The sequence below is a fragment of the Diabrotica virgifera genome, chromosome 6 (genome assembly GCF_917563875.1).
Source record: "Diabrotica virgifera virgifera chromosome 6, PGI_DIABVI_V3a".
NCBI classification, from domain to species: Eukaryota; Metazoa; Arthropoda; class Insecta; order Coleoptera; family Chrysomelidae; genus Diabrotica; species Diabrotica virgifera.
In genome coordinates, this window is record NC_065448.1 from 185,750,276 (window position 1) to 185,822,364 (window position 72,089).

Genomic DNA, 72,089 nt, shown 5'->3' on the forward strand with positions numbered 1-72,089 from the left:
TTAAGGTTTGCAGAAACTGATATCTTTCATTTCTAATTACGTGTCCCAGGTATGCCGTTTTTCTCTGTTTAATTGTGCACATCAGTTGTCGTTCTGTACCAATTCTTCTCAGGATTTCTTCATTTGTTATTCTTGCGGTCCAGGGAACTTTAAGGATTCGTCGATAGATCCACATCTCAAACGCCTCTAGCTTATTCATTGTGTTTTTTTTAAAGTCCATCCTTCCATGCCATATAGGAGCACCGACCATATATAGCATTTTGTGAATCTTAATCTTAGGTTTAGGTCAAAGTCAGAGTTCGTAAAGACGTGTCTGAATTTCGTGAATGCACTTTTGGCTCTTTCTATCCGACATTTAATTTCCATATCCGACATCTAGTCTTCACATAGCCAGGTTCCCAGGTACTTAAACTTTCTTACGCGCTCTACATCTTGGTTGTTATGCTAGTCTTGCATTTTGATGTTGACATAATTGACGGCTGATTATAAGGAACTTCGTCTTTTTTATGTTGATGCTAAGTCCCATGTTCTCGCTATGCTCTCCAATTTTATTAAAAAGGTTTTGGAGGTCTTCTATATTGTCTGCTATTAAGACCGAATCATCCGCATATCGTATATTATTGACCCAGGTACCATTCACTTTGATGCCGCTTTCGAATTCCTCAAGAGTTTCCTGGAAGATACTTTCTGAATATAGATTGAACAGTAGTGGGGAGAGAATGCATCCCTGTCTTACACCTCTGAGAATTTTTTGAGCTTGCGTTGTTTCATTATCCACCTTGACGACAGCTGTTTGATTCCAGTAAAGAGCCTCTATGCAACGAATGTCTTTTTGATCTATGTCGAGTTGCTTTAGTATATGTACGAGTTTATGATGTTGTACTCGATCGAAGGCTTTTTCATAATCTATAAAGCACATCATTACATCTTTCCTTTGATCGTAGCAGTTCTGAGCTAGCACTTGGGTTGCAACTAGTGCTTCCCTGGTACCCAGGCCTTTTCGAAATCCAAATTGTGAGCAACCAATAACCTTGTCGCATTTTGTGGAGATTCTGTAGTGAAGGACTTGGAGGAATATTTTTAAAGAATGGCTCATCAGACTTATCAGTCGGTGCTCTTGACACTTTGTTGCGTTGTTCTTTTTTGGCAAAGGGATAAAGGTAGATACAAGCCATTGGACAGGGAATTTTCCTTTTTTATAGATTTGGTTGAAAAATCTTTGGAGTATCGTAATTCCCTCTTTATCTAACAATCTGAGTAACTCAACAGGAATTTTATCAGGTCCAACTGCTTTCCCGTCTTTCGAGGTATTTATTGCTCTAGTAATTTCTTCAATTGTGATCTCGGGACCAGATAGGTTGTTAATATCTATCACTTGTTCCTGAACGACTTCTATCTCAGGCCTCTCGCCTGCAAAGAGATTTTTGATGTATTTCTCCCATATGAGTTTCCTCTCTCTATCATCTTGTGCCATTTTTCCTTGTTTATTTTCTAAGTTAGAAAATTTCTCTTTTCTGTATATTCCAGCTACCTCCTTTAGTTTCTTATGTAGGTTGTGGTCATCATGTTGTTTTTGTAACTGTTCCATTTCCTCTTTAGCCACTTATTTTTTGCCGTTCTTATCTCTCTTCTTATGCGTTGTTGTTGTTCTCGATATTTGTCTCGGTTCCCTTGGTTTTTATGTTTTCTTCTTTCTTCGAACATTGCCAGGATTTCGTCAGTCATCCAACTTTTCTTTTGTATTTTTTGTTTATAACCTAATTCTTTTTTAAATGTATCCGTCATTGTTTCCTCTATGGCTCTCCATGTGTTATCCAAATTAACTTCTCTTTCTGGTTCTACTTTTGTATTCTTTGTTAGTTCATTGTTTAATTTCATACTTAATTCTCTTCTGGTATTCTCATCTTTAAGTTTAGCATAGTCTATTGTTGGTTCTGGTTTAGGTCTCCTCATATTAGTGATTTTTATTTTTATTTCTGCTAAGAGAAGGACATGGTCTGATGGAACATCTTTTGTTAACCATTATGTAATCGATCTGGTTTCGAACTATACTCTCGGGGCGGTCCGCTGGGGCTTTCCATGTATATAAGCGTCTAGGTGGTAGCTTGAACCAGGTATTAGATATTTTCATATCTTCCTCTTGGCATTCCTCCCTATCTTGGCATTAAAGTCGCCCATTATGAGGTTTACTTCATGTCTCTTCACGTTACTAAGCAGTTGTTTAAGTTCTGCGTAGAACATTTCTATATCTTCTTCTGTTGAGTCCGATGTTGGGGCATAAACCTGAATTATGTTGATATTGACTGGACTGGCTTTCAGTTTGAGTAAGGCCATACGGTCTGAGAGTGGGAAGAACTGTATTACCGATGCAGATAATTTGCTCGTGATTATTATACCTACTCCCTTTTTGTGGTTATTATCCTGGTTTCCAGAATAGTACATAACTGCCCCTTCGACAGCACACCTTCCTACATCTGGCCACCATGTTTCTGCTATCCCCAAGACATCTATCTTCAATCTCTTTACTTCTTGGATTACGTTAGTCAGCTTCCCAGCTTCATACAAACTTTGCACGTTCCATGTTCCGATCTTCAGTTTACTTCGTAAGTTCAATTGGGTTAGGCTTTTATCATTTAACTGCGTTCCCCCCAGAGATCCGATTGGGGAACTGTTTATAACTCCGGAAATTCCGGAAAATCAACTAACTCCATCTTTTTTTAAGTTTTCATAAATAAAATAATGTTTTTTCAAATATTTTTATGTACATGTAATATGCACACCACTTTTTAGTATTGTATATAGCCGTATAGAGGGCGCCACCAATAAAACCTTCCAACACAAATGTAACCTCAATATTTGTTTGACATACTTGCACCATTTCATTGCGATACAACTAGTCGTGTGGATACAGTAAATTTTTGAAATTAGCAAGTCGGTCGACAAATGGATCTTAGCCAAGAAAATTTTCGAGCAATTTTTTTTTAATTTTTGGGGAGAATTATCTGAACAAAAATATCTCGCTGAAATAGTTTATGTGTTTGCGAATGAATCATTACACCAGTCAACTATTTCCCACTAGTATTGCGAATGTCAACGTGGTCGCTCTAGTCTCATTTGCACAGCAAAACATTGATATTTTTTCTTCCTTAAGTGCCATCTCCGCGGTGAAGGTCGGTAATCATCATAGCTATTCGTATTTTAGAGACGGCTGCTCTGAAAAGTTCATTTGATGTACATCCGTACCACTCTCTCAGGTTGCGCATCCACGATATTCTGCGTCTCACTATGCTTCTCTTTCCTTGAATCTTTCCCTGCACAATCAATTGGAGCAAACTGTATCTCTCTCCACGTGTAATATGTCCGAGATATTCCAATTTTCTTGTTTTGATGGTATTTAGGATTTCCATTTCTTTATTCATCTTTCTCAGAACCTCTTTGTTTGTGACATGTTCTGTCCACGATGTTTTCAGAATTCTTCTGTACACCCACAGCTCGAATGATTCTAGTTTTTTCATTGATGCAGCATTCAAGGTCCAAGCTTCCATTCCATTAAACAAAGTCGAGAAAACGTAGCATCTAGCCAACCTAACTCTTAGCTCCAACTTGAAATCTCTTGTGCAGAGCACTTTTCTAATTTTGTGAAAATTTGTTCTAACCTTTTCTATTCTGATTTTGATTTCCTGTAAGTAATCTCCTATGGAGTTGATCATTGTTCCAAGGTATGCATATTGGTCGACTCGTTCGATATTGGATCCGTTTATGCAGATAGTTTCGTTATTTCTTTGAGTTTTCGATATTCTCATAAACTTTGTCTTCTTGACATTCATTGTTAGCCCGTATTCTTGTACAAACTCTGCTATTCTGGTCATCAGCCTCTGAAGATCCCAATATTTTCAGCTAGGATGACAGTGTGATCCGAATATCTAATGTTGTTAATGGGAACTTTATTTACCTTTATTCCAGCGGTTTCACCTTCAAGAGCTTTTTTCAAGATCTCTTCCGAGTAGGCATTAAAAAGAATTGGCGACAACACGCATCCCTGTCTTACTCCACGTATGATTTCAATTTCCTCTGGCAGCTGGTCGTTAACAGGTACTTTTGCTCGTTGCTTATAGTATAAATTCGATATAATACTGAGGTCATTGTAGTCCAGCTTCTTTGATTCCAGGACATGCATTAATTGTTCATGTAGTACTTTGTCGAATGCTTTATTATAGTCAATAAAATACGCATATATATCTTAATTGACGTCCAGGCACCTTTGTGTAAGTATGTTAAGTGAAAGAAAGGGCGTCACGAGTTCCCAGGCCTTTGCGAAACCCAAATTGCGTATCGTTAATGTCTATGTCCAGTTTATAATATATTCGGTTATGGATGACTTTCAGTAGCAACTTTAGCACATGGGACATTAAACTAATGCAAACTAACATGGGGGCAAATAAAGATCGACGTCAACCATTCTTTGGGCGATGTGCCTGAGCTATATGTAAATGTTGTTGAAGAGTACCACTAAAACATCAATACGCTGCTCCTCTATAATTTTTAAAAGGTAGATAGGAAACATGTCAGGTCCTGGGCTTTTCCTGCTTTTCATTTTTTTTAACGCATGTATTATTTCTTCCTTTGAATCATCTGGACCTATTTCTCCTGAAGTAAGTTCTGATGTGTTCCAGGTACCCTCTTTCATCACCGAACAGTTCATCGATGTATTCTGCCCAACGTTGTACTTTCTCATCGGTCTCTGTTATAGCAACCCCGTGGCTATCCAGAAGTGCACCAGTGAGATTTTGTTTTCTTAGTCCAGCCATTTTGTTTTGTTAATCCAAAACATTGATGCAGTTCGTCAAATAATTAAGGATAAGAGATAGAGGCATCTTTAAGCATTTCAAAGACCTCGATACAAAAGGTCCTAGATGAAGAATTGGGTGTTACGAAGTAGGTTTTCTGTTGGATACCTCATTTGTTCACAAAAGAGCAAAAAGCGGTTCGCGTCAATTGGTGTCGAAAACCGTTGGAACGGTTCAACAAAGAAAGCTACAAAATAGTTTCTACTATTGTTAGTGGCGATGAATCTTGAATTTACTCCTACGAACCGGAAAATAAACGCCCATTCACTGTGTGGGTGTTCTACGACGAGGAAAACCCAACAAAAGTTATCTGTTCTAGAAGTGTGTCAAAGAAAATGGTCTCAACATTTGTGTCAAAATCTGGTCATGTGGCAACAATTGCTTTAGAAGATCGAAGAACGGTTATTTCTAATTGGTATATAACCATTTGTTTACGAGAAGGTATTGCGAAACAACAAACAACAAAGCAACACACAACCGCGAATCATCCTAGGTCAGGACAATGCAAGTGCTCATACTGCCCATAGGGCACAGGTAATAGAGTTTTTGGAGATTCAAAACATCGAATTGTTAAAATAACCACCGTATAGCCCCGACCTAAGTCCCAATGACTTCTTCATGTTTCAAAGATGAAGAAAAGATGTCTGTAAAATAGCGATTTTGCAGGTGTCAACTGAAGACTGGAATAACTGTTTTACCAATTGATTTGAACGTATGTAAAAGTGTATGGATATTGGTAGGACATATTTTGAAAAGCAATAAAATACTTTCAAGTTTATAAATTTTTTTTCTTTATCGCTACATGCAAGACTAAAAAGACAACCTCGTGTAGGTTGTTGACTAACTAATAATTGTTCCGATGTTATTTTATTTTTGCTTTTAAACCATGTATTATTATGGCCCTTGTATAGGAAAAGCAGTCGGACCAGATGACATTCCTGGGGAAGTATGGAGAGCATTGGGAGAGATAGGAATCAGTTGGCTAGCAGGCCTATTTAATAGAATTATGGAAGTTGGACAAATGCCAGACGAATAAAGAAGCAGTATATTAGTACCTGTCTACTAAAACAAGAGAGACATATAACAATGTACAAACTACAGGGCTATAAAACTACTTAGCCACACCATGAAATTATTTGAGAGAGAGAGTAATTGATAGACGGATACGTGAAGAGACCGAAATATCCGATAATCAATTTGGCTTTATGCAGGTCAGATCAACAACAGATGCAATTTTCATTGTAAGGCAACTGATGTAAAAATACAGGAATAAAGAGACCAACGCTCATATGGTATTCATTGATCTTGAAAAAGCATATGATAGAGTTCCTCGAGAGATTCTGTGGTGGGCACTCAATAAGAAAGGAGTCCCTGGCGAATATGTAAAGATTGTCAGAGATATGTATGAGGGAGTAACGACTAGCGCTAGGACTGGTATGTGAGAGACTGATAAATTTCAGGTGAAAGTAGGATTTCACCAAGGCTCGGTGCTTAGTCCTTATTTATTCTCATTAGTTTTGGACCAGATAACAGCAAAACTACAGGGTAGCATTCCATGGTGCCTAATGTATGCTAATGATGTAGTGTTAATAGGAAATCGTGAAAGAGACTTAGAACAAAAACTTGAACAGTGGAGACAAGCTCTGGGGGAAAAAGGTTTAAAACTTAGTAGGACAAAAACAGAGTATTTGGAATGTTCATTTAAAGACGGAGTTACTACAAATGAAATGATGTCTTTGAATGGTGAAATGATTGTGAGAAGCAATAGTTTTAAGTACCTAGGATCGGTATTACAGAGTAATGGAGAAATAGATGGAGATACATGCAGTAGAATTAGGGCTGGATGGATGAAGTGGAAAGAAGTGAGAGGTGTGTTGTGTAACAGAAAAAATCCAATGAAGCTGGAGGGAAAATTCTATAAAACCGCCATAAGGCCGGCTATGATGTACGGAACTGAATGTTGGGCAGTGAAAAAGAAAGAGGAACAACGAATGCATGTGGCGTAGATGAGAATGCTTAGATGGATGAGTGGAGTGACAAAGAAGGATAAAATTAGAAATGAGTATACTAAGGGAAGTCTATACGTGGCACCAATTAATGCCAAAATGAGAGAGCATAGGTTAAGATGGTTTGGTCATGTTCAACATTGAGACGTTAATCACCCAATACGAAGAATAGCTGAAGTTCAGATTCCTGGAAGGAGTAGGAGAGGAAGACCAAAGAAGACCTGGGGGGAGACGATAAGGCAGGATGTTGGCAGAGGGGATTAACATTGATATGACCCAAGATAGAATTGTGTGGAGAAATGCAATTAGGGAAGCCGATTCCGCATAGGGATAAGGCAAAGAGAATGATGGTGATGATATTATGGCCCTTGTATCAGATGCCAAGTCAATAATATATCACGAACAAATCTATAATAGGTGAATAACTGATTTCTGATATCCATGCATTAATTTTATTTTAATTCTGAGTAAGCTTGTTTCTGTACAAACTTAGTAGTTTTACATTATGTCAAGAAGTCCTGCGGCATAAAGTAACTTTCCTTCCAATAATTCTAGTATTTTTATTTTTGTAGTACATATTCTATACACCTACCTGATAGTGTTATGGTTATCTATGAATTTGATCCATAGTAGATTTTTATAAATATAAATTGATATGATTAAATTAGATCTTTAGTTTGCAAGATCTAAGACAAATCTAAGACAAGTTTTAGCAAAAACTTCTACTACAACTTGGAAATTGAACGAGGTAAAAAAATCGGTTGTTTTCCTGGTCTGAGTCTACTTTTAGTAGCATAGAAATATATCTGAATCAGGTTTTATTTAGAACCAGGTGATACCCAAATTTTGATTTTTTTTAAATTTAATTGACCACTTTATTTAATGTAGTTGGGTATACCAGTAAGAAACGAGCACCTATGTAACCTAAGTTTTGCTGAAGACAAATAGTAATCGCACAGTATGAAGATGACCTCATCTTTATGTAGAAAACTGGAACAGAATACGTAACAACGGAGAATACATAAATAAAACAGCCGAAAATAGACGAAGGCAAACAAATCAAAGGAACAGATAAATACACGTATTAAGGTTTCATAACATCAAACAAAGAAACAACTGAAGAAGATATAAAAAATAGACTAGGACAGATAAGAGACTGCATACGAACATTGAACTCGGTACTGTGGGGAAGGAACATCAGTATAAAAACAAAAAGAAGAATACACACACCCAAACTTACACGGAATCACCTGATATTTCTTATTATTTCGTGCGAATTTAAAAAAACGAACACACGAAGTCAAACAATATTTATTTTAAAGCAATTTAATAACAAATACATAACAATTAAATAAAGCAATACAGTATTTAACAAACAAATTGAAATTAGTTGTTTTAAGGTCAATAGCATAAAGATTTCAATACAAAACGAATAATGTTTAAATTGTTTTTATTTATTTTTTTGTTTTTTTTTTGGTAGTCAGTGTTATCACCTCTAATCCTTATGCAAGCTTTAGTTTGCGTGGGCACGCTTCTAATCCAATTATCAACATTTTGTTGTGGTAGGTTACTCCATCCTTCAAGAGCAGCTTGTACTAGCAGTGGGTTGTTTTGTGGATTATCCTGGCGAGCTCTAATTTTTATTTTATGCATAAATTTTTATTCATATGATAAATTCTGATAAATTCTGATAAATTATGATAATTTTTATTTTATGCATATGATAAATTCTCTATAGGGCTAAGCTCAGGTGAGTAAGCAGTCCACTCCAAACAAGGGATACTTTCTGCTTCAATGATGTCTCGTCACTTTAATTGTATGTGGAGGTCCATTATCATGGAAGAAAATTAAATTTTCTCCTGTCGCACCTCTCCAGAGCTTAACTATAGGTTATCAACATACTTGTGAGCAGTTAAAGTTGATTGGATGAAAATTAAAGGAGTTTTTTTACAGCTCACAATTCCTCTCCAGAACATTTCACTTCCTCTTGTATATTTGTGAACAGATCTGACATTTTTCGTTCTTGCTTGTCTTCCTCGACCTCTAAGTACACGATTTCGTGGGTCATCTTATTTTACACAAATCCTGACTTTTTCTGATAATAGCACATTTTGTAAATTCCCAATGTTCCAGTTTTGGCGGTGAAGACACCAATTTAGGCGATCGATCTTGTGCTGTCTGGATAACTCGGGAACCCATAACTATCTCCTGCTGTATACTTCTTGACACGAACTCTTCTTCTTATCGTTTCAACTGAAAGAGTTACACCTGTAGCTTCCAAAAGCTGCCTTTGGAGCTGCAGGTGAGAAATGGTTGGGTGTCTTCCAGCTGCATGGACAATTAAAGGATCGTGGCTAGCCTTTATTACTTTTTGGCGACTTTCCCTTGCTTTATTTTTGAGCTTCCCTAGTCCTGTTACCTAGCATAAGTTTTGGACAGAACGCCCTGTGTTACGTCTATCTCTCAGATATGTCCCTCTGAGAACATTACTTGCTCCACAAGACCAATAATCTTTCCCCGTTGTAAGTTATATAACCCCATATGACGCATATTTTCGTTTTTGGACGCAAAAGTTAATTTATTTATTTTCGTTCAATTTGCAACCCAAGCAAATAACCTTTATCGTAACAAGCTGTACTATCTGATTGTCTTATAGATTTGTTTATTTTCAATAAAAACCTTTATTCTTCGCAACAATAATAAGTTTTTTCAAAAGAAATAAATATTACTTTGAAATACATGGTGATTCCATATAAGTTTGGGTGTGTGTATATGTATGTATAACACCATGACAAGAAATATCCTGACTAATGGGTGTGAAAATTGGACAATAAATAAGAAATCCAAAAACAAAATAAGAGCAACAGAGATGGAATTCCTAAGAAGAAGTTGCAGAGTAGCAGGAAGATATAGAATAAATAACATACAGATTAGGAAAAAAAAATGGGAATGAACTCAGATATAATAGACTACTTAGAATAGAAGAGATTAACCTAGTACGAACGGACATGTCGAAAAAGCAGACAAAAAACGTTGGATAAACAGAAAAACAGAGTAGAGCCCGATAGGAAGAAGGAAGTGAGGCATACCCCGATGAGATACCCCGCTTTTAGAGATGAAGTGGGCGAAGCAATGAAAAAAATAAAACTACATGAAGCGGACTGGCAAAACAGAAAAAATAGAGAGATCGATTGAGTGAATGAATACAGTGAAAACTGTGGAAATTCTTAGTATGGTATATAGTATTTAACGTGGTTAATCTAATTTCATCTTTTTTATAAGCGAAGTCAAGTGTTTTCTCATCTTTAAAGTGATATCTAATTTGGCAATCCTTAACACCTAAACACACTTGATCCGGCAATAAAATTATATTTTCTTGACCAAAATCGGTATCATTTTAATATACTGTCGTCTAAATAAAATGAGGGTGACACCATTTTTAAAAATATAATCGCATTTTTCTTCCATATACAACAGAATACGCGTTTTCACTTTTCTTTTCTCTGTATTACTTTTGGTACTTCCTCTATCGTCACTACTGCTCATATAAATAATAATGTATAGTTTAAAAGGAACCATTTTGCTAATTGTCGTGGCGATAGCAATTAGTTAATATGAATCCAGTTATAATAACTTTATTATTTGTATTTGCTGCTACAGTCGCAAATCCTGTTATTTCTGTAGACAATAAAGAGGTAAGCTTTTATCGTTTTATCTAATAAGCGAGCTTTTAGTTTGTTATGTTTATTTAGAAGAAAGTTAAATTGCAACAAACTTGCAGTAAATATAAATATGAATTAAGTTAATGAGAGAAATAGTTAACGAAATTTAAATGTATATATTTTCCTTGCCGATAACGCGCTGGCGCGTCGCTACATGACTTTTAGCAACTACGCTCTCGCGCGTTCATAATATAGGTATACATGGCCTTTTTTATTACAAAAACAGTAAACAGCACTTGGTGAAAACCTACCCAGAATAGATCGGCAGTTAACAGGCTAAAATTTCCCTGTTCCTTTTTTTTCGAACTAAGGTTCTTCTCCTTAACTTAGGCTTCAAGTTAGGTATTAAACTTCAAGTCGGATCCATCCTCAGCCTTTTTATGTTGTCTTTTTATATGTTTTATTACGTGTACTTTATATTTTACAACCTGTCTTACCAATCTATCTCTTCTTTAAATATGTTCTCTCCATTTTAACGTGTGGGGTTGTATTCTATTATCTACAGAAAATATATTGAATTAGGAATGAATTTCATTTGTTATAAGTGTGTACAAAACATAGCAGGCTTTTGCAGTTATTTAGTTAGGCCCCTATATCTTTATTTCTGATTTGTCCTTTTCATACGCATTCTTTTGATTTCATTAAAAATATCTCATCTGACTCTTAAGCTTTCTTTTTTCGGAACGTGAAGTTTCATTACTATTGGTTAAAACCGTTGCCTGCCATTTGCTTTTAAAATATTTTTTTGTGTGTTTCCTCTATTTTGAAGTGTTTGAATTGTGCCAGCTTTATTCACAATTTTAATCATATATCCTAAAAAGTGTAATACTTATTTACAGACTTCTCATTTAGTGTTATTATATATTATATTATATATTATATTATATTTTGGTTTGTAGAGTATACTTTCCTTTAAAAGCTATAATATTTTCTAATGCACATTGTTTGAAAAGTTATGCATCACCTAAGATTATGTTCCGCTATTTTTTTTTACTATTTTAAATTTTTATTTGGTATTTACACAGTTTGTAAAAGGTTTACTCAAACTTTATTTTGAACTTACACCGGACGTTTTTCTTATGTTAAGTTTCAGACACCCTGTAGGGAGGACAAAGTACACGTGTGGGCACGGGCGCCCATATAAAAATTTTTAGGGGGGCAGACGTGAATATGTTGCACATTACATTTTGTATACTTTGGATAACCATATATAGTTTAAAGCACCCGAAAAGCTAGGGTGGTCACGCCCCCCTGCCCATGGTTATGGGCGCCCATGCGTGAGGGTATACACGGAAATCGTAACTTAAAAACAGAAAGGCACAACGTAAAGACTTCTGATCGACACCTATAAGAGTTATTTGTCGACCAGGTGAGCGGTATGCACAGCGCAACCTAAGAGAGACGAGATTGTTTAATGGAGGCTCTGTGATGTTTGGGGTGGAATTTCCTTGAGAGTAAGCACGGATTTGGTGTCTACGTAGAGGCTCTTTATATGAATAGCGAGAGGAACACATATATTTATTTGAACACATTGTTCATTTCGCACTATACAGGGTGTTTGGTAAAGAATGGGCCATAGCTTAACCTTAGATTCCTGAGGTTAAAATAGGTCGACTTAAACTAACTTACCTTAGTACAAAAGTTGATAATAACCGAAATACAGGGTGTCAAAGTTAAATTTTAATTTTATTTATTATTGAATATTTCCTGACAGGCATGGGACAACAACACGAAATTTGGTAAGTGTTGCTGGTATTGTACAGTTTACTAAATTATGTTAAACAAACGTTTCTGGCTACTACCAGAGGCTTACGACGGAGGAACGTGAATGGTTGACCCTTCCCAAATTCTACGCCACTGACGGAATTGCTATTTTAGTGCAATTTTTTGATTCTCCAATACTTTCTATGTAAAAATATACTCTTCATTTGTAACGATAAAGCCATTCGTTTTCGAGATATTTGAAGCTAAAAACGAAGGAGCATAACACATTAATCGAAATAAGTGTGCCTTTTCATTGTTAACTTCAAATATCTCGAAAACTAATGACTTTATCGTTACGAATGAAGAGTATATTATTTGCAAAGAAAGATTTGGAGAATCTAAAAATTATACTAAAATAACAGTTTCATCAGTGGCGTAGAATTTGGAAAGGATCAACCATGCACTTTCCTCTGTCGTACGCCTCTGGTATTAACCACAAACGATTATTTAACAAAATTTAGTAGGGTGTACAATACCTACACTTTCTGCTAAGTACCATAAGGATATGTGAAATAGTTTTATAGTACAGGGCGCACATAGTTCTTAAACTTTTAAATAAATAATAAATTATTAAAAAAAAAAGAATACTTAAGATTATTTGACATATCCGTGTGATACTTGGCAGAAATCGTAGGCACTGTACACCTTATACTAAATTATGTTAAATAATCGTTTCTGGCTAGTACCAGAGGTGTACGACAGAGGAAAGAGAATGGTTGATCCTTTCCAAATTCTACGCCACTGATGAAACTGTTATTTTAGCATAATTTTTAGATTCTCCAATACTTTCTATGAAAATAATCTACTCTTCATTCGTAACGATAAAGTCATTAGTTTTCGAGATATTTGAAGTTAAAAATGAAAAGGCACACTTATTTTGATTAATGTATTATGCTCCTTCGTTTTTAGCTTCAAATATCTCAAAAACTAATGGCTTTATCGTTACCAATGAAGAGAATGTTTTTTACATAGAAAGTATTGGAAAATCAAAAAATTGTACTAAAATAGCTATTTCGCCAGTGGCGTAGAATTTGGGAAGGGTCAACCATTCACGTTCCCCCGTCGTACGCCTCTGGTAGTAGCTAGAAACATTTGTTTAACATAATTTAGTAGACTGTACAATACCATCACCACTTACCAAATTTCGTGTTATTGTTCCATGACTGTCAGGAAATATTCAAAAATAAATAAAATAAAAGTTTAACTTTGACACCCTGTATTTCGGTTATTATCAACTTTTGTACTAAGGTAAGTTAGCTTAAATCGACCTATTTTAAGCTCAGGAAGGTAATGTTAAGCTATGGCCGATTCTTTACCAAACACCCTGTATATAAGAAATAATTTCGTCTTAGTGTGTGATAAGACATGCATGCCGTCAGTTAAAACACATATTAAAAAGTAAAACCGTCTTTTTTCTTTGTTGTTAAAAATATCAGAAAAATTCAAAAAATAAAATGTTTACAAAATATGACACTACAAGATAATTTGGATGGGTATCCAGGTTTGTACCTTTTTCTTCTTACAGGGTGTCTTAAACCTTTGTTTCAGTTAAAACACGTGTTAAACAATAAAATCATTTATTTTCTTTGTTCCTAAAGATATCATGGACAGTGAAAAATCAAAATATTCACAAAACGTAAGACTATAATACGATTTCAATGTATACTCACTCTTGTAAGTTGTACTTTCTACAGGGCGTCTCAAACTTAACAAAAGAAAAACATTTCTTGTCTTAAACTCGGTATAAATACAAAAAAGAAATTTGAGTAAACCTTTGTCCAACTTTGTGAATACCAAAGAAAAACCTAAAATAATAAAAAAATAGCGGAATCCACTAATCTGTTCGCGAACAAGTCAGCTGTAAAAATGAGCATAATTTTAGGTGATGCATAACTTTTGAATTTTGAAGTTATGTTTAACTAAGTTATTATTATAAGTTAATTTCTCTCCTTCATTGTCTTACAAAATAATCAAAACATGTGCTATTGATTTTATTTATTTAGTTTAATGTTGTACGGTATTTATAATAATATCTTTGTTGTTGTATAGATATTTCATACTGCAATTTATATGTCTAGAGCGACCTCTATTTTCCATAAAAGTTAAACTAGTTTCTGCATTAGTAAAATGGTTGAAGCATTTATTAGTTATTGGAACATTAGTTAATGCTCTTGGGAAAGGTATTAAGGAGGATATTCGGACCCATTTACGACAAAGGTACCAATCTTACAAGGAACCCTTTATATAGTCGGTTGGCTAAACTCAGATACAACTGGCTAGTGATTTTAGTAGATAATTTTTTAGTTTTTTGACAATTTTGCCAAAATTGTCAAAATTACTAACTATTTAGAAATTATTAACTATTTAGTAATTATTTTTTTTTGCAAATTTTACTAAATTCGCAAAATAACTTCCTAAAATTACTAGCCAGTGGCGTCTGAGTTTAGCGAACCGACTATAGGACATTATGCAGAATACAAATACTGCGCTGGGCATGTCATATTATAAGAATGGATAATGACAAATCACCTAGTAGGACGCTTAGCGGAAATCTAGTGGGACATCGGCTAGTAGGAACACCAAGGAAGAGGTAGATATGCGAAGTGAGAACTGACGCTAAAGAGATACTAAAGGTGGATAATTGGAGGAGAGCAGCCCGGGACAGAGATAGTAGTTGGAGACAGATGCTAGGAAAGGCCAGGAGCCGACTTGGTCTGTATAGCGCCGTAGGAGGAAGAATGTCCTTGGAAATACTGGTTTTGGGCATGCATATTTCCAAAGTTCATGAAGTTCAGGAACATCCCTAATCTGCTCTTCTTTGGTAGCACCCTCCACCCTCCTCCGCTGATTTCTGAGTCTTGGTATTTTAGATATAAGAGATAAAACTGAAAAAATTTAATTTTACTACATTTCATATATCTACCAAAATAAAAATATCAAAGTGTAAAAATATATTTAATGTAAATTTGTTTCAGAGTAATAACGAACTATTTCGAAATGATCCAAGTTTAAAGTCAGATGAAACATTTTTGCAAAATGTAAATTCTATAATCCGAAATGCTAAGTCTTTAGAACAACCATTGGATCAAGCTGAAACAGAAGAATCAAGAAGTATAAGCTCACAATTTGAAGGTAAATGAATTTTAACCATAACTAAAAGAAAAGAAAAGATGGTTCAGATTTGATTACAGTACAGAGCCTCTACTATGTGCTTATACGTATTTCGGAATAACCGTTTCCTCATTGGAGCACCTGGGTAGAGGCACTGAACTGAAATCAAATCCTTTCATCCTTTCTGGGTAATTATCAAAATAATTACCAAAGGTGCTACTAGCACCATCTATGAATCAAAAGTCTAATAAGTCAGGAAGCAAAATTCGAAATTATTTATCCTCTGAGCTTTTTAAGTTCGAAAAATAAAGCATAACAAAGTGGCGAAATACTCGACAAGGGAAATCTAAAATGCATTTCACGTCTTGTCATTCACCGTGATAACAATTTTAGCGAACTATTTCCTTTAATATCCACCAAAGGTGAATAAAGTATAAACTAAAAGAAAAGAAAAGATGGTTCAGATTTAATTACAGTACAGAGCCTCTACTATGTGCTTATACGTATTTTGGAATAACCGTTTCCTCATCGGAGCACGTGGGTAGAGGCACTGAACTGAAATCAAATCCTTTCATCCTTTATGGGTAATTATCAGTAGTAATTGCACAAGAGCTCTAAAATTATCGAATTTTTCCCGACACCAAACCAAATTAATAATTACCAAAGATGCTTAATTATTTTGATTATTTCATTCATAGGAGATTATGACCAATACAAAGCTACAGAAATAAAAATTAAACTGATAATTTTTGATATTTTCCCGTCGTCAAGTATATTAAGTCAGATGCCCTTCGTTGCTACGAAAAAATACATTCGATGATATTAATGACAATTAATGTTTTAAAAATTATAAAAGTGATGACTTTCAACCGTCAAATATTTATAACAACTGTGTGTTTAATTGTACTAATTTGTAATAATATAAATAAATTAAATGTAGTAATGAAACACAGACTTACTCACAATCATTTAATTATACTTTGACGACCGGTTTCGATCTCTACATTATACAGATCATCTTCAGGTCGGCGTTACAAGTAGTTAAATGATGCCGTTACAAGGGATGTGTTGCCACTTAGTTGTTATCATATTACTTCGTCCAACTTATGCCAATTGGTTTGCTGGGAGAGTTATACGGTAAACAGACATGTTACGCAGGTCAAAACAAAGTAAGATTTTTTTGAATTTGGAATGGATCCTGAAGGAAGATGCGTGCTGTGAAACAGGTGATGACTTGTTAGAATGGAGAAAGACAATGCTCAAGTGGTTGTGTATTGAATGTAGCCAAGTATGAAAACTTTATTGTAGACACTTGTACAAATGTGATGGTCTTAGCTCGTAGATGTTTTACGATACGGGCAGAGGTCAAAGCATAGGAAATGACAAATAGGAAATTATTTTAATAATTAAATTGAATTATGTCTTGTTCCCGGTCAAATGACTAAGGGATGTCATAAATTTAATAAACTAGTAGGTGCCAGACACTTTGAAATCTATGAACTGCATAGAAATAATACGAAAGAAAGCTAATTAAATGAAAAAGTAGTAAAAATTCTCAAAAAGATTGGTTAAGAAACTGTAAAAGTAAATTATAAAAAGATCAGAAAAGCAAGGGTTATTTTGTTTGAGCTATTGTTTAAAGGAATATGTTCAAAGAAAAGTTACTGGTAGGGTGTGGTGTAGGCACTTACTTGAGAATGGTTTTTTAAAATAAATAAATAAATTAACACATAACACATAGGATTTAAAAAACACAAAAACATAACAATAATTCATAAAAAATTGGAGGTAGCACTACATTTCCCCAATTCACTGAATAACTTATTTTTTATTCTTAAATTGAAGTTTGGCTTTTGTGTTAATAAGAATGAATATTGACTGTCAATATTCCTTTTTAATAACACAAAAGCCAAACTTCAATTTAAGAATAAAAAATAAGTTATTCAGTGAATTGGGGAAATGTAGTGCTACCTCCAATTTTTTATCAATTATTGTTATGTCTTTGTGTTTTTTAAATCCTATGTGTTATGTGTTAATTTATTTATTTATTTTAAAAAACCATTCTCAAGTAAGTGCCTACACCACACCCTACCAATAACTTTTCTTTGAACATATTCCTTTAAACAATAGCTCAAACAAAATAACCCTTGCTTTTCTGATCTTTTTATAATTTACTTTTACAGTTTCTTAACCAATCTTTTTGATAATTTTTACTACTTTTTCATTTAATTAGCTTTCTTTCTTATTATTTCTATGCAGTTCATAGATTTCAAAGTGTCTGGCACCTACTAGTTTATTAAATTTATGACATCCCTTAGTCATTTGACCGGGAACAAGACATAATTCAATTTAATTATTAAAATAATTTCCTATTTGTCATTTCCTATGCTTTGTCTGCCCGTATCGTAAAACATCTACGAGCTAAGACCATCACATTTGTACAAGTGTCTACAATAAAGTTTTGATACTTGGCTACAATTAATACACAACCACTTGAGCATTGTCTTTCTCCATTCTAACAAGTCATCACCTGTTTCACAGCACGCATCTTCCTTCAGGATCCATTCCAAATTCAAAAAAATCTTACTTTGTTTTGACCTGCGTAACATGTCTGTTTACCGTATAACTCTCCCAGCAAACCAATTGGCATAAGTTGGACGAAGTAATATGATAACAACTAAGTGGCAACGCATCCCTTGTAACGGCATCATTTAACTACTTGTAACGCCGACCTGAAGATGATCTGTATAATGTAGAGATCGAAACCGGTCGTCAAAGTATAATTAAGTGATTGTGAGTAAGTCTGTGTTTCATTACTACATTTAATATGGACTCACATATGCAACCCATTCAATATATAAATAAATTACAATCAAATTTTGGTTTTGGACAGTTTTATTCATGAAATAATCGCAACAAATTGCACTCGATCTCTAAAATTAATGTAGAATTTTTGCCCTCGTGACACTTTGACATAATTTCATTAAAACTGTCAAAGTGTCATTCGGGAAAAATTCAATAATTTTAGAGGTTTTGTGCAATTACTACTGATAATTATTCTGATTGATTATTTATTGCTCAATTATTTTGATAATTCATGCGGAGAAGATGAAAGGATTTGATTTCAGTTCAGTGCCTCTACCCAGGTGCTCCGATGGGGACACGGTTATTCCGAAATACGTATAAGCACATAGTAGAGGCTCTGTACTGTAATCAAATCCGAACCATCTTTTCTTTTTTTTTTAATTTATACTATATTCACCTTTGGTGGATACTAAAGGAAATAGTTTGCTAAAATTATTATCACGGTGAATGACACAACGTGAAATGCAATTTAGATTTCCCTTATCGAGTATTTCGCCACTCTGTTATTCTTTATTTTTTCAACTTAAAAAGCTCAGAGGTTATACAGGGTGTCCCGAAAAGAATGGTCATAAATTATACCACACATTCTGGGGTCAAAAATAGTTCGATTTAACCTAACTTACCTTAGTACAAATGTGCTCATAAAAAAAGTTATAGCCCTTTGAAGTGACAAAATGAAAATCGATTTTTTTCAATATATCGAAAACTATTAGATATTTTTTATTGAAAATGGACATGTATCACTCTTATTGCAGGAACATCTTGAAACAAAATTTTAGTGAAATTTGTCCACCTAATAAAAAATTTATGGGGATTTTGTTCCCTTAAACCCCCCCAAACTTTTTTGTACGTTCCAATTAATTGATTATTGTGGTACCATTAGTTAAACACGACGTTTTTAAAACTTTTTTGCCTCTTAGTATTTTTTCGATAAGTCAGTTTTTATTGAGATGCGGCTTATTTTTCAATATATTTACGTAAAAATTGTATGGGGGGTTTGTTCCTTTAAACCCCCCAAATGATTGTGTACGTTCCAATTAAAGTATTATTGTGGTACCATTAGTTAAACACAGTATTTTTAAAACTTTTGCCTCTTAGTCTTTTGTTCATAAGTCACCTTTTATCGAGATGTAGCATCTTTTTCAAAACATACCTAAAAATGTAAATTATAAATAAATTTTCAGATTATTAACAGGTCTCTATAATCGTACTTAACCATATACAAATATGTGGTGGATTCGACAAATATTCAAAATATCTCGATAAACACTGGCTTATCGAAAAAGTACTAGGAGGCAAAAAAGTTTTAGAAATAATGTGTTTAACTAATGGTGCCACAATAATAATTTAATTGGAACGTACACAAAAGTTTGGGGGGGTTTAACGGAACAAAACCCCCATAAAATTTTTATGGGGTGCACAAATTTTACTTAAATTTTTTTTTAAGATGCTGCTGCCATATAAATGCCACATGTCCATTTTCAATAAAAAATCTTTGAGAGTTTTCGATATATGAAAAAAAATCGATTTTCATTTTGTAACTTCAAAGGGCTGTAACTTTTTTTGTGTGCACTATTGTATATAGGTAAGTGAGGTTCAATCAACCTATTTTTGGCCCCAGAATCTGTGGTATAATTTATGACCAATCTTTTCGGGACACCCTGTATAATTTCGAATTTTATATTACGTGACTTATTAGATTTTAATCATAACATTTTTTTTCTAAGCAGCTAATCTTGTATTAGGGATTAATATAGTAAGTACTAGACCTGTGCCATGTAGTTGATTGCATACTGCATTATATGATTAATTATTTGAATACGTATCTTATCTTCAAAACGTGAGGACGTTTAAATCCAGGAACATGAATGATGAATACCTTGGTTTAAAATATTTCAAGAAATTCAATATCGAAATTAATTAGATATATCTTGGTATCTTATCCAAAATATTTTACTGCATCTGTAGTCGTTTTTTATTATCAATTTGGTCTAAGCTAGACACGATAATAACTGACACATGGTCATAAGATCTTTGTACCATACTCTGTTTTTTTCCATTAAACTCTAATAACTTCGTTTGACCTACGAAGGTCAACAGTTTCCACATTGGTAGTTTTAGGATATCTTCTGGTTCAATCCTCAGTTGACCAGTTACTTCTTGCCTTATCTTATATCACTTGATGACGTGGGATGTGTATATCAATCTCTTCTTCTATTTCGCCTTTTCAGCACCATGGTCCATTCGCCTTTTCCATTTTGTATAGCTGGTCTTAAAAGACAATGTCTAGTCACAGAAGACAAATAATATATACAGAAACATAAGCAAAAAAGACACCTTGGTTTTCAGAAGAGATGAAAGTAAAATACAATGAAAACAAAGAATGCTGATTTTTTATATTAATCTGAAAGGATACAGGATGTTTATGATCATTATAAGTATATTCGTAACGAGACCGATGCATTTGTGAGAAAGAAGAAAAATAACAATCGGGTAAGATTTTCAAAAGAAATGGAACATGATTTTTATGGATTACAGAAAAGGATGTGGAAGTTCATAAAAAAACAGAGATGCAGAAGTTACTATATTAGATTATACAGTTAGCACATCATCAAAAAAATTGGACAATATATCTCATACAAATAAACTGATCAACGTAAGTTGGACATACTCTTGATTGCCTTAACAGCATGCAATATGCAGAAACAAATAATACTTGTTAAAACAAAAACAAATAAAAAAGATCGAAACAAAACTGCCAATATACAAGTCTTTAATCAGATCTGCCACAAAATATACCGCAGAAACAAGACCTAATACAAGCACGACAAGATATTTGGAGACAAATGAAATGAGAATCATATAAATAAGAAGAATAAACGGACAAACCATACTAGAAAGAGTCAATAACTAATGCGATTAGAAACCTATGCAAAATAAATAACATTAATCGATGGGCGAAAGGAAGAAAAGAGTATCTATACCATATCAGTAAAATCGCAGCAAACAGTGTAATTAAAATAGTGCAAGGTTTTCCACGGAAATGATGGAATGATAATATTTCACTAGGGTAGGAGGTGACGTAGTAGAAAACTTATGTAAAAGTAAGAATGCCCATATAAAATAATAAATTAATCATCAGTGAATGTAGCATTATTAAGTCTTATATTTTGTTTGAATGTCTCAAAGGCTAAAATTTTGTTTAAATTGATATATCAGTAACAAACATAACATTGTAATACTTTGATAAAATAATGATAAACTACTAAGGCAAGCCGCACACCAAAGAAACATGAAACGAAAAACATGAAACATGAAACGTGAAACATGTTTCATGAAAATAAAACACTGCTAAACAAATCTCAAAGTCCGCCTACCAATGAAAAGAGTGTGATTCATGCTCATGACACATTTTTATTTTCGGAGAGTTTCATAAATGGCCTGACGTATATTTGTTTAGCAGTGTTTTATTTCCATAAAACGTAATTTACGTTTCATATTTCTTTGATGTGCGGCCTGCCTAAGAGAAAAAGTAAATTACAGCATTTTTAACGATAGTGTTTGCAAACAAAAATTTCCATACTTTAATTTAATTACATAAAATCAATTTTGTTCTTTAAGGTCGCAAGAAGAAGATCAAGAAAATTAAGAAGACCATCAAGAAGGCCTTTCTTCCAATTCTAATCTTCATCCTGGTTAAAGCCATTATCTTGATACCTTTAGCTTTAGCAATTTTAGGATTCAAAGCGTGGAACGCTTTGCAATTGTCCTTCGTGTCATTCGTAACAGGTCTAGGACTAGCGATATGGAAGTTTTGCACAAAAGTGAGCCACGATGATCACGTGCCAGTGGTCCATAGTGGCTGGGAGTATGACAGAGCCGATAATGCTCATCTGTTAGCATACAGTGGATACGTTCCTCAGTAATTTGTAATTGAAATTAGTTATTTATTTATTTATTAAATACTTAAGTTTAACTACTTTTTGTTTTATTTTTATTAACACTTTAACACTCACGTATACCCAAGTCAAAACATTAATTTAGATCGAGTAGATAGTGATCCTGAAAACACTTGGATCTATCTCATAGATAAAATAATGGAGACTGCAAAAGACTGTATGACACCTGTTTCCACAAACCGTAAGCCATGGATAACTGATGACAATTAGACTGTGATTTAACGAAGAAAAGAATGTTTAACTAAGAATAGATATGGAACAAACTATGACTATAGAGCTTTATCGATTCAAAGAAGAAGGTAAGCAGGAAATACAAAGCGGGCTTTTTATTCCAAGTATACAAAGAAATAGAATAGAATAAAATGATTGTCGGAGTGAACCGAGAGATTTATTTCAAAATGTCAAACTCCTTGCCATAGACTTTAAAACTTCTGCAGTAACTAGGGGGAATAGGCGTTACATAATCAGCCATTTTATCTATGTCACTATTTGGAATTCGGGAAAATGGCTATTTGATTGATATACCTCGATTTATATTCCACCACATAAAAAAGGAGGAACTACCAGAGCTGAAGACCACCGTACATTTTCACTAATAACATATGCCAGTAAAACCTTGTTGCATATCATCAAAAAGAGATTAAAAGCTTACCTACAATATTAAATATCGCAAAAAAGTGGTATTTGTAAAGGGGGAAGGTACACGTTAGAAATACTGAACCTAAGATAACTCATTGAAAAGTCCAGAAAATTTCAATTACCTGTAATTGACTGGAGTGAATTGGCGAGAGAATTGACAACACCCCAACAATAGTAGGGGAGCAAAGTATGCTAAATGTGCAGTCACTCGAGCGTTATGGGGACCTATTGGGTTGTGAAGAGTAGGTCCTAAAACCAAAAAAAGTTAAGTAAAGTTTTCCATTTTAGTGGGTGCTTGCCATTTTTTAATTTAATTTTTCATTTCCAACAATCTTTTTCTCCGGTTATATCGCCATCTATCCATAATTCGCAAAAAATATTTTGAATAAAAGTTACGTATTTTTACGTAAGAAATCCAAATCTCTAATAAAAAATTGGGGCTCCTATTTAATATTTTAAAGTAACCCCCCACCCCACCTTCATGGGGGTCGCGTTTGGTGCCATTCGATAGATTTTTCAAAAATATTAAATAAGTGTATTTTACAGTTTTTCGATCTGATGTTCATTTCGCGAAATATCGCTGAATTAGTAATTAAAATTTTAAATTTACCCCCATCCCTCTCCGTGGGGAGTCGTTTTTGGTATCATTCGAAAGATTTTTAAAAAATATTGAGCACATATTTTTTAGTTTTTTGATCTGTCATTCATTTCGCGAAATATTCGTGTCTTTTGTCGTGAATCTTTGGGACTCACCCATTTCCTTACGCCCGGCTTAAATCGTCAAATTTTTGAAATATTTACTCTTTTGCACGTACTTCACTTACCTTATCTTAATCAGACAATTTCAAGGTTTTTTAACGATAGATTTTTTTTTCGGGTCCCCCTTAACGAACTCCTCTGTGTTAAGAGCCAATATATGGTAGAGGTACATCTGTAGGGTACCAGGTTTCTCCTTATATGATAATCTGACGCGCTCCAGTAACTGCAAAAATCCCCGCTTGCGCTCCCCTACCACAATGTGGACTTGTCCCTGAAACAAGCACACAAGCACAAATTTTACACACGAGACATATTATAAAATTCTTTCTTATTAGGGGTTCGAGCGAAAACCCGATAACTAACAAAGAATAATTTATTTCAAGTTTAATTTATAGAAACGTATTTACAAAAAAATAAAACGTGATATTTATCGGGTTTTACCTCGTTGAATGAGTATACCATTTGACATTATTGGTTTTTATTTTGAATTTTTTAATTATAAAATAAAAGTTAATTGTATATTATTCCAACAAAAATAAATTAATCTGCATCCTTTTTAGAAAATCAAAAGGTAAAATGTGTCTTCTTCCGATTCTTCTCACATCAATACGTCTGGAATTCGATCTACGATATAATTACCGGTTTTTAAATTTGTTATTCAAGCATGCACCTCTTCTGGAAAATATTTCCTTGGCACATCTTTATCAAATCCGTTTTCTTTACTTCACTTATTGGAAAGGTACTTTTATATAACTTTGATAAATTGCCCGGAGGTGGCAAGTCTGTGGTTGCTTTTGGGATGTAATTTGTTTTAGTCTTTTAGGGCGTAGAGTAGGAGTTTTTTTTAATTCAAACCAATATCTTCTGATATGTTATTAACTGGTTACCGTTTTCCGCTATTGTCTTCTTTAGAATATCATCCAGTAGAATCACTGTTAGCTACAGCATTTATTATATCATCTGAGCATATATACACAGCGTTTTTTAAAATACTTTTGACACACTGGAATTCATTCATGGTAAGCTAGTGGAAAGAAACATTTCTTAATAAATGTACGTTCCTTTCTTTGGAAAGTTTTAGGGACAAGTCTAGTCCTAATTATTTTGAAGTTATATTGTACAAAATAATAAATTTTCTAGACTAGACTACTACTACTAGACTCCAGTAATTTCTACAGAGTTTCAATAGTCCTCAGACAACTTTTCAGTACACTTAAATTTAAATTTACTACAATTGATTTGCTGTGGTACCTTATTGGAAGCTCTGAGTTTGTTTTTCATTATAAATATGGCCCCATTCTAACCGCTTTTTTTCTTTTCGTAATATCCAATTGTCAATTTACACCATCCTTTACTGGGTTTTCGCAGGAAAAAAGTGTGCTGAAATTTAATAAAATATCATAGTCTAAAATCCTTTATCGGATTTTCGCATGAATATATTTTGTCAAAATGAAAAATTTTGTGATCTTCATCTCCGAGAAAATTAATTATCAGATTTTAACTTATAAATATTTCTAATAAAATTAGTAACTTTACACAGGAAAAAGAAGATAAATGATTCTACCGGATTCTCATATTATAAAATATGTTTACAACAAAGTATTTTTATCAGTAAAGTTATATATCGGGTTGGTGTTATTTAAAAATTAGAGTTAACGGTGTTAACCACGTTTGGTTTTGATTAGTTATTGTGCTTAATAATGTTAATATCTAATAACATTTACCAGTGGTAGGAGCCGTGTTTTTACTACAGCAGAAATAAAAATACCGGATTTCATAATTTTGGTATTTATCGGGTTTTCGCTCGAACTCCTCGTTATATATTATTATTATAGAATTCGACGAACTCAAACAACTGTACAGAATTACCAGACAAAAAGAAGAAAAGAAAAGAGAATCACAAAAAAAAGAAACGAAACCATTTAAGTAAGGAAAATAAAAGGAAAAGTCCCAGTAGTTGGCTTTAAACCATATTTATAAAAAACGTACAGAGAAGTAAAAACTTGGTTTGTACAATGGTATATTGTTTTATTAAAAACTTTAACAAATCTTTCAAATGGATTATAAAATTCCAGAACGTTTTCGATCTTAGCGGATCATCATCACAGAAACCTTCTTTTTTTTTAGTTGCTCCACCACCCACCACCAATACCAATGTTGCCCCATAAGTTAATATATTAACATATACCTGTTGTCGTTTCATAAATTAAATTATTATTTAAAAGCCATGTAACATCAACGTTTTATACACAACTAGTGGGCTAGTTTCAACTACAAAATAAATGTTGTAGTTGAATGTTTCACTGATGATGATCTGATAAGATCGAAAATGTTCTGGAATTTTATACTTCATTTGGATGATTTGTAAAAGTATTTAATAAAACAATATACCATTGTACACCAAGTTTCTAATTCTCTGTAAGTTTTTTACTTAAATAAGGAATATAAATATATCTTAAGACCTTAACAACAGAGAGAAAGAATTCGGAGTATTAGGTATATAAGAACATTAATATCAAGAGAAAAGAATTCAAGCCAACTACAAAATAATGCAGAAATCCGAATGTTGACCTATTAACAACAAGAAAAGTGTATTGAATCTGTAAATGAAATACTTTAACCTTATACTGAATCGGCCTAATGTGAAAAATGTAAAAAAGTCCAAAATACCTGATTTTACAGGAGAGAGAGAAAAAACTAACTTTGCAGAACTCCACATGTATACACACACCCAAACTTATATGGAATCATCTGATATTTCTTATTATTTCGTGCGAATTTAAAAAAACGAACACACGAAGTCAAACAATATTAATTGTTTTAAAGTAATTTAATAACAAATACATAACAATTCAATAAAACAATAAATTATTTAAAAAACAAATTGAAACTAGTTTTTTTAAAGTCAATACCATACACAATTTCAATGTAAAACGAATAATGTTTAAATTGTTTTTATTTTTTTTTTTTGTATTTTGTGGTAGTGAGTGTATCACCTCTAGTCCTTATGCAGGCTTCAGTTTGTGTGGGCACGCTCCTAATCAAATTATGAACATTTTGTTGAGGTAGGTTGCTCCATTCTTCAAGAGCAGCTTGTACGAGCCGTGCGGTGTTTTGGTGGATTTTCCCGGCGAGCTCTAATTTTTCTTTTAAGCATATCCCACAAATACTTTATAGGGCTAAGCTCGGGTGAGCAAGCAGGCCACTCCAAACAAGGGATAGCTTCGGCTTCAATGATGTCTCTAGTCACTCTAATAGTATGTCGAGGTCCATTATCATGCATTAAAATTAAGTTTTCTCCTATTGCACCTCTCCAGAGCCTAACTAGTGTTAACAACATACCTGTGATCAGTTAACATTAATTGGATGAAAATTAAAGGAGTTTTTTACGGATCACAAATCCTCTCCAAAACATTACACTTCCCCTTTAATATTTGTGAACAGATCCGACAGTTCTCGTTCTTGCTTGTCTTCTTCGACCTCTAAGTACACGATTTCGTGGGTCACCTGATTTTACACAAATCCTGACTTTTTCTGAGAATAGCACATTTTGTCAATTCCCAATGTTCCAGTTTTGGTGGTGAAGATACCAATTTAGGCAATCAATCTTGTGCTGCCTGGATAACTCGGAAACCCATAATTGTCTCCAGCTGTATACTGGAACATACCGGTAAACATTTACTCTGCTGTTGAGAAATGGTTGGGTGTCTTCCAGCTGATTGAACAATTAATCGATCGTGGCGAGCCTTTATTACTATTTGGCGACTTTCCCTCCTGTACTTTTAAGCTTTCCTATTTCCTATTACCTAGCATAGGTTTTAGACAGAACGCCTTGTATTAGACCTAACTCTGCAGCTATGTCCCTTTGAGTACATTACTTGCTCCACATGGTCTTTCCCCGTTGTAAATTCTATAACCCCACATGAGGCATATTTTCGTTTTTGGACGCAAAAGTTTTATTATTTTCGTTGAAATTACAACTCAAGCAAATAACCCATACCGTACCGAGCTGCACTATCTTATTTACTTATCGATTTGTTTATTGTCAATAAAAACCCTTATTCTTAGCAACAATAACAAGTTTTTTCAAAAGAATTAAATATTGTTTTGAAATACATGGTGATTCCATATAAGTTTGGGTATGTGTACAACTAAATATAATATGAAAATTGCACTAGTCCCTAAATAATTTAAAATCACATTTTTAGTAATCAATTTGTTGTGCCATTTTAACTTGTAACCTGTAGATACTACACCCGTTTACAATAAAAATACTTTTATTGTATAAACATCAGAAAAGGACTGATAAGTTTGAACGGTTTGGCTACTAAAAAGAGCGGACTTTTGGGACTTGTGGAGAGTTCATATTATGGTTTAAAACATAAATGGACTTATGCAGATCTAATTTTCACATTTTTAGAAAAATATAGTAAACTATATTAGAAGAAAACAGAGCCGTACGTAGCTTTTGGATAATGCTAACAGATGTCATCAAAAGTCTAAAATTGAATATTTTGGATTTTTATATTAGGCCGACGATATAGAGAAGGAAGCAGAAAACCTGAAAGACGAAACCTGAAATAGATAGCGGATAGCAAAGCGAAGTATGCGAGAAAAATATCACCAACGATTCTCGAAGTAAAAGAGGCAGTTAAAAATCTGGCCAAAAACAAATTACCAGGAATAGAAAATCTCCCAGCTGAACTATAATAAAGAAAGTGATCACGATACCATAATGGTATATTACAAGGATGGCCAAGCTTCTTAATAGTCCGAGCCACTTTTCACAAGTTGAAGTTTTTCGCGAGCCGCAATAAAATACTTATTCAAAAAGTATCTATGTATAGAAGGTATTTACAATTTTTTTAACAGAACTTTTACTTACTGAAAACCGAAATACAATTACGAAATATTTAAACTTAATTACATTTTTGTTTTCCTTCTTTTGATAATTCTTTAGAATTTGGTGATTAATATGTGACTTTTCAGTAATTCTTTTAGATGCTGGTTAGGTAATATTGATCGGTCTTAGGATTTCACGAATTATAAAATGGAATAAAATGGTCCACACAAGTACGTTGTTTCTAATATGGAAATAATTCGACAAGCATTCTTTTTTAGGGTACCTTCTTGGATTCTGGTACAAATTTCCAAAATTTGGTATTCGGCGTCGACTTATAGTTTTATTTTCGAGCTTGTTCTTCTTGCGTCTCTATTAATTTTAATTCTCCAGATGTTGTTTGGGTCATATATTGGTAATAATAAAAAATTCACCTTATGAACTATGTTCATTTCAAATGAATTCGGAAAAAAATGAAGAGACGATTTAACATAATTTATGTCTTCAAATCTATTTTGGAGTTCGGTCAATATTCCTTCCGGCTTTTTTTATATACCTACTCGTTAAGTTTTTCTAGTATAATATGGTAAAAATTTTTTTCTAAGTCGAGTAAAATGACTTAAATGCAAAATGTGTACCTAATACAAATTACAAATTACATCTGTAGCAAGAGTTATACAAAAATCGGTCTGGATTCGGTTGATTACTGACTTTTACATTGCGCCACTCTTATGTAATGTTCGTTAGCGCAGTTTTCAGTTCGTTAGCGAATTTGTTACAAAGTCTTTCATGTTTGTTGTAAGTAAATTAAAAGACATTTTGAAACACATATTATGGAACGATAATAATTTTTTAAATTCATATCTAATACAAAATTGAAAAATAACTCGGGTACAATCGAGAGCCACAAGTAATCCTTCAAAGAGCCGCATGTGGCTCGCGAGCCGCAGTTTGGCCACCCCTGGTATATTACATCAGTTCATAAAAAAAATATACAGAAGTCCCTCCCCATTGTAGGGAATATTGGTATAATTTGCACCATACACAAAAAACAAGATATTATTATCTTTGAATACTCTAACGACACAGAAATTTCGCTTCCAAATGAAACGTATAAAATATTCTTCACTATACTATGTCACCATATTTATGCCATTGTATGCAGAACGAATACTAGGAAAATACGAGGCTGGTTTCAGATGTGGTAAATAAACAATTCATAAGATAGCAACCCTGAGTAGAAAATCCCTATAGAAAAAAACACAAAATATACTACAGGGCAGCCTACTCCTACGACTATGTGAATACAAGCGGAATGTTCAGCACAATGAAAGAGCTAGGAGTACCAAATCAGTTGGTAAATTTTACAAAACTAACTCTTAAATAAGTTGAATCTAGAGTACACTGTTTGAATCTTTTAAAATAAATAACGGGCTGCGCCGGAGATACTCTCGCTCCTGTTCAATCTGGCTCTGGAATAGTAATACTTACATCACAAATTACAACCACCGCGCACCGGTTGAATATATGTATAACAAATCAGTGCGAATCTATGAAATCTGAGGCGTACGTAGCGCACAAAAAAGCGACTACAAAAATGGGTTTAATAATAAACACAAACAAATCGAAGTGCATTAGATAAGCACGCAACCAAAAATTTTATAGCCACTCATAGAAAAAGACGTCGTCGAATAATTAACGAATTTGTCTACCTGGGATCGTTCGTCGATACTGAAAATGATACCATAGAGATATACCGCATGGTATATCTCTATGGTATATTGGGCTTTCGGTACTAAATCCTCAATTAAATCGAGAAATACAAAGCTAAAAATACAAAACAAAACAATAATACGCCCAGACTTAATTATATGAAGACTTGGACTCTTACAAAGAAGTAATGAATATTTCGAAGCGAAAGTTTTAAGGCAAATCTATGGAGCGGTGAATGACAATAGAGTATGGGGAAGACAATACAACTTCTAACTTTATAGAATATACCAGGAACCAGATATTGCAAACTACATTAAGACAGGATATCTGAGCTGGGTTGGACTTGTAATGGGAACGGAACAAACTCACCCAAATATAAAAAAAAACTCCTTGATATATCTATTGTTCAGAGAAGAAGAGAAAGACCCAGAAAAAGGTTCCTTGATATCGCCGATAACGACATGAGAAATATGGGAATACGTGCTTGGAATATTGCCTTCATTCATTCCTATATAGATGACTGAAGTGAAATTCCTGAGGAGCCCCGCACACACACACACAGGGTTGTAAAACCAGAATGATGATAATGATGTCTATGGATGTATATGGATGTTGTCTATTGCGTTGGTACAGATAATAGTGCTGGCCACTGAAATAAACACAAGTTAGTTGTCATCTCGTAGCTGATGACCATCGATCATTATTGGTATTATTAGAAAATATCGTATTCCCTGTTTTTTCTAACATACCCAAAATATGCAAGTTCCATGAATTTTGTTCTTATCTAATGTCCGACTCATACTGTCCTGCTCCTTTCGTTTCTCAGTCTTCATTCACATCTATGGGGTTCCCCTGATCGTAGGTGTCTTTCGGACATTATCTTTTGGACTCCAAAAAGCCATATAATTTTTGTCTTCCCATTTTTCGCTCAGGAGGTTGCAATTAAATATTAGTTTCAGTATACGATAGTGTGTTATTCTCTGTACCGGATGTGCCAATAAGAATGGCTGGAAAATATTTATAACAAAAGTTGCCTCGGGAAAAGCCTGGAAATTATATCCATAATTGTAGGTCCACCGCTAGAGGGCGTAATTGAATATCAAAAATTAAAAAATTAAAATTTTACAAAATTTACCTAATGAAAGGGCACTGGAGATCCAGTCATTGTATTCTTCATAAAATTCTGCGCATATTTGATTTCACAAGTTTAAGTCTTCTTCTTCTTGTAGTGCCTATCCGTTTCGGATGTTGGCGACCATCATGGCAATCTGCACTTTGCACACTGCTGCTCTGAAAAGATTTGTAGTGGTTGTGTTGAACCACGTTCGTAGATTTTTCAGCCAGGAAATCCTTCGCCTTCCTGGTCCTTTGCAAAGTTTAAGTCTACCTTTGCAAATAAGAGGTGGGGGTGAGTGGGAACCTTCTTACGAAAAAATGGCTGTAAGTCCGGTTCTGCTAAATTGAATTTTGCGTACTTGGTCTTGTTGAAAACAGCTCTTTTTCGTCAATGTAAGTGTCTTATTTTCGAAGTAGCCTATTAAGTAATATGCAAGCTAGGAGGCGTTATTTAATTATTTTCAGAAATCTAGTTTTCTTTGGAAAATATTAAATACAAGTATGCATTTTTAATCCTGTATTACAAAATTAGACCAAATTAGCAACATAATACCGAAAACCGCATGTCGATACCTTCTTTCTATATGAAGACATCTTAAGAAATGTGTAAATTTTAAACATAACTGTCACTGTCACCGGTAAACGAGGTTAAGGAAAACTAGTGTGCCATGGAAAAAACAAATAAACATTTTCCAGATGTAAATGTATATAATTAATTAAAACAACAATAAGACAAACAACACCATAAAATATAACACAGAAATAAAAGCAACTACTTACTTAGTGACAACCTAAATGTTCAAATTGTTGCCCATCATTTTCGATGCAAGCATTTACTCTTTCAAGAGTAGATTGAACAGCAGTCTCAATTTCTGCTTTCGCAATGCTTTGAATGGCGTTTCGTATTCTCTAGATTCTAGATAATGTTTTCTCGAGTAGTGGGCCTAGCGGCAAAAACAAGGTCTTTAATCCGTCCGGCGTCCCCGCAACTAAGCTATCAGCATCAAAAATACATTTCCAGAATTAGGAGTTTTTGTTCCTGTTTCTGAGGGAGTTTCCAGCTTTTTAAAATATTTAATAATGCTGAAAACGCATTTAAAAATAGTGAAATATGTAGTTGTATCTTTTTCTGCTTAAAGATGATTTTAGGTCAGAGGAGTGAGTTTAGTGCGCCTATTATTTTCTTTCCTTTTATAATTTGTTCGTTGGTTTCGCTACCAAAATTAGTGGTACATAGCTGTACCTTTTTCTGTTTACAGATGATTTGAGACCAGAGAAGTGAGTTTAGTGCGCCTATTATTTTCTTTCCTTTTATAATTTGTTTGTTTTAGTGCCTCCATCTCATTCCATATTTGCTTTATTTTTGATTAAAGATCGTTGTAGAATTGTTGTATTAGTTATACAAGTGGAATATTATTAGATGAGCTTTCCAATACACAAATTAAGTCCACAAATAATAGATGAGTTAATATATCCCTAGTCATCTTTTTTCATTTAGTTGGGTTAAAAATGTATATGGTCGATGCAAGATTGTCCAATTCGAATCCTGCTTACTGTTCCAGCTTTAGTGATCCATTTTAATTTCCGACTAGAATTTTCATAACTTTTCCATATACTGAGAATGCTGGTATCTTAAATGTAGCGGTAGACTTATCTCTTTTTTAAAGGATTTGTTTAATCCATCCTTATTTCCAGCTTTCTAGTAAATTATCGCCGTTTAAGTATTTATTAAAAAGTAGTGTTAGCATAGTTTAAAAACGGTGATTAAAAATTGCAGCTCTTTTGAGCTACAAAATTTAATATTTAATAATAATATATTCAATATTTAAATATTGAAAACTAGTAACAATGAAGGCTTTGAAATTATACTTTCCCATTTATTTGCAAAGTATTATTCTGTATGTCCAATATTTAAAAAAAAATCTCAAAGTTTCGATAATAGTGAAGGTTTTCAAGACCAAAGAGGGGTGAGTTTACTTCCACAAAATAAAGAAACCATGCAGTTTTTAGCTGATTTAACCATCAAAAAAGAGCCACAGAGAAAAAATCATTTAAACTAGTATAGCAAATGACTCACAATTTTATAAGAAAAGTAAATAAATGCTAACTTACAACATGTTAAACAAATGACTTGACTATATAATCATTAGGAGCTTTTAAAAAAGTTTGTAAAGGGTTTTAAATAAAGACTTGTTAACTTCAACTAGAAACAATATAGAAAACGGTATAGATGCAGATGCCGAATAATTATTGTGACTTTTATTTCTCTGTCCAAAAAATAATTGAATGTTTTTACTTTTATGATATATAATTTAAATTCATTCAAGCTGGCGTTTCCATGGCCCCATAATAAAATCTAGGCGAAATAATAACACACAACACTCCAAAAATAATTCGTTTCACTAATACCACGCTAAATACTTTCATGACAACAATTTTCTATAAGCCACCTACCAAAATCAATATTCGTTTCAGGTGCTTTAGACGCACACCACATTTTTTAAGCAATGTCCAAAGAATCTCTCAAAGAAAGTGCTTTCTTTATAGCGGTATATAAACCAAAGGGTACAAAAAATCAGTCATATTTGTTGTAGACCGTGGACACGTGCAAATGGGGCGGATATTTTTAGTTTTTGTTTTAGTGGGGGCTGCTTTTGGAAACCCAGCGCCAAACTTGGGACAGGAAAATGAGTGGGAGCAGCTTCTAAAAGTAATCATTATTTTATAGTTGTAGTGATAAAAGTGTAAAAAAAATAATTTAGTGAGTCATGAGGGTAAATTATTTGTAAGTAGAAACTATGGAAATTCTTAATCGTTAGTGCTTGTTTTTGTTGTTTTTAATTTATAAACGAAAAAGAAAAAAAGAGTTGTTCGAGTTCATTGTTTAATGCATCTTATACGTTTAAATTTAATAAATATCTCGTACATATTCTTTTTAATTTAATTTAATTTTTTTGTGGTATTTTAAATTAAATATTAGAAAATAGAAACAAAGAAAAATTTTTTTTCTGTAATAATAGTAAAATATTTTATTTAATAAATCAATAAAAATAACCATTATTTACAAATAAATAGAAATATTTTTTAATAGTCACTTTCTTAACTATTTTCTTTTAATTTTCTTTTAATTATTACATAGATATGGTGGGTGCTCTTTTAGGCTCGAAAAGTGGTGCCCATCTGAACAGCCAATTGTGATATCATACTTGAGGTTCATTTATCTTATGAAACCTATACAAAAGTTGTGGAAAATGAAAACGCTTTAAAATATACAAGGAGGATAATATACAAGGAGGACAATAGAAATTTTGATACGGAACAAAAAATAAAATAAGGAATGTGTTTAATACTTGTTAAACAAGCAATACCGTAACAAGAAAATGTAAAATATATAGCTATGAGGAGCAATGTTAATATAAATTGTTACCAGATGAGAAAAAGAAACTTGCAGAAATCTGAAAGGCAGAAGTTTTAAATGGCAGCATAAAAAGGGATTCAGCAAAGCCAGATAAATAATTAAAATTTAGTACCAAATTTTTAACTATTATAAAAGACAGCAGAATCCTATTCTTCGCCTTCAAGTGCCATCTTCATCATGGAAGTTGGCAATCATCGTGATCACTCTAACTTTCCAAGGTCCTTTTTTTCTAATTTTCTCTTTTTCTTCCATCGTTCTTCATAACACTTTAACCTTTATACTTTGATTGAGTCGTGACACCATCTGAATCTTTCTACATGTCCACATCTCAAGTCTTCTTAGATTTAACTAATTGCATTTTTGGACTCCATCTCAAATCTCTACTACAAAGACTCTTCTGAATTTTCATAAAGTTGGTTCGTGTTTTTTCAGTGTTAAATTTTAATTTAATTATAATTTATTATTATTGCCAGGTATATACCGGGTGTCCACTTATATTTTCCTCCATTTTAACTGCCTATAACTACTAAACGGCTCAAGATAGAAATATGCGGTTTTCACAGAAATGCTTTATTTTAGTAAAAGTTTTGTCTGAATGGATGGAATTTTTTATATCGCTTTCAAATACAAAATAAAAAATGGCGGACTTTTGAAAAAAACTTTGTTGACTTTTTTTTAATGGAACACCCAGTATATTCTTTTGTAAATTGAAAGAAAAGTCATTCACCTATCTAGCGATATTAATTTTTTCAAAATCGGTTGTCAAATCACTGAGTAATTAATTTGTAAAATGAGAGATGCAACGTGGATATCACGTGATTTCCACATTGCATCTCTAATTTTAAAAATTAATTGCTCAGTCATTTGACAACCGATTTTAAAAAATTTTATATTTCTGGATAGATAAATGACCGTTTTTTCAAGTTTTTAGGTAAATGACCATTTTTTATATCGCTTTTAAATAAAAAATGGCGGATTAAAAAAAAACGTTGTTGATTTTTTTTACATCCAGTATATTTTTTCATGTCTTGAAAAAACGGTCATTTACCTATCCAGCGATATAAAATATTTTAAAATCGGTTGCCAAATGACTGAGAAATTAATTTTTAAAATGAGAGATGCAATGGGGAAATCACATAACATAATATCATTTTGCTCAGTTATGTTATTTAGGTATGTGATATCCACGTTGCACCCCTCATTTTAAAAATTAATTACTCAGTGATTTGACAACCGATTTTGAAAAATTTTATTTCGCTGGATAGGTGAATGACCTTTCTTTCAATTTACAAAAAAATATACTGGGTATTCCTTTACAAAAAAAGTAAACAAAGTTTTTTTTCAAAAATCCGCCATTTTTTATTTCGTATTTGAAAGCGATATAAAAAATTCAATCCATTTAGACAAAACTTTTACTAAAATAAAACATTTCAGCGAAAACCGAATATTTCTATCTTAAACCGTTTAGAAGTTATAGGCAGTTAATATGGGGGAAAATATAAGTGGACACCCGGTATTATACGGCTTTACTATTTTCGATTTTTTTATCATCCTTCCATTAGAATTGCTTCACCACTGTTGTATTTACTAACTTTCATAAATTTGGATTTATTAATTCGTATTAAAGGATTTGATCTTTTCAAAACCGATTTCACAGACGATTACACATTTTAATTTATATCTCTGCATCGTTTTATCAGTACTTGGATAGTGAACAATGCTTTTCTCGTAATTAAACAACTCCTAAATCCGAATTTAGTGTTGCTAATTCTCTCCTCTAGTATCGTGTATATTCAGACTGTTTCTTCTTCTTCTGTTCTCATCATAACCATGGATTGGTCTTTGCCTGTCTAGCTATGTCCTTCCATTCAGATGTCTCTTGTGCCCTTCTCCTCCATTGTCTTATATTCAGGGTTTTACACGTTCAACCATCTCGTTCTGGGCCTCCTTTTTTTTCGTCTTCCTATCCGCCTCTATTGTAAATCATTTTTTGCTGTTTTCCATCTTTTTGTATTAGTTATAACAGTTTTTGAATTTTCACACATCTTAGAATATCATAGCCCCCATTCAATTCATTAACCTCGTCGTGTTTCCTGATTCTCCATGTGACGTCTTCCCCTTGCAACGGGCCATGTACTTTTCTGAGTATCTTTCTCTCGAATGTCCTGAGTTGAGCTTCACCTTTTGTCGTCGTGACCCAGGTTTCACAACCATAGGTTACAACAGCTCTAATAAATATTCTGTAGATAGCCATTTTGGTTCTTTTGTCATCAAGCTTTTGTTAGCATAGTATGTACGATTCCCACTGGAAGTAAGTGCATTAGTTTCGCTACTTACGGAATTTTTTTAATTGAGCAAAAATTTGAAAGACTGATAAGGTCAGTCAACTATATCTCTTCGGCCAGTATGATTGGGTGATACGCGCAAGCCTTGAAAAAAGTTTTAATATAGTTGTAATGTTTGTGTGGTTGTTTTTTTTTCCTGTTTTTCTGTTTTTTCTGTTTGGGGGTTGCACGGAGGACAACAACTATAGTGCATACGCGTACGTGATTATATTGTAATGCAGCTAGATATTGTTAAGATGCTCACGCACATGACCTTAAATATGTAGTGGTACTTTTTTTATCTTCTATTGGCCATTAGCTCCGATGGTGACTATTTGGTCGAAAGCACTTAGCTAAGGACATAAATAAGTACTTTTTATACACTTTGACATAATATTTTTCACTTCCTTGATTCATTCAAGAGTATACAAAATTTATCAGTCTTTCAATAGTCTTAATAGGCTTGGATCCCGCCTACCAAAGAAAAGTTTATTAATAGCAACCTTAAAATTTAAAAATAAGTTAACGGTGTCTAGACAAGGAAGTGAAAAATATTATGTCAAAGTGTATAAAAAGTACTTATTTATGTCCTTAGCTAAATGCTTTCGACCAAATAGTCACCATCGGAGCTAATGGCCAATAGAAGATAAAAAAAGTACCACTACATATTTAAGGTCATGTGCGTGAGCATCTTAACAATATCTAGCTGCATTACAATATAATCACGTACGCGTATGCACTATAGTTGTTGTCCTCCGTGCAACCCCCAAACAGAAAAAACAGAAAAACAGGAAAAAAAAACAACTTTGATGTAGGGAAACACTGGAATAGGGGAAGTTTTAATTGTGGAACAGGTTACAGGTTTTGAACGTCAGATTACGGAAACGTCCCATGTATTTTATAGGACAAAACTTCCAATTGATTTATTACCTTCTCATTAAATTCTCATGTAAAAATCAGACTACTATTTACCACCAATATAATTCCTGTCATTTCACATATTCTACGTGTCGAACTTATTAAAATACCCAACATATTTTTCGGACAAACATTTTTTCATATATTATATAAAATTTGCTCTTAAATTAACTTAAAAACAACCTGCTAGTTTTCACAATCATAAATTTGTCCGGATGGTACGTTCTACAATTAAAATTACGTTCCACAATTAAAACTGCCCCTGTTCCAGTGTTCCCGTACATTAAAGTTTGTCCGACTAGACACCGTTAAGCTATTAACAAATTTTCAGCTTGCTATTAATGAACTTTTTTTGGTAGGCGGGATCCAGATCATATTGTAATTATTTGTGTTTCTTATTTGTTTCTAGGTTGGTTCGAACGTTGATATCAAAAGCAACGCCATTGAAACTGGAAGAAGTGCTGCTGGCAGCATTGAGGACCACATCGAAAGATATATCAAAAGCCATGAAGCAACGTTTGATTTGCCTTTTATTGGATCAAAGGTGACGTTAGATGGAAAAAATCTGGACGATGAAGAGATGAGCATTAAGTTGAATTTTGGCACAGACGTTCAAGGTAAAGATCGTAATTATTTTATTTACCTAAGAATATTTTTATTTTTATTACCGACTGATTCAGAGAAAGTAACATTACAAAAGTATTTGTATTCCAGAATTCAAAAATCTTTCGTGTCTAATCTTATAAAATCCTAATGCGACAAGTCACGCAGTCTGTCCGGTACGGTTTCAGGAGCGTTATTTGAAATTTTGGTAGGGGGGCAAGCATTATATATACAATACATTATAATACAAAATTGATCTATTTTTTGTAAATTTCAGTCATTCTCAGAATCAGGGGGGGGGGCAAATGCCCCCCTGACTCTATCAAATGACGCCCCTGTACGGTTTCGTAAACATTAATATGTAAACATTTAATAAACGTCATTCAATTATTTATTCAACTTATTTGGTTATATCTTTTTTATAACAGCTCCTGAATGACTGAATAGAATTAGCTAATGTTAAAACATTTGTAGAAGTCCAAGGATGGTTTAAAAGGTCAGAAAATGTGATGAAATTGTAAAGAAAATACTAAAACCAACAATGTTATTGTCACATACACACAGTTATGTCACACTCCTTTATATTTACGTCACAAGAACTGTGGCTATTTTCGGGTCTGTTGACTTTTTTACGTTTCCCGTGATATCCATAATTTTGGCACCTTGTTTGATCTCAATATGGTTTTAGAATTGTTTCATTACATTTATAATTTATTATTAAAAGGAACTGCATTAATGCATAAACATTTTCCACTTTATCGCAGAGAAAATGTTGAAAAATAGTATTATTGTAAGTAAACAATATTTTAAAATTATTTTTAATTATAAACATATTTTCCGTATATTAATTTTCGATATTGTCAAAAATATTCAGATATTCTTGAGCAAGGAGCACATTTTTTACGCACGTCCGATACAACTTATAAAATTTAATATTTGATGGGATATTGTAAAGATCTTCTTTCTTAGACTTCTACAGCTAAGTATTTCAAACTGAAAAGTAGCCAAATCAATCCAGGCCTTCTCGAGTTATAAAATAAAAAAGAATATTAAAAAATAAGAGTCAGAAAAAATGGAGGGGTATCAGAGAAGGGTATCAAATAATAATTGGAATGAGATACGATAACCGGGCAAAATTACTAGTATATAATTTTTGGATAAATAAACTAGATACTGCAGGTAATCTGCAGAGGTTCTTATGCTATACTCCTCAAAAGCTTGAGCAGTATCCAGAAAATCTAGATATCTGTGTTTTGACCACCTTTGCCTTAGCTTCCTATTCTCTGAGATTATATCTCTTATTTCTTTTGGGTAATTTGTTCTATATACTCAAGATAATAGTAGGATGGTTAATGTATTATTTCAAGCTTCTTCTTGGATCTGTTTTGTGAATAGCTCAACTTTGGAATCCACTTGTTTAACTGTTTCTAACGTCACAGAAAGATTAATCATTGTTCCCAATTCTTGTTTGAAGCTTCCCCAATCAGTCCTTCTGTTTACTAGCTTACTAGATAGTTTCTTAAAAAAAAAAAGAATGTGTGTGTACTTTGTACGCACGTAAGAAGTTATACTTCTACTACATATTATGGGATTTTTAAGACAATACCAAAAATTTAAAAAAATAAAAGAATAAAACGCACACAAACACATTGAAAAATGCCACAAAGAAAAAATTATTTCTGAACGATATTAATTGTTGGCAAAAATTTTAAATACGCATTTTCTGAAAAAAAAAAAAATTATATAACAAATATACTTACAATCATAAAATACATAAAAAAATAAAAACTTGCATCGAGAATCGAACCCGTGAACTTCGCGGCGCTTTGATTCGTAATCGAAGCCTAGACTCACTCGTCCAATTCCACATTATTTGTTATGTGGAAAAATAGGGTAACTGAACGTTTCACTGTTTCACAGTTGTTTTGAAGATAATTAAATTATGTAATTTAAATTTTTTGGAAGAAAATATTAAAATATAACAAAACAGAAAGAAAACAGTATATTAGATGAAGAATGGTAGAACTTTTGTTGGTAATCAAATTAAGTATGTAAACCAAAGCATTACATACCTACTAGATAAATAAATCTACGCCAAAAAAATCATAATTTAAAAATAAAAATCGGACCTAATTTGGTATTCCTCTCTAAAATCCCCATTCTTGAGAAAATAAATGTATGTATTCCAACCTACTCCAAATGTATAATTACAATATGATTATAATAAAAACTACTTAACAAATTAGAATGAGTTTTCCTTGTCCAAAATAGTCCAAAAGTCCAAAAATATAGGTATATGAAAACTATTTAAAAAGGCAGTATAACTATTAACTAACTTTGTTTCTTTTCCCACAAATTTCAAAACGCAACAACCATAAATAATCAAACTACGTACAGCTGTGCCACAGCCGCCATATTGAATAATTTTTGACATGTCATTTGAACATCCAATCAGAACAAAGTTATAATGCGCATGCGCCGGGATCATAGGTTTTAACATATAAAAATTCACCCTCATATCGCCGGTAAAGAAGTATAACTTCAAAAATTGAAGAAAAATCTTCTGTGTAAAATAAATATATTATTTTAAAACTCTAATAAAGGGCTACAATTACAAAACAGAACGTTTTCGCTCTAAAGAGAGCATCATCACTGTTCTTTGCAAGTTCTACATACTAAGCCACCAAAAATACATGGGTTAAAATCCTTAAACGTCGACTAAAAGTCTTACATTGAAATGTTGTATACTAAATCCTAGCGATGGATAAAAAGTATAAAGATACCCTAAGGCATTATATGACAATTCCACAAAGCACGTGGGTGATTAGATTAGAGGTACCCGTATTTAGATTTTCTAACCTCATTAAGATTATTCTTATATTATATTTGTACAGTAATTCTGTAAAAGATTTTCGCTAGTGTCATTTCTTGTCATGTTATATAGTCACATACCAATCACTTTATTTAACTCAGAGATTGTGAAAATCTAGTAGTTATATTTAATAAATATTTATTTATTGCGGATATTATTTCTTATTAATCCTTTATATTTACAAATTTAATATACTCTTGCTACAAATTTAATATAATTTATAGCAGCGTAGGATACCTTGAAGAGTGCTAAATTAGTTAGCTCCCTTCTGGCGCCCAAAGTTTATTCTATTTTTATTATATTATCATATTTATTCTATCTATTTTCAGAACATTACCTTAATATTTCCTTTCCTAGTCATCATTGTCATTTCTTTTGATTTACTCTCTTGACGGGCATGCAGTTGGCCGAATCCTTCCTTGAGTGTCAAGTGGTCATTCCCGGACATACCTGCTAGTCGAACTGCATTCAGTTTAGATCTGTCTATTCATAATTTTATTATCAGTTAATTTCACTTTCTTCATCTTTTCATATTCCTCTACTAATACTACTTCAAAAGTAGTATTTTGTTACTTCAGCTTCTCCAATGACAAGCTATTTTCTTTCTATTCTTATTTTTTGTTCCATTAGCTACAATAAGCTTTTTTTTTCTTTTTCTACTTCTGTTGGAGTTTATCATCCTCTTTACTTTCACTCCAACAGCAGTTTTCTTTTTTGTTACATTGGCGCCCAATTTTTTTCTTTTTCTACTGCTGTTGGAGTTTATCATCCTCTTTACTTTCACTCCAACAGAAGTTCTCTTTTTTGTTACATTGGCCGTTCTTAGTTTCTTTTAAATCGCCTGTCCAATTATTGTTACAAGGATGGGGAAGTGATCAGAAAAATAAAAAAAGTTTTACAATTTTAGACTTCACATGATTGCTTGATGTATTATGGACATATCACACAACGAATGTACAGATTTTTTGATATATGGAAAAAAACAAGAAATTCTTATTTTTACCATCCTTAAATATATTTCACCATCAAAAAGGGGAAATTGCGTTTTTTTGATTGTACAATAAATAAAAAATACATTCATGTGACAATTAATAAAATAATAAGAAAATAAACAAAAGAGACTGTTGTTTAAGTTATAGTTGTAGATACTTTGTACTGCTAACTTTCCAAGGGAAAGAGCGCCATAGTATGGTGAATTTTTCGCATGCGATTAAGCTGCGTATATATATTTCTTTAGTATTTAATAACCCTTACTTAATTATCAATATCTTTATGGATTAATTTTAAACGACATCAATGTTAGATGCAAACTTGTTATTCCATATAGTCTTTATATTTTACTAGTAGGTACTAACTAATGTAGCTTCTCTCGTAGCCCGTAAGAAGAAATCAAAACTAAAGAAACTCGTCGTTCCAATTTTGGTTTTCCTCGTGATCAAGGCAATGATCCTTATACCATTGGCCTTGGGAATTTTGGGAATTAAAGCTTGGAATGCTACTCAGTTGTCCTTCGTATCGTTCATTTCTGCTTTGGGAATGGCTATTTGGAAGCTTTGTACCAAAGTTAGCCATGAGCCTCCTCAGATCATCCATCAAACGTACGATCCTCATTCGCATCATTTCCATCACGACCACCACGACTACCATGACAGGTCGGACGCACCACAACAGATGGCCTATGCAGGATATGTCCCTCAACAGTAGAGGACATGCTGTTTAACTTATATAATTTATTTGTAAATATTTTACTATAATAAATATTTTTTTACAAAATATAGTTTATTTTTTTTAAATACAAAAAACCTTATAACATATATGAATGTGTAATAAATAAAAATATTAATCTTTTTTTTTATATTTTGGATATTAAAAGTTAAAAAAGCATGTCACTGAAGGTGGATATTATGAGCAATTACCTCTGATTTCGTTGAACCTCCATCGATTTGCATGAAAGTTGGTGAGTTGTTAGCTTTTAATGTTATCTAAAATTGAGTTATAGGTAGTAATTGAATGTATATTTTTTTCGGTGAGTACCTAAATCTAAGTATTCAAGCTTAAATAACGGGAAAATGATGCATTTTATAACATAAACTTATTAAACATTTGTCAAAGTACTTAGAAATATCTATCAAATGAGGTCCCTAACAAGTTGATAGCATTAAAATTTATGCCCCAAAAATTTTTCAAACTGTATCTTTTAAAAATTTTTCCAAAAAATGTTATTGTTTTTTTTTTAATAACTCAAATTAAGATATCAGGTTCACCTAAAAAATTTTTCCTAAAAAATTCGAAAGGGTTCTCTTATTTTCATCATAACTTGCTTAATTTTGATGCTATTAACTTCTTCTGGAGCTCGTTGGATAGGTATTCCAAAGTACTTTGACAAGTGTTTAACAGGTATATTTAATAAAATGTATCGTTTTCCCGTTATTTAAGCTTAAATACGTAGATTTGAGTAATCGTCGAAAAAAATATACATTCAATTACCCATAACTCACTTTGAAATAACATTAGTGTAGTTCTTTAAGCGAATAGTGTATTGAGTTTATTATTATCTTCAATTTTGGTTATATTAATTCATTTGCAAACTTGGTTTGGAACTTTTAACGCAAAAAACCGCTATATCACTGTCTTTTTTTACACATTTCCAAATGTATTTGATGTACTTTACTGAATTGCAAAACTACACATCACAATGAGCCTTGAATGTTTTGGACAGAAATGGTGAATACAGAACAATCCATTTGTTGTCGATGAAAAAAAAACATAATTTCCTTTCATTTCGATGTGATAGTTCTACCATTTTTATCTCGTGATCGACGCCGATACAATGAATAGCCATCGTTGACAATGATAGTGTCTGTGATTTAAACTTGAGCTTTTTTTGAAATTTTTATGAATATGTCTTCTGCTATTCCGACCAGAGAAAAAATTTTATCAATCGAATTTTATGAAAATCAGTCCAGCCGTTCTTGAGTTACAACTGTTGTACACGATCTTGGTTTTGGTAAAGAATGATTTATGAAAGAAAATAAATATAGCTCCGAAACTATTTTATTATGGCAATTTTATGTTACCTACTCTTCTTAATGGGAAATAAGCACAAATTCAATTCAAAATACGTATATTTTGGAGAAATAACAACAAAATATTTTATTTTTAAACAAATAACCATACCCAATCTGAGAGTAAAGTTCTGTCTTAGTAATTCCATTGTTAATTTACTACTTTCAATACTAACAACAAATTCTAATTTCCAATGTATACGACTTTAAGCAAATGATAATTTATTCTCGATATGTTATTACCCTACTTAAAATGGTATTTCTCATTTTTTAATTCCTTCTATTAAGATTGATAATTAGATACTTCTTCTTCTTCTTCTTTAAGTGCCATCTCCGCGACGAAAGTTGGCAATCATAATGACTATTTTAACCTTCAACGCAGCTGCTCTGAACAGTTGCCTTGGGCTGTAACCAAACCATCCTCTCAGGTTTTCCAACCAGGAAACGCGTCTCCTTCCTACGCTTCTCCTACCCTCTATTTTTCCTTGAATTATGAGTCTCAAAGTGTTATATCTTTCGCCTTTCAACACATGTCAGCGATATTGCAATTTCCTTTCTTTTGTTGTGTTTTCAATTCCCCTCTCTCTGCCTATTCTCCTTAACAATTCTATATTTATAACTCAATCTACCCATGAAACACTCTTCTAAACGTCCACATGTTAAACAAGTTATACTGGGGATTTTGCATCTTAGTTTCATTCACCAAAATAAAAGCAGCTTCTCTGCTTATTATGCTATTATGTTTTATAATTCTCAATTTTAAATTTTTTAAAATATTGTCAGTAGCTTCGTCAGTTCTACTAAACCTTATTGTCGCTGTTATTGCCTTCATAAACCAACTAAACGTGTTCCAAATACAGAAGACACTTAATATGCTAAACCGAGGCGAATAGTGTTAATTAAAAAAACAAGTTACCGTTGCATTTGTTAGTTCTTCTAAACCATTATTTATTTTTTCACCATGTCCACTTCTCCTACCTATCTTCTTTTTATTCTCAATTTCAAATCCACATATTTTTAATTAGTCCATGTGGTGAGACCGCTCCCGTCTGGAAAAATTTCTGATTCGGTTTCTTTGTGGATTGCTATTCAAAAATGTCCCCTTTAAACAAATCTGAAGGGTGCCATGCGGAATTTTTGGGCAGAAATTGTTTAAACATTTTTTTTAACAAATACAAAAGATCACGTTTTTTTGGTCCGTAACATCTATTTTTAAGTTTTTTGGGTCATTCTAAACAAAAAAGGTATCTTGTAAATTTTCTAAAAAATTTATAGTTTTTGAGTTATATGCGATTAAAAATCTGAAAAATGCGAAAATACGCGTTTTCGAGGCCTAAAAACTCATATTAAAATTTGTATTTTTGAGGTTGCCAGATACTTAAATTGAAGCATAAATATTCAGCTTCAAGATTCTGATGAGTGATTGCGTCTAACCTTAATTTAAATCGTTGTTTTTTGATTGTTAAATATGCATGTCCATCCTACTTTTTTGCCGGTGCGGCGCGCTCTATTAAAAAATCTCTAATTTTCCTCCGAAAAATATTTTTTCTAGATTCTTTGGGATATTTTAAATAAAAGAAGTTTCTTGGCATTTTTCTCAAAAGTTAAAAGTTTTAAAGTTATAAGCTATTTAAAATCCAAAAATGCGTTTTTTTGGCATTATTCGGATTTTAAATCGCTTATAACTTTAAAACTGTTAACTTTTCAGAAAAATGTCAAGACACTTTTAATTTTATTTAGAATATTTCAAAGAAATTTTATTTAGAATATCCCAAAAAATCTAGAAAAAATATTTTTCGGAAGAAAATAGGAGATTTTTGAAATAGAGCTCGCCGCACCGGCAAAAAATCGGATAAACACGTATATTTAACAATTAAAAAACAACGGTATAAATTAAGGTTAGACGCGATCACTCTTCAGAATCTTGAAGATGAATATTTAGACTTCAATTTAAGTATCTGGCAACCTCAAAAATACAAATTTAAATATTAGGTTTTATGCCTCGAAAATGCGTGTTTTCGCATTTTTCAGATTTTAAATCGCCTATAACTCGAAAACTAGCAATTTTTTAGAAAAATTACAAGACACCTTTCTTTTTTAGAATGACCCGAAAAATCTAAAAATATATGTTCCAGAGCAAAAAAACGTGATCTATTGTATTTGTTTAAAAAAAAATGTTTAAACAATTTCTGCCCAAAAATTCCACCCCGCACCCTTCAGATTTCTTTAAAGTTTATATTTTTTAAAAGGAATCCACAAAGAAACCGAATCAGAAATTTTTTCAGACGGGAGCGGTCTCACCACATGGACTAGGTTTCCCAAATATTATATGATGCTTGTCTCATTTTTATTCTGTTTATAAGCTGTGATTGTCATTCGTTCTTAAGATCATTTCATTAGTTATAGTTTGCTGGTCTAGTTTACGAGAAATATACAGGGTGTTCAGAAACTCTCCCGACAAACGAAGACCGGAGATTCTTCAGATAATTTTAAGACAATCTAACCCAATTCACCTAGTCCGAAAATGCTTCCTGAGAGAGCTCTTTGAAGATGGCGTCTTAGAATTAGTTTTTCTTAAATATCTCCAGAACACTGTTATTTAAAAAAACGAAAACTGGTACGCTTAATTATTTTCCAGAGATAAATCTGATAAATTTCTAGTACCGGTCATAGGCGCCCGTTTTGGATAGGGCAACTGGTATTTTATAGCATAACTTTTTTGACTTTAACTTTTAAGCATTTTTGACATTGGATTATTAAGTTGTGAGTTATTCTAGTACTAAAAGGTACTCTTACTTTAAGGCGGTAGAATGCACCGTTTTCTAGAAAAATCGATTTGAAAATTTTTCGTTTTAAAGTACTAGAGTACCTAACTAAAAAGTAAAATACCGACTTAAAGTAAGAGTAACTTTTAGTTAATAATTTAATCATCAAGTGTCAAAAATGCTTAAAAATTAAAGATAAGGAAGTTATGCTATAGAATCACCGTTGACCTACATAAAACGGACGCATTTAATCGGTACTAGAAATTCGCAATTGTGTGTGTGTGTGTGTGTGTGGAGAGAAAGAGATGGCATTAGACAAAGCGTCTTTTTGCCACAGAATTTTGTTATAGATATGTTTAAATTTTTATCTTAGAATCATTTATAAACTTAATTAAGAGATTAAATATAGATTTGTCAGAATAAGATAAAAGATTGCTGATGCTAACTGGAAGGCTAATGTTAAGGTTAATTAAACCTAAATATAAGTTTTGAGTCTGATCCCTATGATTAAGACAATCCAAGAATACATGGTTCAGATCCCCGATGGACTCATAGTTACACGGACAGAAGGGAGTTTCATAGATTCCAATTCTATGTAAAAATTCGCAATTGATGTAGTTGATTTATCTCTGGAAGATAAATAAGTGTACCAGTTTTCGTTTTTCTAAATAGTTTTTTTTTTAAATTTATTTTTCAAATTCAAGAAACGAAAAATTTTAAAATCGATTTTTCTAGAAAACTGTGCATCCTACCGACTTAAAGTAAGAGTACATTTTAGTACTAGAATACCTTACAATTTAATAATTCAGTTTAAAAAATGCTTAGAAGTTAAAGATAAAAAACTCATACGATAAAATACCAGTTGCCCTACCCAGCACGGGCGACTATGACCGGTACTAGAAATTCGTAATTGATGTAGTTGATTTATATCTGGAAGATAAATAAGTGTACTAGTTTTTGTTTTTCTAAATAGAAGCGTTCTGGAGATATTTAAGGAAAACTAATTCCAAGACGCCATCTTCAAAAAGCTCTATCTCCATTAGGAAGCATTTTTGGACTAGGCGAATTGGGTTAAATTCTCTTAAAATTACCTGAAGACCCTCTGGTCTTCGTTTGTCGGGAGAGTTTCTGGACACCCTGTATATTACCAGGTTAACAATACATTAACATCTTGCATTTTTATTTTATCTTTCTTTAATAACCATACCATAATATTTCTTAGCCGCTTAGTGTACAGTCCAGACAACGACTTCTTCAAGCCTAGAAATATATTTTTCATTTTTTATCACATTATTTATTTGCATGTTATAGTCGGTTCGCTAAACTCAGACACAACTGGCTAGTAATTTTAGTAGGTAATTTTTTTGTTTTTGGCTAATTTTGAAAAAATTGGCAAAATTACTAACTATTTAATAATTATTAACTATTTAGTAATTATTTTTTTATTTCAATTTCACCAAATTGGCAAAATTACTTACTAAAATCACTAGCCAGTTGTGTCTGAGTTTAGCGAACGGACTATAAATCAGAATTTCTTATATATCCTGATTAAAAACAAGTTTGTGTCCAACTAATTTTTTGTTTTTTTAGAACTATTATTTGAATATGTTATTCATGGCCAATCTCGCCGCAAAAACTGAGTGTCCTTTCCAAGTATCTATAGTATATCCAGAAAAAACAAGCTTACAATACAAACATTATTTTGTTCAATCTTATCTCTCAACAGTTTTATGGCATTAAAAAAACTAAGTCTGTAATTTTTAATTTACTGTTTTAAAACAAACACAAAATAATAAATAAATAAATAATTTTAATATTAGTAACACAGATCATTAAGGTGCCTAGTTTCATTGAGCATATGCAGAATACGCCAATTTTTGAGCATCGTCATCCAAACTTCTGCCCCACTGAGGAGATCCCACACTTTCCCATGGTCCAGCAGTAGAAATGTGTGCATGTGCGTGGTCGGCTGCCAGTTTCTGGCAAAGTTGGAAGATCGCCAATCCCGCTGATATGATGAAAGAGATAAATGCCAGTTGAAGACCATTCCAGGCTTTCAGACCTAAGACTCCTATCGCGAATGGTACTAAAGTGATGGCCTTGAGTAGAATGAAGATCAATATTGGGCTAAGGATTTTCTTGATTTTTGATTTCTTGATTTTGATTTTGTGTTTGCTGCGACCTAAATATAAAAAGAAGTATTAATAATTATATTTGTATCATGATTGTTTCAAAGTGAAATTAAATATACTGCAACGAATAAACCACAATATCTTAAGGCGAAATAATAAATGTCTTAAACTTTTATATTTGTAAAAAAATCCTATTCTTTTACGGTCTTTAGATTTTCTATACTAAATTTACAATCAAGATGCAGTAGAAATAAACAAACCAAGACAAGTTAAATGCTACTAGAAGCACTCCCGAATCATAATTTACAATGTATAAACTTTGGAAATCATGATTTGGGATTTACAATGTATATATATTGTAAATTATGATTTGGGAGTGCTCCTAGTAGCATTTAACGTGTCTTGGTTTGTTTATTTCTACTGCATATTGATTGTAAATTAAGTATAGATTTATGTACCTTACCTACTTGATTTAACAAAAGTATCGGATAGGGTAAAAAAACACATAAATATGTAGTACATATATTAGATGACATAATATGCATACTAGTAAAAATAATTAAATCAGCGAAAATATATTATACAAAGAGACCAAAATAATTTAATGAATTTGCTCAAAAAAATTCTTTATCAAATTTTGTCTGCATGTCACCCCAACGGAGGTCAAATGGTTGGAGTTTGGGTCTAAGAAATATCAAAGTATGTCAAGGGTTTTGTTATGCTCTGAGAAATTACCGCAGTTCTTGTGACAAAACAATCCAGCAAATCCTACGTCTACGTTCTTGACTTCTGGGCAATGATCGTCTACGGTTGACGACCAGGACCTCGATTTTTGACCATTCGCTTCGTTATAGATCATTAGCTATCTGTGAACTAAACAGATACGAAGCGAATACGTTCAATAACGAAGCGAAGGGTAAAAAATCGAGGTACATGTCATATTAGCTGAGGATAAGGATGATATAAGATATATGTAATAAAGTTGGATGAATAAAATGTTGAGTGGGTTGCATGTGAGAGTTCATTTTGAATGAAGTAAAAGATAGACGTACTCTCAATCATTTATTATAACTTCCGACGACCGGTTTCGCTCTCTAAAGTATGCAGAGCATCTTTAGGTTAACGGTTACAAGTCACTAAATGCTACAAACAAAAACCAGAGTTAGAAAAATGTCTAGTTGTAAAAGATGCTAAAGATCCATAAGATCAAGCCAATATTGAACAACATACATAAAAGTAGTTAAGATAGCAGACAAATACATATGCATGTAAACAAACGTCCCCAAGCTTACAAACACATGCAGATGTATGCCGTCTATTATCATGCAATGATAATGTGTCGTACTTACATTCGGTTACAAGGAGCTACTACCTCAGTGACATGATATTTCTGCTTAAGTTACGCTAACAGGATGTGGTGGAATAGACGGAGAATGTTGCAAAGGTAAACAAGTTTATAGAGTTTGGGAATTCTTGAGGGTGAAGAGATAGTTGGTGAAAGACAACCATCAAATCTGTGCCTGTTATTTTTGTTTGTGAAGTAGACTTAAGCGAATGTCCTATATAAATTTTTTTAAAAATTTGTCGTTAGTCTACTTCACAAACAAAAATAACGGGCACAGATTTGTTGGTTGTCTTTCACCAACTATCTCTTCACCCTCAAGAATTCCCAAACTCTATAAACTTGTTTAGCTTTGCAACATTCTCCGTCTATTCCACCACATCCCGTTAGCATAACTTAAGCAGAAATATCATGTTAATGAACACTGAGGTAGTAGCTCCTTGTAACCGAATGTAAGTACGACACGTTATCATTGCATGATTATGGCCGGCATACATCTGCATGTGTTTTTGAGCTTGGGACGTTTATTACAGCCACCGATTTTACATGCATATGTATTTGTCTGCTATCTTAACTACTTTTATGTATGTTGTTCAATATTGGCTTGATCTTATGGATCTTTAGCATCTTTTAAAACCACACATTGTTCTAACTCTGGTTTTTGTTTGTAGCATTTAGTGACTTGTAACCGTTGACCTGAAGATGCTCTGCATACTTTAGAGAGCGAAACTGGTCGTCGGAAGTTACAATAAATGATTGAGAGTACCTCTGTCTTTTACTTCATTGGATGAATAATTATAAGAATATAAGGCTTGGGGTCTGACGATAAATATGGAAACGGCAGAACCTCTAGATGCTGCAAAAATATTTCGAAATAATTTAGTGCAAGACCACTGTCAGATTTGGATGTTGTGACATATCTTCTTCTTCTTGATGTGCCTATCCGTGACGAATGTTGGCGATCATCATGGCAATCTTCACCTTATCTGCAGCAACGCGGAAAAGCTGCACATATGTTGTGTTGAACCAGGTTCTGAGGTTTTTTAACCAGAATGTTCTTCTTCTTCTTGGACCTCGCTTTCCAAATATTTTTCCTTGCAGGATGGCTTGTAGGAGGGCATATCTGGATTCATTTCGCATAATGTGTCCAAAGTATTCCAACTTTTCAGATTTGATGGTGTTTAGTATTTCTCGGTTCTTCCCCATTCTTCTAAGAACCTCCTCATTTGTGACCCTATCAGTCCATGGGATTTTAAGAATTCTCCGATATAGCCACATCTAAAATGCTTCCAACTTTCGGCACATATCCTCGTTCAAGGTCCATGATTCAACACCATAAAAAAGGACAGAGAAGACGTAACATCTCAGCATTCTTACTTTTACACCAAGAGAAAGGTTGTGGCTCTTGAAAAACGCCCCCATACGGTTGAAGATTGATCTAGCTTTTCCGATGCGCGCTCTTATTTCTTGGTTATTGGTCCATTCTTCATTTATTATGGTGCCGAGGTAGTTGTAGTGCCTCACTCTTTCTACAGGGGTTTGGTTGATATAGAGTTGACCTTCTGTTATCTTTTTCTTGCTGACGATCATAAGCTTTGTTTTCTTTACGTTTATATTGAGTCCATATTGCTGACGGTAATACGTGATTTTGTCCATGAGTACTTGTAGGTCTTCTAGGTTGTCCGCAAATACTATGGTGTCATCTGCATACCTGATATTATTTAGCCGGTACCCGTTTAGTAGAATACCTTTTTCAGTTTTGTGCAAAGCTTCGATAAATATTTTTTCAGAGTAAAGATTGAAAATTAGGGGGGACAAAATGCAGCGTTGCCTCACTCCACGCATGATTTTGACATATTCGGTGAGTTCACCGTCAACTCTGAGGTTTGCAGTCTGATTCCAGTGACATATACTTACTTTGAACTTACAATTACAGTGGAACCTCGATAAGTCGGATTAATCGGGACTGCGGCCGATCCGGGTTATCAAAAATCCGAGTAAGCCGGAGAATATGGTAAAAATTAATAAAATACTGATACTTACATACAGATAAACTTCCATTATAATTGCAAAAACATGAAATACATACATAGCACAGTAGGTACATCTAAATTACGTACAGTGGTATACAGTATTGTTCATTTCTTTGTAAAAAACTCAGTAACATTTTTATTGTTGAAATGTTGGTTTGATGAAAATCGGTCCGGGTTAGCCGGACTTCCGGGTTATTGGAGGCCGACTTATCGGGGTTCCACTGTACTAAGAAAATCACAGGTGAGATTTAAATTAAGAAACGAATTGAACCAGTTTACCGCATCTGACAAAATATCTAAATTACTTGATATGGAACACAATAATTATGAATAGAGACAGTTGGCCAAAGAAAATGATGTAGTGAAGATAAATGCAGAAAAGAAGAAGACGACGCTCGAAAAAAGTATGGCAGGGTGCATTCGATAAGGAATTCATATGTGGTTTTGTGCAGTCTTTTAGAATTGTACTTTAATTAAATCGAAATTAATGAAGAATGAATGTAATTACCTTGGGCACATATTATGAGGAGCAAAATATAAAATACCATAGTTAATCCTACAAGGAGAAGGGAAGATTATAGGGAATATTAAGAAATTACCTAACGGGAATACACAACACAGGCGAACTGTATCACGCCGCCAAGAACAGAACCTTAGTAATGAGATAGTCGCCTACGTACTTTGGTGTATGGCATGTTAAGATGAAGAGAAAGAATATAATTATTTAATTCTTTGGTGGAGTTACCTTCATCTTCTTCATCTTCGTCAAAAGCTCTTCCAGATCCAAAGTTCCATTTAACTTCCACCTGTTCGCTGTCCAATGCTGAAGAATCAACTGTGACATCTCCAATTAGAGGTACTCTAAATTTAACATCGTGTTTTTTAATATAGTCTTCAACACTGTCTTCTAAGTTGTCGTAAGAGCGAGACTCTATTTCATTAGAAGCATAATTATTACGTGTTACTTGCACGCTATCACCGACCTGCAACATTAATAATAGGGTAAATGCAAATATATAATAAGGTAATAAGGTAAATATGCATAAAATAAATATGGAAGTTTAAGAACTAATATAAAGCTACCTATATAAACAATAGCGACATTCCAAAATGTTTTAAGTTAAGACAGAAGTTAAAACATTCGTTCAGAAGCTCAGAAAAAAAAGAAAAAAGCTGGAGAATAGTTATAATAAAGCAAATATTACAGTTTCATGCATTTAATTTACAAAATATTTAAAATCCCGTCGATAATATTGTTGTATTTAGCCAGAACCAGAGATTTTAACTGTACTTTTCCAAATGGCTCTGTTCTCGATCAATCTGGAGTCAAATAGGTTCCTTACATTCTCGAGATGTATGCTGTCTCCCCAATGTTTCATCATATCATCACATAGCCTGTAGCGTTTATACAGTAATATTAAATATAAGCCAATTTTACTTGTATCCAATGCTCTCTCTCTTATGCAAATGTCTCTATATATGCAGTATGTGTTTAATGCACCTAGATTCAGTAGAGTAAAATAAGAACATAGTACATAGAAGGAATGCCTAAAGAAACTTTTTGAAGCTCAAAGCGACCAAATACCTTTGAGCTAGAACAGAAGGTAAATGTAGGCCAAGAATATCTTAGCAGGAAGTTCACTCTGGTGAAGCCAGGCATATGCTGGTAAAGCAGCAAGCTTTATAAATAATTATATAAGCAGAAACACTCAAACTAATAAACAACAACTCATTATCAATAACCACAAATATACTAAACAGCACATAAAAATCTGGATAAATGCCAAGAGAATGGCTGTTTTATTAAACTTCCAAAAGAGGTGGAGTCAAGATGCCCAAAAATGTGAAGAATATAGCAGAATGGACCCCACAAGTAATCTCCTAAAACTTTTTCTAAAGATAATCCATAATAGAATTTACAATCTGTTTTCTTCTAAAGGTGCCTATCTTCTAGAGATGTTGGCGACTACATTGACCCATCTTACTCTATTCACATCAGCTGAAAATAGATCAGTTGACGTTCAATCAGTTCACTTCCCAAGATTGTCTAGCCAGGGTACATTTCTATTTGCAGGATCTCTCTTGCCCTCAATCTTGTCTTGTAGAATCAACTGTAGAATAAGAGAGGCTCTGTTCTCAGTACAGATCTTATTCCAAGAACGCAGAGATATAGGTCTGGTTGATTAAGAAATAGAGTTTTATTATACCATGCCAAGATAACGAAAATATTTAATGAAACAAGAATTAACAAACAAGATCTGAAAATATTTAGAAACCTTTACTGGAATCAGAGCGCAAATCTCAGAAGTGAAGTTGAATACACCTAATATGTAAAAATCATGCTTGGAGTGAGGAAGGCTGTATTTTGTTTCCTCTAATTATCAATCTCTACTCTGAATGAATATCTTGCAACGCTTTGCAACAAATTAAAAAAGCATTCTGCTCAACGATTGCCGGTTGTACAATACCAGATATGCAGATTTCACCGTTGAATTTGCGGGAAATCTAGAAGAAGACCTACAAATCCTTTAATAAAATAAAAAAATTATGCATAAAATACACTAAGAAACAACCGAAGTGGTTTTAGGACAAAAAGATCAACAATAAATGTGACATTTCTTGGAAAAAATTAAAGAAAAGTCTTGGAAATATAGCAGAGAAAACCATGTAGTATTTGTTGAATTTAAAAGCTCCTTCAATACGATAATCGGAAACAAGATGATGAAAGCATTAAAGAAACTATCAAATGAAACAAAGGAAACTGACAGGAGTGACAATGGAAGATACAAATGTGAGCGTGAAAGTTCAAGGAGCAATATCTGAGAAGATTATTAAATAACAGAGAAGATAACAAAAAGGGGTAACTGAAGATCGGCAATTTCAAATTTAAAAAAGTATTACCTTTCGAAACAACTGGAAAATAAAGAATTAAAGAAAGAACTCTAACGGGCTACCAAGCCTTCGAAAAACACAGAACAGAAAACTAAGCAATAAAACAAAAACACGTCTAATATAGGTAGCGAATAAAAATGAAAATAATGAGAATTATCCTAGAGTCTAATCAACCCATACCGAGGGTTATAAAGAAAAGAAAACCCAAAGAAAAAAATAAAGGTAGGGTTAAGTCACCATGGAATATTAAATTAATAACACATAATATGATTAAAAATAGGCAAATAAGATAATTAAAAAAGTTACAAGAAAACGACATAGAAAGTTGGAAAATAAATCAGTGACAAGATAAATAAACAATCAGAAATTAACGGAGATCGGTAACGTATCCAAACCGGATACATATCTAATAACTTGTAACAAAAAGAGAGGGAGAGAAGATTATTATTTCACCTAAGAATAGGATAATACGGGAAAGCCCGAAGGGATTAAACGGGTAATGCGAATAGTTAGATAAACAGTGATAAAGACAGAATACACATCTTTAGAAAACCTAATGAGGAAATTAGATAAATTATTTCTTCAAATAGTAACATAAGACCATTGATAATTAAAAGTGTTAATTAACACTTAATGCCAATATAAAATACACTACAAGGAATATAATATTATTAAATCATTATACTCACGTGGAAATAGTCTTTTCTGAAAATACCATCCAAAAATTTAAACGCATTATACTGAAAACAAGCAATACTATCTTTTTCCGCACATGCTGACCTCATTTTCTCAATATGAGAATCCAAAATTGTTCCTTTCCAAAACGCTGTTGTTGAAGCATTTTCATTACAGATTACTGTAGCTAAGCTTATAGCTAAAACACTTAGTGCTAACTTGATCGACATTGTGTATTGAAAGAAACTAAAAACTAAGTGAAGAATTTATTGAAGAGGACGGGCTTTAATACATATGCAATCGAAAGTCGGTATGCCGTGAATACTAATTCAATAATAATATATTTTTTTAGTTCACTCTTGCAGAATCATGTATTCAGCCTTATGTATTTTAATATTGTTACGATGTATTTGTTCTAAACTATATAACATTGTTTTCTTTCCGGAAGTTTCCTTCCTATTTATTTAAATAAGAAAGAGTTTCAATTTAGGTGGACCAGTTAATATTCATCATCATCACTCTCATACCTTTTTATTTAATTATACCTTGGGCCGCTAGTCTTACAGGCACTTACAAAAGATGTATGGTTAATTTCTAGAGTATATCTCAACTTGAATTTTGAAAGAAGCGAGGTTGGATGATAAATACTTTAGAATCATATAATTTATATTACAATCAAACTCCCAATATTAAAGTGGATGACCAGTTGACAGATGCAGTCTCCATAGATAGAGAAGTGAGAAAGGATGCATTCTGTCCCCAGTGTAATTTAATAATATGTACTCTAAACATGAAAAAGCAAAGTATGTAGTCCAGTCGGGTTAGAATAATAACAGGCCTAACCTTGCATTAGGAGCTGCCCCAAATTTTATCATTCTAATCTTTGGGGGAGGTCAATATTAGTGTAAATTTAAAATCTCGACTGAATTCCGCCGTTGCGTTAGCCGCCATCTTCATTTTAAATGAGAACCGTTTTTGCTCAATATCTCCGCCATTTCCAACTTTTCGACAAAAAGTGTTGAAACTAAAATTTTTAAGAATGTGATTTTCTATAATTTCTTTTATTACAGTTTTTTCGTGCAGTCGATATTTCCCGAGTTATGGTGGAAAATATTGACAGTTAGAGCATAATTATTGAATTATTTTGTTTATTATTAGTTTTACGACAAAAATGTATCTATACAAAAATAGAGAGAATTACTACACAATTCTACACAATTTTGATCTCTTTCATTTTTTTGCTAATATTGATATTTAAGGTAGTACGTATGCGGTAATATCGAGAGCGTAAGACAATGATTGACTTTGTAGCAATTGTTTTTGTTCAATATCTACGCCATTTCCATTTTCAACTAAAATTTTTCCAAATTTTATGATTTCCTACAATTTCTTTTTACAATTTTTTTCATGCAGTTGATATTTTCCGAGTTAAGTGGGAAAATAATAAAAAGTTGTGGGGAGAGCATAATTATTGAATTGAATCTTGTTTCCGAACTGCCCCAAATTTTATAATTATATCCTTTAGGGAAGATTAATAGTAGTGTAAATTTAAAATCGCGACTAAGTTACCCGGTTGCATTAGCCGCCATATTGATTTTAAAGCAGAACCGTTATTACTTAATATCACCGCCATTTTCAACTTTTCGAGAGAAACGGTAGGAACTAAAATTGTGGGAAATGTAATTTTCTACAATTTCTTTTGCACAATTTTTTTTATGCGATCAATATTTTTCGAGCTAAGAGGGAAAATAGTGGAAGCGGAAGGGAAGCATAATTATTGAATTGTCTCATTTATTATAAACTTTACGACATAATTATACATAAACAAAGAGAAAGAGAAATTATATTTAATACAATTTTTGAAACTTCCTATGAAACACCAACCAAAGTAAGTACATAAAAGATATAAATAATAACTTATATGCATAAAGTCAATTAAATTTTATTAACTAGCGGGTTTTATTTGTTGAATTTGTCGGTCGAGATTTTAAGTTTCATGTCAGCTAATATATTATTATTTTTCAACAATTTTTTTTTAAATTTTGGAACCTGTTGGGGACAATTTCCCAGATCAAAATTGTAAAAAAATTTAATTATCTTTATTTTTGTATACAGGGTGTCCCAGACTAATTTAGCCACGCTATATCTCTTAAACGAATAGAGACTTTCGAATGGGATAAAAAGTGATATATTCTACTTTTAATACACTTTAATACGGCGTACAAAAAAATCATCCCCTAAATATTCATCCCTTAGTTACAACCCCTAACTTTAATTTTTTTAATAGCACCCTGTATATTTTTTTATAGTTTTGGATGTGGTCTTTTACCGTCTATTCAACACATTTTTTGAAAATAAAATCGGTTCGTAAATAACCAAGAAACTATCGGTATATTCTTGTTAATTGTGTGTCCCAGACTAATTTATTCAGGCTATATTTCTTAAACGAATAGAGATTTTCGAATGGGACAAAAACTAATCCATTCCATTTGTAATACACTTTCATATGGCGTAGAAAAAATTGATCCCCTAAATATTCCTCCCTAACTTACAGGGTGCTATTAAAAAAAATAAAGTGAGGGGTTGTAACTAAGGGATGAATATTTAGGGGATATTTTTTTTTTCTACGCCATATTAAAGTGTACTACAAATGTAATAGAGCAGTTTTTGTCCCATTCGAAAATCTCTATTAGTTTAAAAAATATGGCCTGGATAAATTAGTCTGGGACACATAATTAACAAAACTAAACTGATATTTTCTTGGTTATTTACAAACCGATTTTATTTTCAAAAAATGTGTTGAACAGACGATAGAAGACCACATCCAAAACTATAAAAAAATATACGGGGTGCTATTAAAAAAATTAAAGTTAAGGGGTTGTAACAAAGGCATAAATATTTACGGGATGATTTTTTCTACGCCATATTAAAGTGTATTACAAGTAGAATAGACCACTTTTTGTCACATTCGAAAATCTGTATTCGTTTAAGAGATATAGCTTGGCTAAATTAGTCTGGGACACCCTGTAGGTACATATTTGTTGTAAAACTAATAATAAATGAGACAATTTAACTGTCACTATTTTCCCCTCTAACTGGGAAAATATCGACCGCACGAAAAAAAAATATAATAAACGAAAGTATATAAAATCGCATTTTCAACAATTTCAGTTTCTACACTTTTTGTCGAAAAGTTAAAAATGGCGGAGATATTGAGCAAAAACGGTTTTAATTTAAAATCAAGATGGCGGCTAACGCAACGGTGGAATTCAGTCGAGATTTTAAATTTACACTACTATTGATCCCCCTAAAAATTGGAAAAATAAAATTTGGGGCAGCTCCTAATGCAAGGTCAAATGCTATCCCGATTGGGCTAATGGTAGTCAGTAAGCGCGAAATATTAAATACACGGCTTTTCTTTAACCAACAACCAATTGACAGAGAGGACAGCTACACATACCTTGGTATTAATATAAGAGCCAATGGGACCACTCTACTGATATTATAAGAGAACATATAGGAAAAGCGAGATCAGCGTACGTAATGATGAAGTCTCTATTCAGAAGTCACGATTTTCTATTTGGTACCAAAATCTCTGTCATTAGATGCTATTAATTTTGTACGCTATTATACGGCGTAGAGGCCTGAACACTTTCCGAAGCTTCTTTAAGAAAACTCGAGGCACTGGAGATGTGGTGTTAAATTTTAAGAATTTTTATGGGTTTATGGTGTGACTCAGATGTTGAGGTCGTACGTAGAATGGGCAAGGAATGTGAGATGATTAATTTAATCAAATAGTGCTAACTAGAAAATCTTGGCCATTTTATGAGGAATGAACAAACATATGGCTTGTTGCAACTCATGCTTCACGGCACGGTATTTTGAAAGAAAGGACCAGGGAGAAGAAGAACATCTTGACTTCAAAACCTGAGAAAGTGATTCAATACATCGACAACCGGAATATTTCGAATAGCAGGAAGAAAAGTTAGAATAGCCATGCTGATCCCCAACATCCGAAACGGATAGGCACCGTAAGAAGAAGCTCTATATAAAAACCCTGAATTGCACACTGCTAAACGTAGGCCTCTCTAAGTGTTTGCCACTCGTCTCTATTTGATATCCTTTTTATCCAGTTTTCAGCAATTCTCTTTATATCATCGGTCCATCTGCGGACTAGCCTCTCAGATCGGCTCAACTTCTGTAAGCTTCGTGTCTCGGACAGATACTCCAGGGAAATAAGGCAAAAATATACCATGTTCGGGACACTTGAGCAGCCAGGTTGCAAATGGGTTTTTTGGGTACTATATACCTAATACATTATACATACAAAAATGCCCGTTACAGTTCGGACGAGAAATTTAGTTATTAATAAATAAGTGTCAAAAATGGCAGTTTTTTCGTTTAAATCGCTACGGGTAAAAATAGGGTAATTAAATATCTTATTTATACTGTTATTCTTTTAGTAGATGAGCCAAGGTTTAAAATGGCAGTTTTTGATGTTCAGTTCGATCATTTGTTGCTTTAGAAATTGCAAGATAAGACTAATATTTCGAAAATAAAAAAAATGCTATAACTTTTGTGAAAATGACCTTAAGACTTTCATATTGCACGAAAAGTTGAGACAAACAGTCCATATAATTCATAAAGTTTTTTAAGACGATTCGTCAATTAGTTTAAATTTTATTCAATTTGTTTATCCCAATGAGCTTTTTTTCGCAATATTATTGTTCAGAAAATAGTAATGTAATAGCAATTCTGTGAAAATCACATAAAAGAAGAAAAGTCATGATTTATAATCATTTTAAGAAAATTATTAAAAAGTCATTTTTATCATTCCGAAAACATTTTACTAAAGTAGGGTTATTTTTAGTTCATAAACAATTTGAATAACTTTGTTAATATTGACTGTAGATTAAAACTGCTTTGGGATTTAAAAAGCTGGTATTTTTATACAAGTTTTCGAAAAAACACTTTTTGCCTAGGTTAATTACAGTCAAAGTTAGCCACTTTTTTTATTTAATTGACAGCTACTTTGTTTATAATAATTAAGTAACCAAACTAGTGCCATTTCGAAGCTGAAGGTATATAGTTTATGAGTAAAATTTGAGTAAACTTTCAACTTCAACAGAGTTGTTAATAAAGCTTTAAAAATAACGTTCTAACGAAATCGATTTGTGGTCGGTGGAAATGAACTATTAAAATCCGTGCACTCAAAAAATGAAACTGATTCTTCAAACATATGCTGCGATTAATATCTCCAGAGCTTGTTGATGGATTTTGATCATAATTTTTTTAAATTGCATGTACTCGTATTCTTGTAGAGTACGTTATGTACGTAAATCCCCACCTAACATTTCAAAATGTTAGGGGGAGTTCCCCTTATCACTCAGGGAGATGAAAAATAGATTACGACCGATTTTAAGACCTACCGAATATACATATATAATTTCATAAAAATCGGTCAAGCGGTCTCGGAGGAGTATGACAACTAACACTGTGAGAGGAGAATTTTATAGATGTAAATATATAGATGCGTATTGGCTCCGTGTGTCTCCCCTCTACTTACAGTCACGTGACAAGCTGTCAGATTTTGTCAGGACGTTTTAACATTGAGTCTTATGGGATTATTTTGTTAAACTTAAATATTTTACTTTGTAGTGATAATAACCGAATACAATTGTTAGAATTCATTAGTTATTAATTTATAATGTAATTTATAGTGCAACAAAATATTTTCTTTTTCGTTAATAAATATTTATTGACATAAACTGCGATAGTGAGGTTATGTATACAAAATCAAACTTATAATCAATATTGGAAAGTGAAGAATTTATATCACATTAAGTGCGTTTTTATTTTCTGTTTATATTAATACATAATATCACTAGCGTGACACGGCATTTCTTTTAAATGTCTCATTGGAACATACACAAAGCGTCCTGATAAAATTTAAAAAAAAAACAGCCACCATGAGCAGGTCGGTCGATTTTGCTTTGACACTTTGTTAACGCTCGGAGCGTATTAACAAATAGGGGTTGGTGATGGAAAAGTGTAAATTAAGGGTTGTATGTATTTTTTAATCCTAAATCATATAAAATTAAGATAGACAATTTTGTCCAAAAAAATAAAAAAAAAATGTCAGGGGGCAACCCCCCTTATAACTTATGGGTATGAAAAATAGATTAAAACCTATTCTCAGTCCCATAGGATACACTTGTAAAATTTCATAAAAATCGGCCAAGCCGTTTCGGAGTAGTATGGTAACTAACACTGTTACAGAAGAATTTTATGTATATTGAAGTAACTGTGAATTAAATAATAAAAGTGGCTAACTTTGACCGTAATTAACATAGGCGAAAAGTTTTTTTTGGAAAATTTGTGTAAAAATACCAGCTTTTGAAATTCCAAGGCAAATTTACTCTACAGTCAATATTAACAAAGCTATTCAAATTGTTTTCAAGCCAAAAATGACTTTACTTTAGTAAAATGTTTTCGTAGTGACAAAAATTACTTTTTAATGATTTTCTTCAATAATTTGAAAACAAGACTATTGTTGTTTAATGCGGTTTTCACAGAATTTCTATATAATTATTATTTTCTGAACAATAACATTACAAAAAAAAGCTCTTTGGGATAAACAAATTGAATAAAATTTAAACTAATTGACGAATCGTCTTATAATTTTTTCTGCAGTATACGGATTTTTTGACTCAACTTTTTGTGAAATATAAAAGTCGTAAGATCACTTTCGCGAAAGTTATAGCAAATTTTTTATTTTCGAAATTTTAGTTTTATTTTGCAATTTTCGAAGCAACAAATGATCGGACCAAAATTAAAAAACTGCCGTTTTAAACATTGGCTCATCTACTAAAAGAAGAATACTATAAATAAGATATTTAATTATCCTCTTTTTACCTGTAGCGATTTAAACGAAAAAACTGCCATTTTTGACAATTATTTGTTAATAACTAAAATTCTCGTCCGAACTGTGACGGGCATTTTTGTATGTATAATGTATTAGGTATATAGTACCCAAAAATCCCATTTGCAACCTGGCTGCTCAAGTGTCCCGACAAAAACCTTATTTCCCTGGAGTAAGACGGCATTCCACTCTTTCTTGTCCACTGCTCGTGCACATTCTACCAACATGTCTGTCCTAATTCCATATACCTTTTTCTGCATTACACGTATTTTGTATTTTATTTTTGTTATAGTGATTATTTCAGCACCATAAGTTCGGAGAGGTAGTATACATTGATTTATTACTTTCCGTTGTAACATAATGGGAATATCAGTATTTAATATGTACTTTAATTTTCCAAATGCAGCCCAATTAAAAGCTTATTCTACTTTAAATCCCATGTGATTGATTGTCTCTTTTGATGCCTATCTCATACCTCAAATACTTATATAGTGGAACCTCGATTATCCGTCTCTCCATTAACCGTCACCTCTGTTAACCGTCAGCGTACATACATACGTTGTATTGACTACATAAGCAAAAATTTTAATGTAAAAAAATAGAAAAAAAACTTAATTTGATTTGTGATGAGGACACAATCGGCTCTACTGACAGATAAAGAAATCGTTGAAATGGCAACAAAGGCGGACCAAACATATTCAGAAGCTGACACAGACTTGGAATTTGACTGTAGATATGTTGACGAACCTATTGTAACTGACAAAGATTTGCGTAAATGATCTAAAGAAACTGCATCGCACATGTAATAATTCATCGAGTGGTATTCTCAACAAGAAGACGCCAATAAAATAGATTACATAATCTTATGTCGATTAAGTAAGTTAATCCGTCGCAAAATGTGAAGCAACAGTAACAAAAATTTCAGAATATTTTAAATTGATTCGATTGTACGAACACAAATCCCTCTTGTCAAACAAAACATACAAATGAAATTTGGGAGTTGTACTATGAATTTATAATTTTTTTTAATGTTCTGTTAACCGTCTTTTCGATTATCCGTCATACCCTTGGTCCGGTGCCCTGACGGATAATCGAGGTTCTACTGTACCTAGCTATTTGAGCAATCAGATTGAATGGTCCTAGAGGAGCATCAGTTATCAGGTTTGTCATGAACCGGGGTTTTGAAATATGTATTTCAATTTCTTCAACGATTTCTTTAGACATTTTTCTCTTTTGACATTGTTCAATAGTACCTGAAAGCAAAATAACATCGGCCGTAAGAGATAGGCGATTTAACAAATGTGATTGCTTTGAAATGTGGGTTTTTCGAAAGACGCTAAAGACCTCTTTGACGAAATACGTGACTAACAGTGAGGTGCTGAACTCCTACACATTGTAAAAAACATAAAAAAACGAGTTATCTAGGACATTTTCAAAGGGAAAATACAACTTTCTACGACTCAAAATTCAAGAACAAATGGAAAAAAAGACATCCAGGAAGAAGAGAACGATAATGGCTAAATAATGTAAGAGACTGTAAAGGGACCAACACGATGTTCCTACCATCAGGTGATGGTAAGAGCAAATGAGAGCAGATGAGGCAGATGAGGCTCCACGTAGAGAATCTGTTTAAAACACCTACTTCCTAACCTTATCTCTTCTGCTATCTATTATAAAATAAACCGCGTTTTTTGTTTTTCATCTGGAATTACTTAGGTCCACTTTCTGTAATGATTTTTTTAAGAATGTGTTCATAATATACATATCATGTTCATGTAAGTTAGTTAAGAATATACATCCTGTTTCGTTTTGGTTTCGCAGTCCGTGTGGGCCTATTGAAGAATATGCACGTCTCTACTTCCTAATTAGCATAAGACGCCTTAAAGAGCATTTAATGGTAGCACCGTTCGTCTTGGTGCGTTCTATAGGAAGCGTCGTAGAAGTGTTCTACCTAATGGTTCAAATGTTCGCTCGTAGGTACGTAAGTATGGGTAATTTTAAGGTAATATAATTTTCTAAATTAGATATATGATTCTTGAGCTAGTGTTCTTAACAATGACATTTTAGATATGTTTCTTGTGAATCAAAAATCCTTCTACTCTTATATATCCTATCTTCCTCTAACTTTTTTACTACAAACTTCTATATTAGCCGGATTTGCACTTATGACCCCTGAGCTATTACGTTTCGCGTGTTGATGCTATTACCACTACCCCATCGAGGTCAATTTGTTGATGGCTGTTGTCTTGGTTTCTTTACAGCAGCTTCTGTGGGACTACTGGCTAATGGTACGGTTAAAATAATGAGTACTCAATAGGTCTTCTGCAGGAGTGGTCCGTATTACGTTCACCATTCTGGTCATTCTGTTAGCTTGCAGTTTCACTTTCTTCTTCCCTTTCATAGGTTACTGGTTCAACTGTTATCTATATGACACTTCTCCTTTGTCTTTCTACCCTTTATGTACTTTTTCTACTTTATATCTTGTAACTGTAGACTTTAATTACAATTAATAATACATTATATTAAGATTCCACAAGAAAATACATCAGCAATCTTTTATCTTATTCTGACAAATCTATACAGGGTGTTTCATTAATAATTGTCTATATAGTAACTGGACAAAGCTTAGCACAAAATACGAAGATTTAACCTAAAACACTTAAATAAAATGTGGTTCCTTACTGAGTTAAAGGGTGTTTTATAAAAAAATTTGAAAACTATTTTTGCTCACATTTTAAAACTATTCGACGTATCCTTTTGATACTTGGCAAAAAGTGCGACCACTATATACCTTACTAAATTATGATAAACAAACGTTTCTAGCTACTACCAGAGGCGTACGACAGGGGATAGTGAATGGTTAACCCTTCTCAAATTCTACGCCACGGGAGGAATTACTTTTTTAGTGCCATTATTAGATTCTCCAATACTTTCTACGTAAATAATATACTCTTTATTGGTAACGATAAAGTCATTAGTTTTTGAGATATTTGAAGTTAAATATGAGACGGCACAGTTATTTTGATTAATTTATGATATGATTCATATGATTAAAATTTAAAAAAATATTTGTACCCAGTACTTTAAAACTATTTGGCGTATCCTTACCATACTTGGCAGAAAGTGTAGGTACTGTACACCCTGCTAAATTAAGATAAATAAACGTTTCTGGCTACTAGCAGAGGCGTACGACAAGGGATAGTGTCTGGTTGACCCTTCCCAAATTCTACACCACTGACAAAATTGCTATTTTAGTGTAATATTTTGATTTTTCAATACTTTTTATGTAAATAATATACTCTTCATTCGTAACGATAAAATGATTAGTTTTCGAGATATTTGAAATTCAAAATGAAGCGACACAATACATTAATCAAAATAACCGTGTCGTTTCATTTTTAACTTCAAAGATCTCGAAAACTAATGACTTTATCGTTACGAATGAAGAGTATATTACTTTCATAGAAAGTATCGGAGAATCCAAAAATTGAACTAAAATAGCAATTTCGCCAGTGACGTAGAATTTGGAAAGGGTCAACCATTCACTTTCCCCTGTCGTACGCCTCTGGTAATAGCCAGATACGTTTGTTTAACATAATTTAGTAGTTTGTACAGTAACTATACTTCCTGCCAAGTATGAAAAAAATACGTCGAATAGTAATAAAATGCTGAGCAAAAATAATTTTTAAATTTTTAGATAAAACACCCTGTAACTCAGTAAGGAACCACATTTTATTTAAGTGTTTTAGGTTAAATATTCGTATTTTGTGCTAAGGTTTCTCCAGATACTATATGGACAATTATTAATGAAACACCCTGTATACAATATCTTAATCAAGTTTAAAATGATACTAAGATAAAAATTTAAACATCTTTATAACAAAATTCTGTGGCCAAAAGACTCTTTGTCTAATTCCATCTCTTTCTCCCCACACACACACACACACACACACACACACACATACAAGAAAATAGCTTCAAAACAATATTCTCACTTCATCTTCCAAAAACTGTGTATAATCTAATACCACAATATTCGAATCAAATTAATTGGAAGATGTTAGTATTTTTTATTTATTTTTTTAATTTATTTATTTAACGGACGAACCCTTTTTCCTTACGAAAATTACAATATATAGATATAATTAACATATAAACTGTAGTCGTACATTACATATTTTAAAGGTAGGTATTAATAACAATAATGTCTCAATTTCTTCAAAATATTATTGAATGCGGACACAGCACAGATGGATTAAAAAATTCAACACTATCTTGCAAATGATTGGCAGTTTTCATCATCCTTGTGATTGTCTTATTTTTACCATAATTAGTGTGATGAAACATTAGTCTAAATAGGTCAGAAGAACGTGTTCTTCTAGATTTTACATTAAAAACAATTAATAGCAGTTCCGGCCAATCAACAAAACCGTTAAGAATTTTATGCAAAAAATGCAATTCACACTCAGATTCACTATTTTCCGCAGTTTTCATATTAAGTTGACAAAGAATATAATAATTATAATCACAGTTAGTTCTATTAAAACCCATTTTATACCTGCAAATTCGTAGGAATTTATTCTGAACTCGTTCTAACTGATCAATCTACATGTTATAATAAGGATACCAAATAATATTACAATATTCCAAAATGGACCGAACTAGAGAACAATACAAAATTTTGAAAGTAAATACTGAAAATTCCTGGGAATTCCTCTGAACAAAGCCGAGCATCCTATAAGCCCGCGACGTAATATCATTAATATGCATATCAAACATAAGGGTAAGAACAGAACAAGTGGGTCGCGGTGGAGATGGAGGTCGCGGTCGATTTCGATATCCATGTAAAATAAACACATTGTAGTGAATGGAAGAGAACAAGCAGGTAAGTCGCGGTGGAGGTTTAGCGCGATGCCATCCAGGAGGTTTACATCGATGCTTTTGAAAATCAAATGAGTTTATTTTACATGGATGTCTACTGCGCGGCCTACAAGGATGCTTCCCTGTGATTGGTCCGTTCGAAGCCAAGTTGTCATTACCTGCGCTATCTGAGTTGATACTTTTTATATAATCCCTTTTTTATATTCAGTTTATTTTTGAATTTCTAAAGTAAATTTTTGAAATTATGAAGAAGGATCTGATTATTTACAGTTGACATTTCATCACTATCATCACTTGACTGACACAACATCGCAAAATCACAGTCTTTTTGTCATTCAAATTTCATTAAACTAATTCACTTGATAGTAGTTCTAGCTCGACTGACAGCGCAGGTGGCCTCCTTGCTATGTGCTGTCGACATAGAACGTGACTTAACTAGTAGTATCCACCGCAACCTACACCTCCACCTCGACCCACTTGTTCTGTTCGTACCCTTAGTCTCTGATCAAATGTAATTCCGAGGTCTCTAATTTGATTAATAGTCCAGAAAGCCACTGCGCATCCGCTAGGAAAAATATTCTAATTCGGATTTTTTGCACAATCTTACTCAAAAAGGACTCCTTTTAACAAATTTGCATGTTGCCAGGACCAAAAGGTGGTCAAAAATTTTTTAAACGTTTTTTTTTTGTTTTTTTCCAAAAATTATTTTTTTTGCATGGAATATTTTTTTAGGTTTTTTGGATCATTCCAAACATAAAAGGTCTTTAGTGACTTTTCTCTAAAAATGATAGTTTTTGACATATAAGCGATTAAAAATTGAAAAATTGCGAAATCGGCCATTTTTAACCCTCAAAAACTATGTGAAAAACTGAAAATTTGAATGTTTCCAAGGCAGGTGGATATTCTTTAAATATCGATTGATGAAATCCAGAAGAGTTTTTTGCAATACAATATTTAAAACTCCTTTGTTTTTTAATTGCTAATCAAGCGTGCGCGACACTATTTTCCACCGCCAGTATGGTGCAAATGAAAGGAATAAATTCGTTATTTCGTAAACCGGTGACTTTAAGGAAAAATCCCGAAACAGGTCGATTTTTATTTTTAAGTTATGATATTGTGGCATATATGGTATACTAGTGACGTCATCCATCTGGACGTGATGACGTAATCGATGATTTTTTTAAATGAGAATAGGGGTCGTGTGCTAGCTCATTTGAAAGTTTCTTCAATTTTTTATTCAGTAACATAAACATTTACATAATTATTTATACAGGGTGTCCAAAATTTTTTTATTAAATTAATTATTTGACAAAAAAAAAGAAGTAGAAGGACACTCTGTATAAATAATTATGTAAATGTTTACATTACTGAACAGAAAATTGAAGAACATTTCAAATGAGCTATCACACGACCCCTATTCTCATTTAAAAAAATCATCGATTACGTCACTAGTATACCATATATGCCACAAGATCATAACTTAAAAATAAAAATCGACCTGTTTCGGGATTTTTCCTTAGAGTCGCCGGTTTACGAAATAACGAATTTATTCCTTTCATTTGCACCATACTGTTGGTGGAAAATAGTGTCGCGCACGCTTGATTAGCAATTAAAAAACAAAGGAGTTTTGAAAATTTAATTGCAAAAAATTCTTCGGGATTTCATCAATCGATGTTAAAAGAATATCTACCTACCTTGGCAACATTCACATTTTCAGTTTTCACATAGTTTTTGAGGGTTAAAAATGGCCGATTCCGCAATTTTTCAATTTTTAATCGCTTATATGTCAAAAACTATCATTTTTAGAGAAAAGTCACTAAAGACCTTTTCTGTTTGGAATGATCCAAAAAACCTAAAAAAACTTTTTTCCATGCAAAAAAAATTATTTTAGGAAAATAACAAAAAAAAACAGACTAAGTTTTCACTCTAATGGCATATAACATATCCCACCAGAATGAAAAAATGGGAACCTTCTCTGGTTACACCTCCGAGGCTTCTACAATTTGCAAGCCATACGGATGCTGAGACTAAGCATAATGAGGGAATTCTACAATTTACAATTCATGTCACATCTGCTCAGCGCGGTAAAGTTCCAACGAGACTGGTTCCCTTCATACTCCACACAGAGTAAATGTAAATCAAAAATGAATAACCATTTTCAATTTCGTTGCAAAACGAAAATACAGCCGAACCATATTCCAGTCCAATCAGAGAGTGCTGCAAGCACCTCTACCGGTTTCGAAACTTATTAGTCTCTCATCAGGAGGCACATATGCTGCTCTCCCTGATCCAACCAAAACAAACCACAGCGTGCAGTCCCGAATTGCAACGAACGAAATGGCATAGATGCCCTAGCGGCAACTGCTAGCAAAAGACTAAGTTTTCACTCTAATGGCATATAACATATCCCACCAGAATGAAAAAATGGGAACCTTCTCTGGTTACACCTCCGAGGCTTCTACAATTTGCAAGCCATACGGATGCTGAGACTAAGGAAGATGAGGGAATTCTACAATTTACAATTCACGTCACATCTCATCTTCCTTAGTCTCAGCATCCGTATGGCTTGCAAATTGTAGAAGCCTCGGAGGTGTAACCAGAGAAGGTTCCCATTTTTTCATTCTGGTGGGATATGTTATATGCCATTAGAGTGAAAACTTAGTCTTTTGCTAGCAGTTGCCGCTAGGGCATCTATGCCATTTCGTTCGTTGCAATTCGGGACTGCACGCTGGGGTTTGTTTTGGTTGGATCAGGGAGAGCAGCATATGTGCCTCCTGATGAGAGACTAATAAGTTTCGAAACCGGTAGAGGTGCTTGCAGCACTCTCTGATTGGACTGGAATATGGTTCGGCTGTATTTTCGTTTTGCAACGAAATTGAAAATGGTTATTCATTTTTGATTTACATTTACTCTGTGTGGTGTATGAAGGGAACCAGTCTCGTTGGAACTTTACCGCGCTGAGCAGATGTGACGTGAATTGTAAATTGTAGAATTCCCTCATCTTCCTTAGTCTCAGCATCCGTATGGCTTGCAAATTGTAGAAGCCTCGGAGGTGTAACCAGAGAAGGTTCCCATTTTTTCATTCTGGTGGGATATGTTATATGCCATTAGAGTGAAAACTTAGTCTTTTGCTAGCAGTTGCCGCTAGGGCATCTATGCCATTTCGTTCGTTGCAATTCGGGACTGCACGCTGGGGTTTGTTTTGGTTGGATCAGGGAGAGCAGCATATGTGCCTCCTGATGAGAGACTAATAAGTTTCGAAACCGGTAGAGGTGCTTGCAGCACTCTCTGATTGGACTGGAATATGGTTCGGCTGTATTTTCGTTTTGCAACGAAATTGAAAATGGTTATTCATTTTTGAAAAAAAAAAACGTTTAAAAAATTTTTGACCACCTTTTGGTGCTGGCAACATGCAAATTTGTTAATAGGAGTCCTTTTTGAGTAAGATTGTGCAAAAAATCCGAATTAGAATATTTTTCCTAGCGGATGCGCAGTGGCTTTCTGGATTATAACTTCCGTAACTGATACGCCCTTTAGTACATATGTATGTTCTATCTAACTGATTTTTAGTATTTCTAGAAAACGTAATTTTGTAGCACTTTTTAAGATTCAAATACAAGGCATTGATGTCACACCAACGAGATGAATTATTTAAGTCAGACGGAGGGGCATCCATATCCGAGGTATTTTTAATTGCTTTAAAGATTTTTATCTTTTCTATTCTATTAACTTACAGCGCAGTGGTTTCTTCATTGAGGTGTCGGCTCATTCATTTAGTCTCGTTTGATATTTGATTTTAATTTTTTGTACGTTTTTTCTATAATCTTATTTGTAGACAATTTGTTTCTAATTTTTAACAGTTACAGTACCTTGGATATAGAGTAAAATATTTGATTTCTTTTCTCG

At 33.0% G+C, this 72,089-nt stretch overlaps 3 protein-coding genes across 3 annotated transcripts; 2 read left to right on the top strand and 1 right to left on the bottom strand.

Moving 5' to 3' along the window:
• The first annotated feature begins 10,442 nt into the window (after positions 1-10,442).
• LOC114324581 (uncharacterized) lies at positions 10,443-22,291 on the top strand. The gene is made up of 3 exons (XM_028272446.2): positions 10,443-10,548; positions 15,315-15,471; positions 21,937-22,291. The coding sequence occupies exons 1-3, from the start codon at positions 10,468-10,470 to the stop codon at positions 22,239-22,241; spliced, it is 543 nt and encodes a 180-aa protein (XP_028128247.2). The 5' UTR covers positions 10,443-10,467; the 3' UTR covers positions 22,242-22,291.
• Positions 22,292-33,917: 11,626 nt separating this feature from the next.
• LOC114324582 (uncharacterized) lies at positions 33,918-43,249 on the top strand. The gene is made up of 3 exons (XM_028272447.2): positions 33,918-34,051; positions 38,411-38,618; positions 42,852-43,249. The coding sequence occupies exons 1-3, from the start codon at positions 33,953-33,955 to the stop codon at positions 43,178-43,180; spliced, it is 636 nt and encodes a 211-aa protein (XP_028128248.2). The 5' UTR covers positions 33,918-33,952; the 3' UTR covers positions 43,181-43,249.
• A 5,807-nt stretch (positions 43,250-49,056) lies between these two features.
• Positions 49,057-56,640, bottom strand: LOC114324583 (uncharacterized). The gene is made up of 3 exons (XM_028272449.2): positions 56,395-56,640; positions 53,559-53,796; positions 49,057-49,488 (listed from the first exon to the last, which is right to left on the bottom strand). Exons 1-3 carry the CDS (start codon positions 56,608-56,610, stop codon positions 49,154-49,156), a joined length of 789 nt encoding a protein of 262 aa, XP_028128250.2. The 5' UTR covers positions 56,611-56,640; the 3' UTR covers positions 49,057-49,153.
• Between the last annotated feature and the right edge of the window lie 15,449 nt (positions 56,641-72,089).

What these genes read in the sequence shown, in the direction of transcription:
- LOC114324581 (XM_028272446.2), top strand. Translation starts at nt 10,468, where the DNA reads ATGAATCCAGTTATAATAACTTTATTATTTGTATTTGCTGCTACAGTC. An exon ending in TTTCTGTAGACAATAAAGAG is followed by an intron (nt 10,549 to 15,314) that starts GTAAGCTTTTAT and finishes AATTTGTTTCAG; the next exon opens with AGTAATAACGAACTATTTCG. An exon ending in TATAAGCTCACAATTTGAAG is followed by an intron (nt 15,472 to 21,936) that starts GTAAATGAATTT and finishes TTGTTCTTTAAG; the next exon opens with GTCGCAAGAAGAAGATCAAG.
- LOC114324582 (XM_028272447.2), top strand. Translation starts at nt 33,953, where the DNA reads ATGGGGCGGATATTTTTAGTTTTTGTTTTAGTGGGGGCTGCTTTTGGA. An exon ending in AGTGGGAGCAGCTTCTAAAA is followed by an intron (nt 34,052 to 38,410) that starts GTAATCATTATT and finishes ATTTGTTTCTAG; the next exon opens with GTTGGTTCGAACGTTGATAT. An exon ending in TTTTGGCACAGACGTTCAAG is followed by an intron (nt 38,619 to 42,851) that starts GTAAAGATCGTA and finishes CTTCTCTCGTAG; the next exon opens with CCCGTAAGAAGAAATCAAAA.
- LOC114324583 (XM_028272449.2), bottom strand. Translation starts at nt 56,610, where the DNA reads ATGTCGATCAAGTTAGCACTAAGTGTTTTAGCTATAAGCTTAGCTACA. An exon ending in TCAGAAAAGACTATTTCCAC is followed by an intron (nt 53,797 to 56,394) that starts GTGAGTATAATG and finishes TTAATGTTGCAG; the next exon opens with GTCGGTGATAGCGTGCAAGT. An exon ending in CGAAGATGAAGAAGATGAAG is followed by an intron (nt 49,489 to 53,558) that starts GTAACTCCACCA and finishes TTTTATATTTAG; the next exon opens with GTCGCAGCAAACACAAAATC.